The sequence below is a fragment of the Bubalus kerabau genome, chromosome 7, assembly GCF_029407905.1.
Source record: "Bubalus kerabau isolate K-KA32 ecotype Philippines breed swamp buffalo chromosome 7, PCC_UOA_SB_1v2, whole genome shotgun sequence".
Classification (NCBI taxonomy): domain Eukaryota; kingdom Metazoa; phylum Chordata; class Mammalia; order Artiodactyla; family Bovidae; genus Bubalus; species Bubalus kerabau.
In genome coordinates this window covers 120995283-121065192 of record NC_073630.1, presented here as the reverse complement: position 1 = coordinate 121065192, position 69910 = coordinate 120995283, and the positions used below count along the sequence as shown (strand labels likewise).

The 69910-nt window shown below is 59.3% G+C and overlaps 1 long non-coding RNA gene and 1 other non-coding gene across 2 annotated transcripts; one reads left to right on the top strand and one right to left on the bottom strand.

Annotated features, from left to right (window-relative positions):
- The first annotated feature begins 42142 nt into the window (after window positions 1-42142).
- TRNAE-UUC (transfer RNA glutamic acid (anticodon UUC)) lies at window positions 42143-42214 on the top strand. The gene has a single exon. It is a non-coding gene; the product is annotated as a tRNA-Glu (tRNA).
- A 10052-nt stretch (window positions 42215-52266) lies between these two features.
- Window positions 52267-54663, bottom strand: LOC129657344 (uncharacterized). Its single transcript, XR_008716697.1, has 2 exons — window positions 54610-54663; window positions 52267-52476 (listed from the first exon to the last, which is right to left on the bottom strand). It is a non-coding gene; the product is annotated as an uncharacterized LOC129657344 (long non-coding RNA).
- Between the last annotated feature and the right edge of the window lie 15247 nt (window positions 54664-69910).

Here is a 69910-nt window from a genome sequence, read left to right as displayed (position 1 = left end):
ATAGCTTTGACTAGACAGACCTTTGGTGGCAAAGTAATATCTCTGCTTTTTAATATGCTGTCTAGGTTGGTCGTAGTTTTTTTTTCCAAGGAGCAAGCGTCTTTTAATTTCATGGCTGCAGTCACTGTCTGCAGTGATTTTGGAGCCCAAGAAAATAAAATCTGTCACTGTTTCCATTGTTCCGCCATCTATTTGCCATGAAGTGATGGGACCAGATGCCATGGTCTTAGTTTTCTGAATGTTGAACGTTAAGCCAGCTTTTTCACTCTCCTCTTTCACTTTCGACAAGAGGCTCTTTAGTTCTTCTTCACTTTCTGCCATAAGGGTGGTGTTGTCTGCATATCTGAGGTTATTGATGTTTCTCCCTACAATCTTGATTCCAGCTTGTCCTCCATCCAGCCTGGCATTTCTCACGATGTACTCTGCATATAAGTTAAATAAGCAGGGTGACAATATACAGCTTTGATGTATTCCTTTCCCAACGTGGAACCAGTCTGTTGTTCCATGTCTGGTTCTAAATGTTGCTTCTTGACCTGCATACAGGTTTCTCAGGAAGCAGGTAAGCTGGTCTGGTATTTCCATCTCTTGAAGAATTTTCCACAGTTTGTTGTGATCCACACAACTCAAAGGCTTTGGCATGATCAATAAAGCAGAAGTAGATGTTTTTCTGGAACTCTCTTGCTTTTTCAATGATCAGTCTATCTCTGGTTCCTCTGCCTTTCCTAAATCCAGCTTGAACATCTGGAAGCTCTTGGTTCACGTACTGTTGAAGCCTCGCTTGGAGAATTTTGAGCATTACTTTGCTAGCGTGTGAGATGAGTGCATTGTGTGGTAGTTTGAACGTTCTTTGGCATTGCCTTTCTTTGGGATTGGAATGAAAACTGAACTTTTCCAGTCCTGTGGTCACTGCTGAGTTTTCCAAATTTGCTGGTATACTGAGTGCAGCACTTTCACAGCGTCATCTTGTAGTATTTGAAATTGCTCATGACCCTAATTTCTCTCATTATTGACTGGCATTGTTTCAGTGTACAGGTACTGTGTATACTGTGTCAGATTTATCCCCATGTGTTTCATATTTTTGATGGTGTTGCAGATACTGTTTTAAATTTCAAATGTCCAACTGTTTGTTGCTAGTGCTCAGAAAGACAGTTAACTTTTGTACACTGACCGTGCATCCCGAAGCCTTGCTAAACTTGCTTAAGTTATTAGTTCTGATACCTTTTTTGTAGATTGTCTACGTAGACAATCATGCTGTAGAGTAATAAAGTATTACTTCTTCCTTTGCAACCTGAGAAATTTTTGCCTTATTGTGCTGGCCAGGGTACCCAGTAGCGCTTGAGAGAAGAGCTGTGTAGAGACAACCTTTCCTTTTCCCTAAATTTTGGGTGAAAGCTTTCAGTCTTTCACCAGCAAATGTGACATCAGCTGTGTTGCTGCTGCTAAGTTGCTTCAGTCGTGTTAGGGACGCCCATTATCAGGATGAGGATGTTCTTTTCTGTGTCTACTTCACTGAAGATTTCTGTTAGAAATGACTGTTGGACTTTATAAAATGATTTTTTAATTTAAATAGTCATTAGGTTTTTCATTTTTAGTCTGTTGCTATGCTGAATTACATTTTTGGGGGTTAAACCAACCTTGCATTCCTTAGATAAATCCCACTTGATCACGATCTGATCCTTTAAAAACATTGTTGAATTCCATTTGCTAAATTTTAAGACTTTTGCATTTATGTCCATAATGGAATACAGTCTCAGCTTTCTTCAGTTTTGCTGCCTAGGGTTGCGGTCAAGGCCATGTTTGCCTCATAGAATGAGTTGGAAAGTGTTTTCTTCTATTCAGTTTTCTGGAACACTCCCTGAAAAATTATCACTTTTTCATGAGACTTATTTGGGCTTGGGGTTTTCTGTTTTATAAGGTATTTAACTGAACATTCTATCTTTAATAGCTATAGAGCTATTTACGTTTTCTATTTCTTCTTGAATGGGCTTTGACAGTTTGCGCCTTTTGAGGAATTTGTCCTTCTCTTCTAAGTTGTCCAGCACATTGGCATCAGGCACACTCACCACTCCCTTCCTCTCCTTTCTGCACGGTCTGTGGTGATGTCACTTCCCTCATCCGTGAGAGTGGCCGTTCGTGTGCTTCCCTTGTCTACTCCGAATCGGTCTGGCTTGCCAATCCCACTGAGCTTCTCAAAGAGCCCGCTTTCGATTTCCTCGATTTTCTCTATTCCTTTCTGTTTCATTGACTTCCACTCCAGTGCTCATTATTTCCATTCTTTCCCTTGCTTTGACTTCTACTTGCTCTTTCCCTCCTCGTTTCTCAAGGAGGCAGTTGAGGCCGTTGACTCAGGGTCTTTTTTTCCGGTACAGATGCTTTCCCTCGAAGCACTGCACGGCTTTAGCTGCAGGCCTCTCTGTGATGTGTTGTATTTTCTTTTTCATTCAATTCAAAATATTCTCATTTCCCTTTTGACTTCTTCTTTGACCCAGTGGTTATTGAGAGGCATGTTTTATAGTTTTTCTAGGTAGCTTTCTGTTATTGATTTCTAGTTTAATTCTATTGTGATCAGATAACATACCTTGTATGACTTGAATACTTTAAAATTTTTTGAAACTTGTTTTCTGACCCAGAATATGGGCTTTCTTGGTAAGTGTTTCTTATGCACTTGGAAAAAATATGAAATCCACTGTTCTGAGTGCCCCATGCATAATTTAGGTCAGATTGGTCCATGGTGCATTCAAGGCTCCCATAGGCTTCATGATACTTGCCCATCACTTATTGAGAAAGGGTGTTGAAATCTCGAACTACAACTGTGTGTTTGCCTGTTTCCTTGTGTTAGTCTTAGTTTTTGCTCCACGTATTTTAAGCTCTGTTATTCGGTGTGTAAACATTAAAAGAAGGCAGAGCACCAAAGAATTGATGCTTTTGAACTGTGGTGCTGGAGAAGACTCTGAGAGTCCCTTGGACTGCAAGGAAATCAAACCAGTCAGTCTTAAAGGAAATCAGCCCTGAATACTCATTGGAAGGACTGATGCTGAAGCTGAAGCTCCAATACTTTGGCCACCTGTTGTGAAGAACTGACTCATTAGAAAAGACCCTGATGCTGGGAAAGATTGAAGGCGGGAGGAGAAGGGGCAACAGAGGATGAGATGGTTGGATGGCATCACTGACTCGATGAACATGAACTTGAACTTGGGCAAACTCTGGGAGATGGTGAGGGACAGGGAAGCCTGGCCTGCTGCAGTCCATGGGGTTGCAAAGAGTCAGACGTGACTTGGTGGCGACTGAATAACAGCGTAGACATTAAAAATGTTTATGTCCTCTGGTGAATTAGCCCTCTGAGTGAGTGCGAAAGCTGTTCAGTCGTGTCTGACTTTGTGACCCCATGGACTGTAAAGTCCATGGAATTCTCCAGGCCAGAATACTGGAGTGGGTAGCCTTTCCCTTTTCCAGGGGATCTCCCCAGGCCTCCCGCATTGCAGGTGGACTCTTTCCCAGCTGACTCCTGGTGAATTAGTCTTCTATCATAATTAAAAGGCTCTCTTTGTTAGGGGAAACGCTGACTGAAACCGCCCACCCCGGCCAGGTACCATAGTAACCATTTGCATGAGTTGTTTTATGCCAGGAGGTCCTGGTAAGGAACACGGAACTAATAAGCCTCCACCGACCAGAAAAGTCGGGAAAGGTCAAACGGAGACACCGCACGTCTGACCACCTCCCAGAATCCTTCTTTCTGGCATCCATCTTGGCTGAACAAGGCGTGAACACGGCTGAATGAGTCAGGATGATTGGCTCAAGACAACCTGGAGACTAATCCCATCACCATAAAACCCAGCCACAGTCTCGGGTGTGGCAGAGCTCTTCCCCTGGTCCCCTCACCCTGCTGCTCTCCCCTGGGCGCCCTTTCCCAGTAAAATCTCTTGCTTTGTCAGCATGTGTCTCCTCAGACAATTCATTTCCGAGTGTTAGACAAGAGCCCAGTTTTGGGCCCTGGAAGGGTCCCCCTTCCTGCAACATATTTACCCCTGGTAATGCTCTTAGTCTGAAATCTACTCTTATATTAATAATAATAATGAAAAAACCTCCGGCTTTCTTTGGATGCACATTAACCAGTTTATCTTTCCCCTTTTACTTTCAGTCTTGCCCATGTTTATAGTGGGTTTCATGTGGGCAGCATGTAGGTCATCTGATCAGATAGCCTCCGCCTTTTAATTGCAGTGCTGATGGTAATAGTAATGTGTCTGGGCTTAAACTCACCTCTTCTTTTGTTTTCATTGGTCCCATCTGTCCTTGGTCCCTCCCCCTTGTTCTGTCTTCTTTTAAATTGAGTGTGCTTATGGCTTTATTTCTTCCATCAGTTTGTGGGCAATTACTCTGAACTTTGCCCTTTCAGGTGTTACTTTGTGGTTTATAAGGGCATCTTCGGTTTCTTTCCACCTACATCCAAGCAACCTTCCACGACCTCATGGGTCATGTGGGAGCCATGCTGTACCCAGCACATTCCAGTATCTCCCTTCCTGGTCTTTGTGCTCTTTATTTCCATGTGTGTTGTAAGTGTTTGCAGCACATTATTTTTTACTGTTTTGCTGAAACGCTCGATTACCATACTTACTGCTGCTGGCAGACGCATATGTCCAGCTGGCATTGGATCCTTCTCCTTGAAGGACATCTCTGACATTCCTGGAGTGTGGTGGGTGAATTCTTTCAGCTCTTTTCAATGTCTGAGAAAGCCTTTCTTCTGCCCTTGGGTTTGAAGGATATTTTCCTTGTGTAAGGAATTCCAGGCTGACCGTTGTCTCCTCTCTAAAGATGCTGCTCCAAGACCTCCTGATTCACATGCTCCCAGGAGGAACCTGCTCTCACCTCGTCTTTAGGTCTTTGTACTGAACGTGGTGCTTCCTCTGCTGCTTGAACCCTCTTATCACGAACGTAATACATCGTGCTTGGGGTTTGTTGAACCCTTGGACCTGTGGGTTTTCATAAAGTTTGGCAAGTTTTGCTCATTGTGTCTTGAAATAGTCTCCTGCCCTCCCCGCCCCCTCTGGGAGCTCCAGGTATGCACAGATTTGCTGGACGTTGTCTCGCAGGCTGCACTGTGTCCCCTCCAACCCCCAAACTGCAGCCTGGAGCCCTTCTAAGACCACAAACCAGGTGCCCCAGGTTCCTCTGTGCTGTCGCAGGGTCACTGTCCAGCCTTGCCTGGTGTCCGGGGTTTTCAAAGCCGGGCTTCCTGTATCTTATGTGGTTCTTACGCTGTTTCCCATGGGAGGGTAAACACAGATTCTCTTCCTCTCACCTGGCCTTACGCCAGGTGTTAAGGACACTGCTGGTTTTCCACCCCTTTAAGGTCACTGAGGACCTTGAGTATTACAGAGGCGCCCAGTCTATTCTTGGGTCTCCTTTTGACCCCTGCCCCGACCCCCTCCCTGCTGCTGTGGGACCCTCCTGTGATGCTGTGGTCCCGCCACCTCTCCATGGCCTCTCCTCTGGCCCCTCATGCTTCTCTTGATTCCTGAAGCTTAAGTGCCCAGGGCTCAGGCTGGACCCTCCCCCGCCCCGTCCTCCCCTCCTCCCATCCCCCTCCTCCCCTCCCCTCCTCCCCTCCTCCCATCTCCCTCCTCCCCCCTTCCTCCCCCTCCTCCCCCTCCTCCCCCTCCTCCCCCTCCTCCCCCTCCTCCCCCCCTCCTCCCTTCCCCCTCCCGCTCCTTCCCCATCCTCCAGCATCTCCTACTCATCCCATAGTCTCACTGGCTCACGTGCTCTAACCCTTCTGTATCTGGATGTCCACACTTCTGTCTCCAGACCTCTCCAGGCTCTCTCCAAGAATCTGGCCACCACTCAGCACCTCCAGCATCTCAGCACCCGAGGGACAGCCATGCTCACTGCAGCTGGCACCTGCTCCCATGCAGTCTCCCTCCTCCAGCTGCTCTGACCAAAGATCCGGCTTCATTGTGACCCACCTCTCTCCTGAATGGACCCCGCCACTTCTGCGTTCGGTTCAGAGTGCGTCCTGAGCCTTTGCCCAGCGCCACCCCCACCCCACCCCCACCTCCCAGGCCAGGGCCGTGGCCCCAGCCTCCATTGTCTGCAGTGCACCCGCCCTGCCCCTGCACTCTGCCCTCTGTGCTGCTGGGCGTCCTAGCGCAGCCCCCCATCCCTCCCCTTAGACCCACTCTGCAGGGAAGTCCCCGCCCTTTTGCAGGCCTCAGAGCGTGTGTGTGCTGCCCGGTGACCCCTCGCCTCGCCACCACCCTCTGCCGGACACACCCGCCCCCCACCCCGCCTTCCCTCAAGCCCGGCCCTCACTGGCCCCCCGCATGGGAGACAGACAGCAATTGGCCGCACTGCCCACCCGACTCGCAGCCCCGCACCTGTCACTGCTGACACTGAGATTAGTTCTCACACTCGTGGGTCCTCTTGGTCCCTAGAATGCCAGCTCCATGTGGGCAGGGTCCCCCTCCCTGTGCTCCCTGGCCACACCTAGGTGCCCAGTGCAAGCTTGGCGCACAAAAGGTGCCCAGTCAGCCTTTGCTGGGTGACAGGCACCCAGGGGCTGGTCGCTCACCTGGGCCCTTTGCAGTCTGCCCTTGAGGCACAGGAGCCCAAATCCAAATCAGATTTGTGATGGAAACTGTAAACCACACAGATGTTTTAGTCTCTCTATTTTGTTTATTTATTCATTTCTTTAATGAAAAAAGGTTTTTTGGCCACATTGGGTGGCTTGTGGGATCTTAGTTTCCCCACCAGGCATTGAATCCAGGCCCCGGTAATGCAAGTACCGAGTCATAAACACTGGACCACCAGGGAATTCCCTCCATTTTGTTTTATTCGTTCATTTTTTATAACCATTTTGTAAGTTCAAGGTTTACAGCACTGCGCTAGTTTCAAGTGTGCAGCAGAGTGGCCCAGCTGTGCCTGTGCACGTTCTTCTCCGTGGCGGCCTGTCACCGAGGCTGAGTACAGCTCTCTGTCCTCTACTGCAGGGCCTTGTGCTGCATTTCCACAGCCGAAGGTGACCAGGAACTCAGGAGATCCGCTCCAGAGTCAATAAAAGACAAAGCATTTGACCAAAGGGCCCAGAGAACCCCGGGGTCTCCTCTCACCCCTCCCCATGCTGCCATGGTCTCCCTGCGTGTTCAACCCTCACTCGCCACTGCCTTCGGCCGGGACTGGGCCTGTCGCTGGGCCGTCCAGCGAGTGGAAGCTCCTGGATTGAGGGGCCAGGGGCAGGAGGACCCCGGCTCCCTCACACTGGTGGGCTTGGCCAGGGCAGATGGTCAGCCACAGGGGCCACATGGTGACAGGGAGGCGGTGGGGCCTTGGCTGCGGCCCGTGGGTGCTTCCTCCCGGGCACCTGAGGCTGTGCCTGGGGCAGGGCTGGACCCGTCCTCGGGGGCCCAACAGCAGGAGGGCAGGGCACGGTCTGGTTGAGAGAAGCGGGCACCACTCTGCCTGTGCTCCGTCTCTGCCTGCTCAGACTGCATCCTCAGATGCGTACGAGGGGACCTGGCAGGAAGTCACCTTCGCAGGAGTGTCAGCGTGGCCGTGCTCCCTGGAGGAGCCTCCACCTCCCGCCCCCCGGAAGCGGGAAGGGGCTGCCCGTCCAGCTCGCAACTCTCTCCTCTGTGGTTTCACCGTGTGGGGTGCAGTGGGTGTGAGGATGTGCTGAGAGAGAGGACTTCTCTGGGGGTCCCCACCCCAGCTCCCGGCAAATAGCTTGGCCTGCATGGAGGAGGAGGAGCTAGGCGACCACGGTCACTGGTCATGGGGTCCCTACAGTTCTCCCTACAGACCTCTCCCTACAGAGAGGTCCAGGGTGGGGCCCCCTTCCCTGACCCCACTAGGCACTTGTAGGAAGGAGCCAGGAGCTGGGATTCCTGGGGCGCCCTGGGCCCTGAGTGGGCACGGATGTGAGCTCCGCCCTGGTGCGCTGGACAAGGGGCTGCTGGCCTCAGTCTGCTCACCTGAGCATGGGGGCCAGGGTCCCTGCTCTGCTCAGCTGGGGCGGTGGGTGAGGGTTTGATCTGAGCGCACTCCCGACCCCTGACTCTCAGAGCCCCTGGGGGGGTCCCACAGTGCAGCCATGGGTGAGGTGCCACGCCCCTGATGGGGCCGGGGGTGCTCTAGCAAGCCACGTGGGGGAGGGGGTGAGAGCTGTCTCTGCCGCCCTCATCACAGAGATTTGAGCCCCAGCACCTAGCGGAGCCAGTCCAGGGGCGGGAATCACGGTGCCTCCAGCTCTGCAGTGCCAGCAGGCAGCTCGCCCAGAAACACCGGGGCCCGAGCACGGCTTCCCAGCAAGGAGGGCAGCGCTGGGTCCGTCCTGGCCCAGGCAGGTCCTGGACCCCCAGCCTCAGCATCCCAGGTCTGTGAAATGGGACCATCGCACCAACAGTGGGCCAGGGCAGGCAGCCGGGCCGTGGAGGTGGGGGTGACCCCGAGCTGGGTCTGTGGTCCTGGAGGGCAGCTGCCCCCCACCCCTGATCTTGGCCATGGCCAGGGCCCCAGGGGGCCCCACTCCTGCCCAGGAAGTGCTGGCCTTCGTGGGGCGAGCAGGTTCCCCCCCAAACTCTCCCCTCCTGCCTGCCAGGAGCCCGCCCCCGCCCCGGGCACACACACAACTATTTAATTTTGCTCTGGCAAGGAATAATAGAGTCCTGTGTATCTATTACAGATGTGGGGAGATTGGGCCACCGCGGCCTGCACGGCACATTCAGAGCCCTAACAAAGCTCCTACAATCGACTCGGCCTGCCATTATCCATTCAGCGGGGGTAATAAATGAGCCGGGCGCAGCCTGCCATATACCACCCGGCCCAGATAACGGCTGAAAGGAGAAAATTAAATTTTGCTTTTGTTGAAACATTATGATTTATGTATTTGTAATATAGGCTGTGGTGGGCAATTGGGGGAGAAAAGATTGCCGCGCATCCCTCAGGGTTACTGATGGCCCTGCTGGCCACTCACAGAGCTGGGTCCGGCCCCAGCCCACTCCCCTGCGTGGGCAGGAGGAAGGAGAGACCACCGGCGCCCCAGGCGGGACCTGCTCCCCGCGGCGGGGACGGGGCGGGAGGCCCCCCAGGGAGGCAGGGCGTGGAGTCCTCCCCACAGGGGCGGGCAAGGTAGCGTCCTGCCGTCCAGACCCAGAGCCAAGCATTCCGAACCTATAAAAATAATTAACTTCTCCGGCCTGGCCCTGGAGAGACGGACACGTGAGCGTGTCCTGTAATTTATAATCTTGCTGTCCTGCCCCGTAATGCAGCAATCAGAACGGGGCTTATCGTGCTATAGAAGGTAATGGACTTACTAACTCCCAGCCCACAGGCTCCCAATGAGGGTCTGGGCAGAGCGGCCCCCACCAGACGGCAATGGCAGGCGCCTGGGTGGACAGGGCAGGCCTGTGGCCCTGGACCCATGTGTAGCCAGAGCGGACCCCCGTCGTGGGCCAGGTGGGGATGGCAGAGGGTGCTCCGAAGGCCCCAGGCGGGGACCAGGCCAAGCCTTCCCACCCAGAGCTGCTGGCCGCCCCTGCGGTTTTCCTCTCCAGGTGCTGGATGCTGTGACCCGCTCTCCTTGTTCATCCAGAGGCCCTGAGAGTCCCGGGAACTCACGCCTGGGATTTGCCTCCATGTCCTGAGCGGGAACCCCTTTCAGACGGGAACTGGGGCTCAGCCAGGTTACACGGCCACGGGGGCAGGGACCCCCGCCCCTCCGGAGGTCTGCTGTGGGGAGAAGGCCTCTGCAGGCCCCCAGAGGTGCCCCTCCTCCAGCTGGGAGTGTCCAGCCTCGTCTGTGCTCGGCCCAGGGAGGTCAGCCTGGGGCCACGGGGAGAGGTTGTTTCCCATGAGGCTCTTCAGCCTCCTTCCTGCCATCTTTGTGGGGAGCAGTGCCTCTTTCAACTGCCCTCAGCTCCCAGGACCCCGTGTGACCCAAACAGGACTCCCCTCTTCCCACTCCTCTGCTTGCTTGTAGGGCCCTCCTGCAGGGTGTGAGCTGGGCTGCCGAAAACCCTGGCCTTCCTCAGAAAGGGTGTCACCTCCTCGAGTCACCACCAAGGGCCGAGGCACATGCTCCTGAAGAAGCTCTCTGGGTTGCTGGATCAGACTGTGCCTGAAGCAGGCATCCTAGGCCCACTTGGCTGTTTGAGCCTGAGATCCCCTGCTGCCTCGTGGGTTGGGATCCCTGGCAGTGCCCACCGGATCCTCTCCAGATCTGTGGCCTCTCTGGGGCCTCGCTGGCCTCCTGCTCTCCTCCCAGGACACCAGCTCCTCTGTTCGCAGCCCTGCCTCTGGTCCCAGGAGTGGGAACGGGATTGGCCCGGCTCCCTGGGGCCTGGCCCTGTGGTGAGGGTGAGGGCTCTTGTGGCCTGAGGGGTGGGAGGGCAGATTTGGGCTGAGGATGATCAGCCAGAGGGAGTGGCACTCGAGGGTCCCTGGGGAGCCAAGATGAGCCCTCATGCTTCCGTCTCTCCTCTGCGTTGCCCTCTCCAGCCCTGGGCATCCAGAGCCCAGCCATAAGCTGCCCAACTGACCAGGGAATCTCAGCCATGCCCACCCACCCACCGCCTGCAGTCTCTGCCTCTCGGGCACCCAGAGAGGTGGAGAGGAGGCAGGACTGACTTCAGGGAGACTACCTGTTCCCCAGGCTCATTACTGCAGCAGCTGGAAATGTGGGCATGTGCCCGCATAGGGCCATGAGCTGGCATGGGCTGGCCCGTCCCGTCCCCATTCGAGAGGGGGAGCCCTCCCGTCTGCGCGGGGTCATTTTAGTAACAGAAGTGTTTGTGTGTGGACTGTCCACTGGACCTAGGAACGCTGTGACGGTCAGTGAGCGGCCGCCTGCTCAGCACAGGGGCGGGGTGGGCGCGTCCTCCGGCTCCCAGGGCTGCAGTCACCCCACTCCAGGTTCACTCAGTTTACCGTCCGGAAGGGGCTATAGCTGGTCCTGCTGGGGTCCAGTGTCTAGCCATGGCCAGTGTGGGCCCGCGGGGCCCTCAGGCCAAGGGTGATGGGGGGCAACAGGGAGGGTCTGGTGGGCTGTGGCCAGGGCAGGAGAAGGGCTGGCCCCTTGTCCAAGCTTGGCATCCTCCTCTTTGGAGTGCAGCAGTCCTGCCCTGCACGGGAGCAGCGGAAAGTGTGGACGGACCTGCCATGTCTGAGCCTGAGCCCCGTGGCCGGAGGCGGGGGTGTGGATTCCCCACGGCCGGTTCCCCATCACCGTCCGTGGCAGCCCTCAGAGGTGAGCGGGTGCAGCCGCGTGAGCACCAGCAATGCGGGGCGGGGCGGGGCACCGGGGCCCTGGAGAGGGCTGGGAGAGCCCCAGGTGCTAGACAAAGAGTCCAGCTGCTTCCTTCCAGCTGGGCGGGGCCGGAGGTGCGCGTGTGCACACGTGTGCATGCGTACACTTGTGCACGTGTGGTGTGTGTGCATGACTGTGCACGCATGTATGCTGCTGAAGCCCGGTGGGCCCACCCTCCCTGCAGCCCCCAGAGGAGGGGTGGGTTTTCCAAGTGGGTTTTGTGCCCTTTGAGGAGGCCCTGGGCCAGGTCCTGCCCCAGGTCCTCCAGGACTGAGCTGCCTGAGGGTCTCGCAGACAGACCAGCCTGGGAAGGAAGGCCTGGGGGGGTGACAAGAGGTCTGGGAGAACCCACCCCCCATACACTCCTCCCTGCTGGTGGCAGGGCTGCCTGAGTTCTCCATGCACACAGCCTGGGAGGCCCCAGGACTGCTAGGAATCAGCCAGATGCCATCCAGCCAGAACTAGACATGGACCAACAGACTGGTTCCAAATAGAGAAAGGAGTAGGTCAAGGCTGTATACTGTCACCCTGCTTATTTAACTCATATGCAGAGTACATCGTGAGACGCGCTGGGCTGGATGAAACACAAGCTGGAGTCAAGATTGCTGGGAGAAATATAAATAATCTCAGATATGCAGATGATACCACCCTTATGTCAGAAAGCGAAGAAGAACTAAAGAGTCTCTTGATGAAAGTGAAAGAGGAGAGTGAAAAAGTTGGCTTGAAACTCAACATTCAGAAAACTAAGATCATGGCATCTGGTCCCATCACCTCATGGCAAATAGATGGGGAAACAGTGGAAACAGTGGCAGACTTTATTTTGGAGGCTCCAAAATCACTGCAGATGGTAACTGCAGCCATAAAATTAAAAGACGCTTACTCCTTAGCAGAAAAGCTATGACCAACCTAGATAGCATATTAAAAAGCAGAGACATTACTTTGCCAACAAAGGTCCGTCTAGCCAAAGCTATAGTTTTTCCAGTAGTCATGTATGGATGTGAGAATTGAACTATAAAGAAAGCTGAGCACCGAAGAATTGATGCTTTTGAACTGTGATGTTTGAGAAGACTCTTGTGAGTCCCTTGGACTGCAAGGAGATCCAACCAGTCCACCCTGAAGGAAATCAGTCCTGAATATTCATTGGAAGGACTGACACTGATGCTGAATCTCCAATACTTTGGCCACCGGATGTGAAGAACCGACTCATTGGAAAAGACCCTGATGCTGGGAAAGATTGAGGGCAGAAGGAGAAGGGGACAACAGAGGATGAGATGGTTGGATGGTATCACCGACTCAATGGACATGAGTTTGAGTAAATTCCGGGAGTTGGTGATGGACAGGGAGGCCTGGCGTGCTGCAGTCCATGGGGACTCGAAGAGTCAGACACGACTGAGCGACTGACCTGACTGATGCAGCCAGCAGGCCTGGGGCCCCGGGACCCTGCCCTGTAGGGTCAGTTTACCAGCGTTCCCACGGTCACCCAGACCCGGAGTGACGGGCTTCCACCCTGGCCCAGCAGCCGGCCTCCCCGCCGGCCGAGTACCACAGGCGACTCGTGCCCTTGGCCCGGACCTGAGGGGAGATGGGCCTTCTGTTCTGGGGGCCCCTCTGCAGCCCCCAGCCCTGCCCCGCCTCCAGCCTCGGTGAGGTCACCCCCAGGGCTCTCAGGCCCCACCCCCAGCCCAGGGCGCAGTCAGCGGGAGGAGGGTGTGGGAGACCATGGTGCTGTGCGCATGGGCAGACCCGAGCAGGCCCCATGCCCTCGGCGGGGGCTTTCTAGCCCATCTTCTGGTCCTCACTGCAGGCGGCCCAGGCTCTGGGCAGAAGCTGGGTGGTGGTCAAGGAGGGGATGCACCCCGCAGGCGGGAGGAGCCAAGGTCGGGCTCGGGAGCACCAGCCTTGCGGTGTTTTCCCTGCTCAGGCTTCTTTTCTGCTCCTGGGGTCCAACAAAGCCACTGGGGGTCTGCAACCGTGCGGAGCTGGGGGAGCAGCCACCAGATGCCCAGGTGTGACTCGGACACATGTGGCCCCAGGTGGCCTCCACGGCCCGGGGGTGGCAGGCAGATGGGCAGTGCCAGGCAGGGGGCCAGCCCGACCCCTGCTGGGGGTCCTGCCACCCCGGGGATCCTCCTCCAGGGCCTCCTGCTCCGATTCACCTCCAGTGGCTGACAGAGGCTCAGCCTGTGGACTGGGGGTCCTGCCTGCTCACAAGGAGGAGAGGCCAGACTGGCTAAGACTGGGACCCTGAGAAGGACCCAGGAGAGATGGAGCCTCCAGGTTTGGGTTCCCGAGGCCGAGGCAGGGGCAGGGGGCGCGTGTCAGAGCCGAGCTGGCAGCAGACAAATGTCATTTTGAAGAGCATGAAATTTATACGGAGCCCTCACCCTCCTTCTGACCACTTGGGACGCCTCCCGGCTTCAAGGTCACTCTGTGTGAAGAAGGACTCTCAGGAGGAGGCCAGGGCCGCCTGGGCAGTGGTCCCAGGTGCCAGGATCTCAGGGAGGCCACCCGCGGGGCAGGGGGAGCCTTGGGGCACCCGAGCCTGTTTCCACGTGTCCCGTGGGGGTAGAGTGACATGGGATTCACCTGCCGGTGCAGTCTGGACGCCCAGCCTGGGGCCACCCTGCCGCTTCCAAGCCGAGTCATTCACCCACGGCCCGATCTGCCCCCACCCCCGGGGCCAGCCATCGGGAGTTCCATCACCAGCTGCGTCCTGAGCGACCGTGGGTGCCGGCCCTGGGGCCACTGGCCACACCGAAGCTCCCTGTGCCGAGGCCCCCATGGAAAGGCCCAGCGAAAGCGGCAGGCTGTCTGCCCTGAGCGCGGCCGCTCTTCTGGGGGCCTGAGGCCGCCCAGCGGGACAGCTGGGTGACATCACGCTTCCTGGGGGCCAGCGGCCCTGTTGGTGTGGGCTGCTGGTGGGACCCCTGGGCCCTGGCCCCGCCCTGTTCATGCCCCACAGTGGGCACAGGGCTCCTGGGCCCCCGCCCCACCCTGCCCACATCCCACAGCGGGCACAGGACCCCTGGGCCCCACCCCGCCTGCCCACACCCCAAAGCAGGCACAGGACTCTTGGGCCCTGGCCCCCGACCTGCTGTGCCCATGCCCCACAGCAGGCACAGGACCCCTGGGCCCTACCCCGCTTGCCCACGCCCCACATCGGGCACAGGAGTCTGCAGTAAAGTGGACGATGCCAAACAACGTCATGCTATTTTGCTTTCTGTCGCTTAGAGGATGAACGGGCTTGTGGTCAAGCCTGTTCTGACGACACTGGGGGGCCAGGGAGGGGGAAGAAGGAAGGGCCGCACCAGCAGCCCCGCTCCTGGCCTCCGAGGTGCCACCTTTGAGCTGGGAGGCGAGAGGTCAGGAGATCGCTCGGTGTGGCCGAAAGATGAGGAGCAGGGGCTCGGGCCTCTGGGGGCCGGATCGCCACCCCAGCGACCGTGGCTGCAACCTCGCTGCACTTCCTCACACACCCTGGATCCAGCCCGGACTCCAGCCTCTGTGGGGGCAGGAGCGGCCTCTCATCCCCAGGATGGTTCCCTGGAACCGGAGGGACATGAGGCCTCTGGGTGGATGGAGGGACAGAAAGAGGGGAGGCAGGGCGGACAGACGGACGGATGCTTGTACGGATGGCCAGTGTGCAAAAGTGTGTTTTCCCCAAGTTGCTGACCGTGGCTGTGCACTCACACCCAACCATGCTGACTGCTCTGTGAATTGCAGACCACAGCCCCAGGGTCCTCTGCTCCCCGCCATTCCACCCGCTCCCTGCCATTCCACCCGCTCCCTCTCGTGCAATCTCAGCCGCTCGCTCCCAGGACACTTTGCTCCACCCACGTCTCTCCTTAAACTGCCAGCACTCCTGCATCCTCCCCAACCTTGGCCGAGATACTGGGTGCCCCAAAGGAGGACGCCCTCGCCTTGCGGCCACCTGCATCCCTGCTCCCACCTGGACGCAGGTGACCTGCACTCCTGGGAAGGCTGGCCCAGACCTTCACAGGGATGTCAGTTGACTGATGGGAAAAATAGATGCTTGGAGAGGTTGACAGATGGCTGGATGGCCAGTGGATGGATGTAGGAAGATGTGGAGACGGACGGGGCTTGACGGGCAGATGGGCCCAGAAGGAAGTGGACTAATGGATGGACGGGGGCGTCTGTGCTTGACCAGACTGGCGGAGGAGGATGAACGGATGGGCGCGCAAGGACATGGTGGGTGAGGGAGCGAGGAAGACAAACGGGTGGGCGAGAGAACGGGAGAAAGGGTGACCCATGTCTGGAAGGAGCTGGGGATGTCCCTGTGCCCCCAGAGCCTTGATTTGGGCCCGAGACCATGTCGAGACCTCCTGCACCCTTGTCTAGCTGCTGCGTGGCCTGCCAACCTCTGTCTCTGGCAGCCTGGGCCGGGGGAGGCCCCTGAAAGGGTGGGCACCCCCTGGCTTCCACAGACTTCAGGCCCCAGACGGGGTGCACATTGGAAGAGAGCATGTGATGTGAGTACCATGAGCACACGTCTGTGGGGCGTGCCGAGGGGTGGGGCCCACCCCGTCCTCCCGTGGCCGGCAGAGGTCCCGCTGCCCTTTGTGGGGGTCAGTGCACCCCCAAGAGATCCCCTCATCACCCCGGCCCTTGGCTTTTCCCCTTCGGCTGGCTGCCCCGCGGCCAGGGGTCCCGCGGGGCCCGTGTCACCCAGGAGGGTGGGCACGGCCCGTCAAGGGTGACCGCCTGGCAGCTGGCAATGACGTGACGTCCCTGCGGCTCCAGGGCTGCCGTGCTTCGGCCCCATCGCGGCGGACGGTGCCAGAGGCGCCGCTGACATATCCGCCTTGCGGGCGGTAATTGAGGTCCTGGCCCTGGACCGCGGGCCGCCCGCCGCCGCCCAGTCCCAGCCGCCACGTCCACCCCTGCCTAAGGCTGAGGGGAGACTGAGGTGGCCCCCCCGGGAGATGAGGCCTCCGACTGGGGACGCTCATCCTCTCAGTGCGGCTCTAAACCCGGCCGTCCCACTGGACAGCCTCGCTCGCCCAGCCCCCAGCCCCAGCAGGCGCCCGACCCTGCTGTACTGGAGGGTGAGACTGGCTCCCGGGGCTGCCCCTACCTGCCACCCCCACCGCGGGGACCCCGGGCCTCGTCCTACGCTCCCCCACCCTCCCCACCTGCACCCATCTGGCCTCCTCGGAAGGAGGGTCTCCACTCCTTGCCACTTTACCACTGGCCACCCAGTTCTAGGAGGCCCTGGCTCAGGCCTGGCCCCCAAGACCTCCTCTGCCCTCCCATGACCGCCTATCCCCTGACCTCTGACCCTGGGACCCATCCAGCTGGCCTGTGCACCTCCTGTGGCAGGGGCCCTCTCCCCCGGCTTCTGTCTTCTTGCTGCTTGCCTCCTCCTCACGGGCTCAGTCCTGGGCCCTCAGTTCCCCTCTCTGCCCCCTTCAGCGCAAGAGTGCATGTGGTGTGTGTGCGTGGGGTGAGTGCACGTGCGTGTCACATGTGTGCTGTTCCCACGTGCATCGATGTACCTGCACAGGTGTGCCTTGTGTGTGTACCTGCCCGTATGTCTGTGTGCGTGTATGCCGGCCTGCCTTGTGCATGGGTGCATTCTTATGTACACATGTGCATGTACCCGTGTGTGAGCGTGTGCCGGTGTGCCTTGTGCACACGTGCGTTCTCGTGTTCATGTGCCTGCATGTGAGCATGTGCCCATGTGCCACGAGTGTGTTCTCCTGTACATGTCTGCGTGTGCCTGCGTGTGCCGGTGTGCATTGTGCATGCGTGCATTCTCGTGTACACGTGTGCATTCTTATGTACACATGTGCGTGTGCCAGCGTGTGAGCGTGTGCCGGTGTGCCTTGTGTGCATATGCGTTCTCGTGTTCATGTGCCTGTGTGTGAGCATGTGCCCATGTACCACGTGTGTGTTCTCGTGTACACGTCTGCGTGTGCCTGCTCGTGCCTTGTGCACACGTGCATTCCTGTGTACACGTGTGCGTGTACAGTGTGCCCCCCACTCCTGCCTCTGCTCCCCCACAGCTGTCACTCTGTCAGGAGAAGGGCGGACACAGGTTGACTCTTGCTTCCCCCCCAACTCTTCGGGAGCCCCCTCCCCTCTCCCCCTGCCTGCCTCCAAACCCCTAGCTCCTCCCCATGTCTGCATACCCCTGCCCTGAGCCCGGGTTTGGGGGACCCCACCCCAGGCCCCACAGTCCTGGCCAAGTCCCCTCACCAGCCTTCCTCCAGCGCCTCTGACACCGTCTTCCCTGGGGTGTCTAACCCCACCCCACCCTGCACTCCTGGGGGCTGTTAGGCCTCCTGTTCCCACCCTTGTGAAACAGGGGGAGCCCCCTCCCACTGTGAAATGGGGCAGCCCCCTCCCACTGTGAAATGGGGGAGCCCCCTCCCAGCCGGGCTTGACGCTCAGGCCCAGTGAGCCGCATGAGGTTGCAGAGCCGTCCCTGCCCCCAGGGAGCCGCAGGGCTGGGGGCCGGCCGGCGGGCCAGGGCGCCACGGTGCGCAGCGAAGGCTATTTAAATGCTCCATTGGAGAGGGATTAAAGTTTACGCAAGGTCACGGAGGATGTGATAATTATAATCACAGGTTTTGGCTCCACAATGACAGCCATTTGTTATTTCCGCTCGGGCGGCTCCCGCAGCCCCGAGCTGGTGACAGGCATGGACTGATTTAGTGGCCTGAGCGTGCCCCGCCCCTCCCACTGCGGTCCGGCCGCCCCCGCCGCAGGCACCACCGGGCTCCGGCCCCCGGGGCTGGGCTTATTGTGGGATGGGTGGGGGAGTAGACAGTGGCCACCGAGAGATGTTGACAGAGGTGCAGGGGTGAGGGCAGCCTGGGGCCAAGGACCTGAGACCCCAGGGAGGAGGGCCTGTGGACGCACGAGCCCGCCCGGCCCGGGGCCTCAGTCTCTCCACCCGTGGAGTGGGAGTGCGCCGCCCGGAGTGCCTGGCTCCGGGGTTGGACCAGTCACAGCTTCTGTCTTTACCAGCTGCGTTACTAAGTCAACAGTGACCCTGGGGCTGAACGAAGGGCCTGTCCTCTCCACATCGTCTCCAACTGATGCTTGGTGCCAGGGCTCAGCTTCTCCCCCAGGAAGAGCCCTCCACCCAAACATGTGGTGGGGGCCTACCCGGCACAGCTCCCGCAGGGTTACCTTGGTCCCCGTCTCCCAACCCAGGGGCCACAGGGTCTCCAGCCAGGGGAGGCTGGAGCAGCACCCGCCCGCCCGCCTGGGCCATTACCCTGGACCATTTCTGCCAAGGTCTCGCAGGTAGCACCAGGCCGGCCGGAGTGAGCTCGGGGCTGGGATCTGCCCAGAAGGGCTCCAGAGGAGCGGGGCACTTTCTGGCCAGGGATCCCTCTGCTTCCTCCTCCATCCTGAGAGGACAGAGTCCGGGAGACCTGCCTGCCCATGGGGAGGCCCTCCTTACACCCTGGGCCCGGAGTCCTGGGGCTCCGCCAGGGCAGAAAGCGGGGAGACCCCGCACCCCACCCGCTTTCTGCCTGTTGCTGTGTGGGATTGATGCAGATTTTTTGTTTGTTTTCGTGATCAGAGGTGAGAGCGCTTTAATATATATTAAATGGTGATGAATAGGGGGTCCGGGCGGCCAGCCTGACGAGGCATTTGTCTTGGAGGGAGTGGAGATTGATAGCTCACAGGCAGTGGAAAAATCTAGCCAGAGCCTGCCTGGGGAGCCTGTGTCCTGGGAGCTTGCTCCCTGGGGGCTTCGGGGGACCCCCACTCCCCCTCAGACCAGGTGGCCAGAGAGCCCTCTACCCGGCCCTGGTCTGAGCAGGCCAAACATCCGCTCTTCATCCGAGACGGCCGCTGGGGCCCCAGGGCCAGCTGAGGACCCCTCCATGTCTGAAGTCAAGACTCCCTGCAGCCTCCCTGCCACGCCCGGGTGGTCCTTCTTGCCTGTCCCACCCACAGCAGAGGGATGCCTGCCAACCCTCTGGAGAAACTATGTCCCCCAGGGCCTGGGGCTGTTTACCTCCGGGGCCCCAGCGGCTCTGGCTGACCCCTCTGGCTCCAGGCTGGACATGGGGCCTGGCCCCACCTGGCCGCCCGGACACGTCCGATCGGCTGAAGGCATGCATGCTCTTGGCCGATCCCCTGCCAGGGCCGTGCCCACCCTTGACTTGGCCCAGTCAGAGCCCACCTTCAGGGCAGGAAGAGGACTTTGGGCTCTAGAAGCTGGCCAGGAGCCCCCTTACCTTCGCCCTCCTTGGACTCTGACTTTCCTGACCTCTCTGACCCTTGCCCCCTGTGGCCCCTGCCCTTCCTGACCTATACCCTCTGGCCCCTGACCTCCACCCTGCCTAAGCTCTGTCCTCCCTGGCTCCTGCCTTCTGCCCTCCTGACCCCTGACCTTTCTGACTTTTGCCTTCCATGAACTCTGACCTCCCTGACCCTTCCCCTTCCTAACCTCTGTCTTCCTTGACTCCTGCCCTCTCCTTTCCCTCCCTGACCCTTGCCCTTTGGGCCCCCCACCTGCCCTGACCTCTGACCTTCCTTAACCCTGTTCTCCTGAGTGGTAGCCATGCATAAACGTGGCCAGAAGTTGCCCAGAGAGGCCTCCACCCTGGCCTGGTCTGCTCTGGCCAGGTGTCAGCTCCTCACCCAAGACGTGACATCAGTCTGCCCTGAGTCCAGTGGGTCAGCACGGGGCAGAGCTCCCTGGACGAGGCTCAGGGCTTCTGGCTGCTCTGGTCCTGGGGGGCCCTGCTCGGCCGCTCCACTGTCCTCCAGAAGTGGGGACCCCGCCCTTGAGCAGCCCTCCTGGTGTGGAGACAGCCCCCCAGGCCCTGTTTATGCATTGGGGTCCAGCAGGGCCTGGTGGGGAGCAAGGGGAGAGTTTGGCTGAAGCCCAGGGTCTGACCTCTGTGGGGAGCCAGGGAGGACATTGCTGGGAGGGGGACCCATGGTTCACGTTCCAGGGAACGTCCTCTTTCCTTCCACTTCCTCAGCCTGGGCCCCAGCGTGCCGGGCGGACCCCCAGGTTCAGTCACTGCAGGAGGACCTGGCCAGCATCGCCCTGGTGTGGCCACAGCAGCTGGGACCCACCCTCCACCCTCCACACTCTCCTTCCTGGTAGGAAATATGAAAATGCCGTCCCCACCGTGATCAACATGATGAACCTTCTCTGTCGCCTCCCAAGAAAAATCCCCTTCCGGGGAGGCGATGGATGTGCGCCGGGCGCCCTGCAGGGTGGCCACCCCCCTGCAACCCGTCCCGGAGAAATTGATGGGCACCCCTGGGAGGTGACGAGGCCCTGTCTTCACTCAGTTAGTCAAACGATGTGGTTTTGTTTAAAGCCCCTGCGGCTCTTTCAAAGACTCCATGGTAGCGGGCAACTGTCCTCTTGAGGGGGACTGGCTCCTGGGGGGCGGGCAGCTCCCCAGCCAAAGGCTTCCTGTTCCCTCCAAAAGCAGGGGCCCTGGTGTCCCCGTCCCCTGGGAACCTGGCTAGAATGGGCTGCTCGGCTCCTTGCAGACACTCGGCTGTGGGGGCTGGCATTGCCCCCAGAGCACCACTCCCCCACTGAAGGCCCCAGGCGCATGGCAGAGCAGGGGGCGGGCCCAGGGCCCGTTTTGGGCACTGATGATGGGGCCTCAGGAAGTGGCCCCGCTCCAAGGCTGAAGTTCTGGGCCTGAGCTGCCTGCTGCTCCAAGCACCCACGCCCTGGCAGGACAGAAGGCAGCTGGCTGGGGGCTGGGGTCCTGAACGGGCATAGGGAGCACGGTGGTCAGGACGGGCCTGTGGGTTGGGTGCTGGGGGTCCCGGTTGGGACGGTCCCTAGCACTGGCCTCGCCTGTAGACCTGGGGCCGGATCTGGCCCTGCGCCCTGGTTACCGCAGCAGCCTGGACCATGGCGGGAGCGTGTGTCCATGGGCTCATGGGGTGGGGGCCGCTGGGTGCCCACAGGGGCCAGCTGGGGGTCGGGAAGGCTCCACAGAGGAGGTGATGGGCGAGATCTGCCCAAACGCAGCTGGCAAAGGCTGCTGGAGTCGGAGAGCGGACGGGCCCTGGGTGGGACGGTGTTCTCAGGGGGCTTAGATCGCTGGGCAGTATGAGGCAGCCGTGGGAGCACAGGACCTGGGTTTTTAAACATGAGGAATTTCAACGTGGCAGTCACGGGGCGTTGAGGGAAGCGCCAGGCCCTCAGGGCCCTGTGACTGCCTGGCAGAGGTCAGGGGCTGCGGGCTCCTGCCCGTGGTCACACGGACCCCGCCAAGCAGGGAGGAGGGCTGGGAAGGCAACCTTGTGGGAAGTGAGGGTGGGCACAGGGGCGCCCTGAGGCCAAGGGGTGGACTGGGGGCCGTGGGCTCAGCGGGCCTGGCCAGGGCAAGGGGCTGTGTGTGCAAAGGCCCGGGGGTCAGGGCGGGCTGGGCTTCCTCCGCCTCAGCCGTTGCTTGTTCTCTGCGGCACCATCTGAGTTTGACTGGTTAAGGTTTAGGAGCTGCTTCTTTGTAAGTATATTAATTAGCCTTTCATCTCTCAGAGGTACTGTAGACACCACCCCCGGCCTTGCGCCCCACTGAAGGGGCAGTGTCTGCCATTTGGAACTGTCTGGTTTTATAGTTGAATTTCTTCTTCTTCTATGGCTTCTATGCTTTGTGTTGCTTCAAAGCATTTTCTGTTCTCTGAGGGTTTGTTGTAGGAATGGGGGCTGGAGCAGGGGTTCTGTCTGCAGCTCATTTTGGTCTTAGGGAGGTGTGGGGGCTGCCCCGCCTTCGCCTCCCCCCAACCCCCGCCAGGTCTGGCTTCTCTAACCTACACACACACACACACACACGTACACACGTACAGACACACACACACGTGCACACACATGTACATACGTACACACATGCACACATGTACACACACACATACACACAAACACATACACACGCACGTGCACACATGTGCACACACGCATGCACACACACGTACACACATGTACACACGTACATAGAGACACATGCACGCACGTGCACACACACACAAACACATGCACACATGCGCGCGCACATGCACACGTACACACACACAGACACACACACACGTGCACACGTACACACAGACACACGCGCATGCGCGCACATGCACACAGATATGCACGCACACACATGTACACAGATATGCACGCGCACACACACATACGATCTGCTCCGTGGATTCTCCCTTGGGCTCTGGGCCCCATCCTCCCTTGGCCATATTTCTGCGGCTTCGCCAGGCTTTCGTGCCCAGGAGCACAGCCCCCTCCCAGGACTCTGCCGGTGCTGCTGCCCGAGTGGTTTTCCCTCCAGTCTGCTCCTGCCGCCCCTGGCTGGGCTGTGCTACCCCGCCTGCAGAACGCTCACTCCACCCACTTTTCCACACGGATGCCTTGGCCAGGTACCCGACCGGACACCAGGGATGGTCCTGGAGGCTGGAAGTCCGAGATCAGGGTGCCAGTGGGCCCGTGTCTCCCGAGGCCTCTCTCGGGGGTGTGTGGATGGCACCTCCTCCATGTCCTCATGTGTCCACTGATCTGTGCCCCGCTGGCCAGGCCTGGAGCTTCAGGCATGGGGCCGGGAGGGTGCCCAGGGGCCAGAGGCTAGTGCCCTTGGGGAGGCAAGGAGGTCTGTGGCAGGGGCAAGGCTGCCAGGGAGCAGACGGAGGGGAGGAGGCGAGGCTGAAAGGTCGGGGTGGAGGAAGCCTGGGGCCCAAGTGGGGTCCCTGCCCCTGGCCCCAGGCCACTGGCTCCGCCTACCCGCAGCCTGGGGTGCACCGCCGCCCAAGCCAGGCCCTGAGAAATGCACTATATAAATGTAAATTTCCCTCCAAGTCGGGCTCCCTCGTTCAACAAGCTATCAGCGTGGCTCTGTCAGTCCAATTTTTCACACTTTGTGTCTCTGTTCTCTGTCTGGGGCAATCCTGTCTCCCTGGGCCGTGGCGGGTTGGCAGCTGGAAAAGTTCAGCTTTGCAGACTTGTAGACAGGCCCACCCGCCAGGCCCCCCGCAGAGAGGCAGGGACCTGCGGCATGGGCAGGCTGCCCCAGGCCAGGGCGGAGTGCCACCTGGGCTGGGGGTGGGGGGTGCAGTGGCGGGGTGGGGAGAGCCTGGGGAGAAGGGCGGTTCCCCATTCTTCAGGCTGGAGGGTTCTGGACAGATGGGGTGGGGGAGAGGGAGGGGGTGCTCTGCTTAGGGCCCTGTCTCCCTGACCTAGGCCACCCCTCAGAGGGCACCGGGGCCCCCTCTGACCCCACTCGGGGGCACAAGCCTGGGTCCTGAGAGCAGACATGACCCTCCACCAGCTCCCTTGTCTCCCAGTTACTGGTCTGGAGAAGAACGGTGCCTGCAGCCTATCTTCCAGGTAGGAAAGCTGAGGCCTGAGCCCCCGGGTGGACCCCTAGCAGTGGAGGAGGGGATGGGCCAGCAGAGGCCGGTGTTGGGGGTCTGGGGGTGACCCTGGGGGAGGCCCTGCAGGCCTCCTGCTCTGCTGCCTTCACCACTTCCTGCCCACCCACCCCCCGAGCTCACTGCCATGCCTGCTGGGCAGGGACATATTGATCCTGGCACCTGGGCGCTCCCCACTTCTGAGGACCTGGAGGGGGGCCTCCAATCAGGGAGCAGGCAGAGGGGCTCCCAGCCTTCCAGGGGCTGGGGCAGCACGCGGCAGGAGCCCCTGAGGAACACGGGCAGAGGAGGCAGGACAGCCCGGGCAGGGCCCACTTCATCCGGGGGTGACCCACACACAGCACGCTGTGCACACAAGGGTAGGCGTGGACGTGTGCATGCAGTGAACACACAGAGCAGAGCTGGGCGATGGACACGCCCCCGCCCCTCGGTCGTCTCTGCGCTCCCCACATGCCTCCTCCCCGACGCCCTCCCGGGCCACCACTGGTCTCTTTGTTGACTTACATTCATAGGTTCGTCTTCTCTTTCTGGAACTTTGTGCATGGGGCTTATTCCTCTGGCTCCTTCCCTGGGCACCATTCTCCTGAGATTCCCCAGGCATCCCTGCGTGGGGTCTGTCCCCCTGCACAGCCGCGACCTGGGGACCCATAGATCCCACAGGCAGTGCGGACGCCCCGTATGGCTTTGCCACCACACGGCTGCCTCGGCCTTTTCCCTTTGAGCCACTCTGGGCCACAGAGGTGTTAAGCGCGTTTCCCGAGACCGCAGGCAGGAAGCCCCTTGGTATGCTCACGTGCATCCATGGATCCTCTCTGGTGAAAAAAGTCCGCTTGAATCTCTTGCCTGTTTTTAATTGGGTTGTTTGTCTTCTTAGTATTAAGTTGTGGGAGATCTTTTTCCCCCTGTTTTTAAAAATTGAGATGTAATTCATGTAACATAAAGTTCGCCATTATAAAGTGTATGGTCCTGTGATCTTTATATTCACAAGGCTGTACACCCACTGCCTGATTCCAGACATCCCCGTGACCCCGAAAAGAAGCCTGCCCCCATTCGCAGCCACCCCCCCAGCCTGGCGCCCCTAACCTGCTGTCTCTGGGTTTCACCCTAACACTCACATGGATGGCACCACACGCCAGGATGCGAAGCCCTGGAGAAAGTCTGTCCTGTTTCACTGAGCACACGGGGGACCCTGAGGCATCCGGGCCTCACGACGGTGGCCTGGGCGATGGCCGTGGGGCCCAGAGCAAAAAAAAGATGGCTTTTCATGTGGCTGCTGCTCCAGCCCCAGGAAAGTCTCCTTGATGGGGTGATGGGAACAGAGTCCTGAGAACTGGGGTGGGAAGCTGAGGGAGGGGTAAGGGGGAAGGCGATGGAATGGAGGAAGGGGAGACGGGGTGGCTGGTATGTTTCCAGAGCTCTGCTGCTCCAAGTCTCGAGGGCATCCCTCTGGAGCAGAACCCGGGGGCCCCCGGCTTGACAGAAAGGGAGAGGGGTTGGGGGGCTCCTCCGAGGGGTGCAGACCCCACCCCACCCCACTCTGGGCCTGCCTTATGGGGTATCCTGCTCCAGGCTGCAGAAATCTTTTTCCCAAGCCTGCAGAAATCTAATTACTGTTTGAAGGGGAAAAACACCCTAAATAAAGCTATTAATTGGAAGCAAGTGGCTCCTCTAATAGGCAGTCTTATCGGCCTTGAGGTGACCACACATGTGGAATCCTGGGTGGAGTGCCCAGCCCGCTGGGTTAGCCACCAGAGGCCAGAGCTCAGGGCGACTCAGGGCGCCCCTCTGGCTGCAGTTGATTGGAATAAGGAAGTCGATCCGAGTGGCCGTGTGGGACACCATCTCTGTCTGATCTCTCTCCTGGACAGATTAATTAAGTGCCATCAATTAATGGCCCTGGTTCAACAGACATCAGGGCTGCAGGAAGCACTGCTCCGAGCAGACCCTGGTCCCCGTGCTGATGCAGGGATGTGGCTGAGCAGGTGCTGACCCCGTGCTAAGGGGAGCGGGGAGCTGGGCACAGGCTTCCCACTGAGCGGGGCGAGGTTTCCTGATGGGCAGCTGACTCCCTGGGTGTGGTGGACGTGCCCTCACCTGAGCAGAGCTCAGGCCTGGATGGTCCCAAATCCTCCAGTCGCCCCGTCTCTGCTCTCATGGCGGCACCGTCCTCCCCCTCATCACCGGGCACAGACGCCACGGTAGACCCGAGAGGCTGTGAGCAGCGTCCTCCCCCTCATCACCGGGCACAGACGCCACGGTAGAACCGAGAGGCTGTGAGCAGCGTCCTCCCCCTCATCACCGGGCACAGACGCCACGGTAGAACCGAGAGGCTGTGAGCAGCGTCTGGCTCCCAGACTCCCTGTAGCGAAGCACGCAGGTGGGACCTGGGGGCTGCCACCACAAGGGCTGTTTGAGCGGGCTCTCAGGGAAGCAGTGCTCAGGGGCAAGGCTGGGGAGGAAGCCCTCTCCCCACCAGTCCCACTCTTCCCACCTCTGCTGGGCCCAGCAACATGGCCAATCCCTTCCCCTGAGGGCCAAAGAACAGTTGTCCTGAGTCTTAAAGAGGGATTCAGCTTGGCTTGCAGCTGGAGTTGAATGTGGCCAACAGCCTCGTCTTTGCCATTTGTCAGCTAGGGAGCTCCCCTCAAGTGGTTCTCGTGCTGAGTCCTGGTATTCTCCTCTCGTGGGGGTGATTCTGACTCAAATAACAGATGTGAGGATGCTGTGGGCCAGAAAGGAATCATGATGGGACAGTGGTGATGGTGGAGGCGGTGATGATGGTGGTGGTCGTCGTGGTGATGGTCACAGAGAACAACAGACATCCGTAGTCTCCGAGTTTCTGAGAGTCAACAGTCTGAGAGGCTCAGCAGGGTGGGTCTAGCTCAGAGCCTCTCACCTGCTGCAATCAGCTTGGCAGCCAGGACTGCGGCATCTCAAAGTTTTGTGGGAAGGAGGTGTGTTCCTAAGGTCGCTCCCAGGCTTTGGCAGGTCCTCGCTACCTGCCAGCCCCCACTTTGGCCCTCTTTCTAGGCAGCCAGTGTGGATAGACCGGTCACTGGCCTCCCCCACAGCAAGCACGAGAGAGACAGGGAGGAGAACTGAGCGGGGTCAGCGCAGCAGCGGGAGCCACCGTTTTCCGTCACTTCCTCAGAGGTTACATCCACCCCCTCTTGCCACAGGGAAGCAAGTGATGAGGTCTAACCCAAGGAGAGGGTTAGAGCAGGGTGTGAGCACACAGACGGGAGCAGGGCCGTCTCAGAGGCTGCCTGCCTGCGGCAGAGACCACGAGGAGAGACCCAGCAGGGCTCTCCCAGCTTCAGGCCTCCCAGGCAGAGGCCAGGAGTGTCTGTGGAGCCAGGGTCTCTTGCCTCTCCACGAGGAACAGCACCTGCGTTCTCACGGCTGGAATGTCCCGGAGGCTGTAAGCAGTCTTCTGTCTTCTTTATTCTGCAGAAAATCAGAACCGGAGTGTCCTGGTTGGAGGTCCCCCTGCCCGCTGGAGGGAGGAGGGCTCAGGCCCCGGCGTCCACAGGGAGCTTGAGGGTGGCCCTCCTGACCAGGCCTCGGGCAGCTGGTGTGGGGGTGCCGGCTCCTCTGGACAGCCCCTGGGATGAGGGGCTGGTGGGGATCCCAGGTCAGCCTGCACCTGGCCCCTCCCTGGGAAAGACCCTGGACCCAGCACAGTGGGGGTGGCCTCCCCATAGCCCCTCCCCAACCCAGCCCCTCCCCTCCCCCAGCCCCCCCTAGCCCCACTTTCCACCCCACCCCTACCCAGCCCCAGCCCTCCCCCACCCCGCCCCTCCCCCAGGCCCTCCCCAGACCCTCCTTCCAGCCCCACCCCACCCAGCTCCTCCCCCTAGCCCCTCCCCCAGCCCCTCCTTCCACCGTACCCCCACCCAGCCCCAGCCCTCCCCCCACCTCCCAGTCCCTCCCGGCTCCACAAGACAAATCCCCCGAAGCGCCCTCCCACTGCAGCCCAGGCTCTGAGGAATGAAGGCAGCATCCCATAATTTCCCAGGCACTGCCCGATGGGACAGTTTGTAATAAAATTGCTTCTAAAAACATATTTGCAAGTCGCCACCACATTTTTTAAGCAGAACAATCTCTCGAGGTGGCTCTTCATCTCCGTGATTAAGTAGCCGACTTTCTTACATATATTCTGTTACGTGCGTCCTAACCAGGCGGAGGAAACACCCTCTCCCTGCAGTGCTTGACGGGTGATCTAAGGGCTATCTGATGAGTCTGCTCCCTGGAGCCCCCGACGACTGGGCCTGCAGGATTTGGGGACGGAGGAGCCAACTGCTCCCACTGGGAAGGGGGCTGCAGCTGGTGGAGGGGGAGGCAGCCAGCGTCTTCCAACCAGGAGCAGAGGGCCACTTGGTGTCCGGTGCCCCCTGGTCCCAGATGGTGGCCACGAGCCTGGAGCGGGCCCTTCCCCATCCATTGAGGCACTGAACTCAAGCAGTGGCTGGCACAGCTGTGGGGGCACCACGCAGGTGTTGGGGTTCTACAGCCACACAGAGCCATCTGGGCATCTGGACAGAGGTGCCCCCAGAAAAGCGCACATCTTGGTGGCCCTGGGGAGAGAAGCCCAGTGGATGACTGGGGTCCTGACCCCACCCCTCTCCAAGCTCCAACTGATCACTAGGCCCACCTCTGCTGATCACTGAGTCATTGATTTTTCCCTTTAGTACAAGTGGCTGTAATGAAACTTGTTTCCTGCCCCATCCACGCGATCTTCTCACAGACCCTCCCTGCCTCCCTCCTCGGGAAAGGAGCTGCTCCTCAAAAACTAGCCCAAGCCCCGGTGCCAGAGCTGGGCATTAGAGCTGACCCCAGAGCTCATCATCTCATGGCCTTGCTCGCACCAGGAGGACCTGGACGCTTGTCGGAGGTCACCCAGGTCTCTGGGTGCAGACCGCATGCCTGCTCTGACCAGCCCATTACGGGGCTCCCGCCAGGCAGAGCTTTATGGATGTGGAACAGTGACCTTCCCGGGCTCACTGTCTGCACAAAGGCTTCACCTGGGCTGCAGAGCCCCCAGGCTCCTGCCTCTAGCAGGTCCCCCCACTCGTCCAGCCCTGCCTGACTGCCCCGGGCCAGCACACAGCGAGGCCAGCATTCTGGGCAGTGCTCAGTGCCCCGCCCCTTCACCTGTGGCCGGGAAGCTCTCCCCGAGAGCCCAAGGCCCAGGTTGCAGCCCCAGTGTTATCAAAAATATGCATGGGGGGTCCGGCTGCTCGCCCCTCAAAAGCCAGTAAACAGGCCAGGTTGGTGGAAAGGAAAATTTGCTTTATTTCAGATGCCAGAAACTGGGGGGGAGGGTGGCAGGCCTGTGTCCAGAGGCCAGATGACAAGCAGGGGGTGAGAGCTTTTATAGGCAGGGTTGGGGGTGGGTTACGTGCAGAAACAGCAGTCATCTCTAACAGTCATCTTCAATAGGTCGTCAGAGGTCTGACTGGCAGCATCTTGGTTGCTTTAGCAACAGTTAATCTTCACTTCCTGGGTGCACTTGTTCCCATGTCTTTTCGTTCAGTTCTCAGAATTGTGGCAGCTCGTGTCCTGGGTACAGTCTGATCGTCATGTGGTTAACTTCTCCACCTGGGGTTTTGATGTCTGTAAGACCGCTCACAGGATGTGGCTCAGAATATCGTCTACAGACCCAGAGAGAGAACTAAAGGTCTTGACTGTGTTTAATGACTGCATTATTATTATTTAGTCTCCTCTGTCTCCCTTTGTTTCTGCATTTCTCACTTCTCTGATTAAATTTACTCTTTAAAGTCTTCCACAGGCAAAGGCAGGCAGAGAACATGGTGAGCGGGGAAGCAAGGGCCATGGGGGCCTGATCCGTCTCACCGGCACAAGAGGGTGGGGTCAGCTCTGCGTCCTCTCAGCACCCGACTCCAGCTCGGGCCCGGCCTGCAGCTCGCCTGCAGCTCGCCTGGTGTGTGCACGTCCGTACGGCATCCACATGCATCCAGACGGGGCAGGCGTGTGCGTACACCTGTGTGTGTGCCACCCCGGTGCCCGTAGGGAGAGCTGCCGTGACAGCATTCAGACAGGTAGACAGGCAGTCTGTGCGCCGAGAGTGGATGGATGGTGGCCTGGTGGGCGCGGGGGCTGGCACCGGCTACGGATGAGAAGATTCTAGAATTGACTGCAGTGACCACAGCATGTCTGAAAATACTGTCAGGTGAGGTCCAGCCTTCAGGTACCTCCTCATCTGGGTTCACCACCTAGGTCGCCCCAGCAGGCTGGGGCTGGGGCTGGGGCCTGGGCCCCTTCCCCACAGAGCACGGGGTCCAGCAAGGCAGGCAGCAAGCAGCAGGGCTCAGAGGCTGTGGAGGCAGAGACTCCAGTCTGGAGTTCAGCCCCCAGGCCTCCCCAGGAAGCAACCCCCCCATTCCGCCCACAGGCAGCTGGGTCTGCTGGAGCTCAGGCCAAGAGGCGCCCAGGACAGAGCTCAGGCTGAGGGGCGCCCAGGACGGGGCTCAGGCCGAGGGGTGCCCAGGATGGGGCTCAGCAGGAGCCGGGCTGTTGGGCTCTGGGGGGGGCCGCCCTGTGCTGGGACTGGGACTGGAGGCCGCAGGCTTGGGCGTGGTTGCAGGTGAGGGCAACCTCCCCACTGGCAGAAGTGTGGCTCCTCTCCCACTCTTGGAGCTGGAAGGTGGTCAGAGTGCAGGGCTCACCCCACTCACCACGGACACCCCCAGACACCCACACACTCAAGCCCCAGGCCTGCCTGGAGGATGGCCCCGTGAGGGACCCCCAAAGATGAAGAGGGCAGAACCCTCCCCAACCCTGGATGGAGAAGAAGTGGGCATCCCTATACCCCAGCCTGGAGGACACCTCCCCTGATGCCCTTCTCCCCGGGGCAGAAACGGTTAGAGATATATTCATTATATTTCTCCTCCTAATGGGCTGCTTACTTTATGATGTGGGGACACAAAAGTAAATTTTAAAATCAATTATACAATTACATATGTAGTAATAACCGAGTACACAGCTAATCTCCGCTGGGTCAGGACGGCAACCTTCCAATAATGCAGGTTTCATTAGGGGAAGGGCTGTTATTGCCAAGAATTACAGAAATAATGGGAGTGGGTGTATTCAGCGAGAAGTAACAAATGAGGCTGCTCGGGAGATAAGACGCAGAGTCGGCCGCTCGTCAAGAGCCTGGAGGCCGCGGACACGGTGGGTCACCCGCGCCGCCTCCGGAACAAGAATTAATTTCAGACACTTTCGGGGCTTGGTGGGGAGGGCTTCTACAGGAGCTGCGGCCGTGCCTGGCGGGGGCTCGGGGAGCAGAGGGAGTATCCTCGGCCTCCTTCCTCTCCGCGGTCCTAGCCCTGGTGGGTCCCCGAGGCTATGGGGCCCTCGGCCGTAACCCCGTCCTCTCCTCTCATAAGCCGTCTGCCCAGCCTGGATCCCCGGACACGGGAAGGAGGGCGTGGACTCAGAGCTAGGCTGGAGGGTCCTCTTGGTCTCCATGCCTGGGCCCCGCCACTCGCTCTTGCTTCGGGCCACAGGGAACGTTTGGGGTGGGCTGCGCGTGGGGGCTGCACTAGCGTCCACGTCGAGAACGGAGGCCAGGAGGGCTGAGAGGGACAGCAGGAGGGCAGCTCCAGGGAAACCCTGGCCCAGCACCTCTGGCTCCTGGACACCGAGGAGGGGGCTTTTGCAAACACCCTGTTTTACCTGCAGGGGCAGAACCCCGCTGCCTGCCCAGAGAGGAGGTGAAGTCACAAGGTTACAGCCACCAGGGCCCACCGAGCTGCGGGCTGGGCCCACAGCCTGCCTGCTCCCTGCTGCCAGGGTGTCTGGCGGGGTTGGTGGGTCAGGGGAGCCCCGGCCCCATGAAAGGAGGGCTCCGCTGGTTAAGTCTGGGGTCCTCGGAGCCGAGCAGCCATCCAGGGTCGGGACCAGTTCCAGCAGAACAGAGGGCTGAACGATAGAACCACGGAGCAGTGTCTAGTCTATGCTCAGGGCTGGGAAGACACGGCCCTGGTTGTTCCCGGTGGTGTATGCCCCGGGCTGCTGGACAGCCCTGCATGGCCAGGGCTCCTTCCAAGAGGCCACAGTGGTCTCCTCATCCTCCACCAGCCCCGCCCACGACCCTATTCTGAGACCCCGCCCATGGCCCCGCCCATTACAGCGCTCTGAGCCCCGCCCATGGCCCCACCCATGACCCCACTCTGGGGCCCCGCCCACGGCCCCGCCCACCACACCACTCTGGGGCCCCGCCCACTGCCCCGCCCACCACACCACTCTGGGGCCCCGCCCACGGCCCCGCCCACCACACCACTCTGGGGCCCCGCCCACGGCCCCACCCATGACCCCACTCTGGGGCCCCGCCCACGGCCCCACTTTGAGGCCTGGCTGGATCACAGGGTCAGTGGATGGTGGACGCCACCAGCCTTAGACCGGGGTCAGAATCGGGTCCTGCGTGTGACCAGCGGGTCACTACCAACGGGGCTCTTGGGGTCTGAGTCACGTGTCTGCGGTCGGTCCTTGGTGAGGCAAGGCCAGGCCCGAGTGAGCCTGGGTCCCTCGCGGCCTCGGAGATTCCTCCAACTCCAGGGCATCACTCTGCACTCCAGGAGAGGCCTTCCAGAAGGTTCTGCCCGACACTCACGCAGCTTTAACGCAGAGCCGAGAATGGGTCTGGGGATGGCAGGGGGGACTGGGGGCTGGATCAGGCTCCGGGTGATGCCTCGGGGAAGGGCAGGCCTCGAGCCTGCTGACCCCGCATCCGGGATTCACGGGCCAGGAGGACCCCAGTGCCTGGGTCCCCTGAGGCGTGGCTGTCCTGGGTCCGTGGGATGCTGGACTAATCTGGCCACTTTCATCCCTCTTTTGTGGGAGCTGAGGGGGCCCCGGGGGCCGGGGAGGCTTCCTCCAGATAGGCAGGTGCATGCGGCCGCCGAAGGCTATAACCAGGCCCGCCTGGGGCGAGCGGCGAGGTGGCTGGGGCTGAGATGGGAGGACAGAACCGCCCCAGTGCGATTGGATCCGCTATGATTAAGGTGCGGATCCGGGCGCATGTAAATGAGCCGCGAGACGCCAGAACGGCCTTTTCTTTCTGCGCCTGCAAATAGACTCCGATAAGGGGATCTTTGTAATTACACGGAGCTACACTGGTCAATTCTGACTTTTTAATACCTGCAGGGCCTGAGAAAGGAGAAGGCGCTGAACACATGTTCTTCTGGGCCGCGGCGGCGGGTCCCTTTGAATTCCGCCGGCTCGCGAGCCCGGCCGCCCGCGCGCCCGCTCCTTTGTGAGCGCTATCGCTCCATCACGGCGCGAGATCATTTCCAAATTAAATTTTATGGTCCATTACTTACGGCTCCGACACTGGTCTAATGGAATCTTAAATGGAACTGACTTGATCTGTGTGGGGCTGGCCTCTCAGTTAAGATGTTATTTAGTTCTAATTATCAGATAATGAACTCGGGAAATTTAATTTTTAATATTTGTATGTCAAAAGTCCATTGTGCATTGCCTGGAGACTCGAAATTAAAAGTTAACGCTGGTCCAACAGCAGCTCCGCAACATGCGCCCAAGGGCCTGGGCCAGACAGAAGCCCTACTGTGTGCAGACAGGCAGCCGAAGCACCCAGGCCAAAGAAGACCCAGGCCAGATCTTGGCACCGCAGGCCTGCAGGGCACGGTGGGAGTGGACACGGGCACCGGGCAAGGCAAGCTGGAGGCTCTGGACCCTGAGATGCCCCCTCGAGTTGAGCCCACCCTCCAGAGAGGGCCCAGGGTCAGACATGGTGGATCGGCGTCTGGACACCGACAGCCCTCCTCCCCCTGATGTCCGCAGGGCCCCCGGGGACAGTGGGAATCGAGAGAGGCAGCAGCCCCCAGGCCCTGTTCCCGATGGAGACACTGAGCCCCCGCCCCCCACAGTGGTCCTGGCCCTCACATTGAGGACGAGGGAAGCTGGGCATTTTGTCCTTCCCAGGATGAACTGGCAGCAGCTGCCTGCAGTCAGTCACAGAGCCACCTGCAGCCCAGCCCCCACAGGCTTGCTCCCTGGGGGGACCCTCGGCAGCTCTGGGGGAGCCCCCGCTCCAACCCCTGCCCACCCCTCTGGGCCCGGACCCAAGGCTGGAAGCTCCCCACTCTGGCCTGAAGTCAGCGGCTGCTAGTATTTCCAGGAAGGAGCCAATGTCTCCGTTGTCTGATTGAACCATTTCTCAGCATCACTCAGACACATGGAAAGGTCCTCTCTGCTCTGAGCGCAGTGAGGCTGAGAGGGGTTTCTCAGGGCAGCAGCAGGAGACCACCAGGAGGGCTTCCTGGAGGAGGGGACGACAACCCAGACCTGGAGGCTGGTGGGATTCAGCAGTAGACACAATCACAGATGGGGGCAGAGTGGTGGGGGGCGCGGTGAGGGAACTGAAGGATGGACAAGGGGCCAGGGTGACGGGTGAGGGTCCAGCAGTGGGGCAGCCAGGAGGGTGAGACTGGGCAGGAGATGGCTGTGGGCGGTGTGAGAGGAGGCCCGGGGACCTGGAGCAGACAGGCCAGCCTTGGTGGGAGGCGCCAACTCAGACCAGCGGATACAAGGTCACCTCGCATCCCGGTGAGGGCAGCGCTGGCCAGGCGGGGCCGGCTGCCCAGTGGTGGTCGCCAGCAGCCCTCCCCGCTGGATGCTGTGTGGGTCTCCCACCTGGTCTGCCCAGCACCCGGTTCTTCAGCAGGTCATCAGCCCCAGGGCTGAGCTGGGCCTAATTCCTTGTGTCCCCAGGCAACCTCCTGGGTGCCCCGGCCAGGTCAGCTTCAGGGACAGGCCACCACCTCCATGGTGGCCACAGGCCTGCACACCCTCACTCCCTGCGGCCAGGAAGCTGGGGGGGGGTCTCTGCCCCACCCCGTCCCCCCCGCTGTGTTCCGTGCGGCCCCCCTGGCACTGCGGCCACAGCTCCCTAGTCCGGGTCCACCAGCCGTCCCAGGCTCGCCTTCTGGGGCCCAGGAGGTGGACGTGCTCATCTTTACCTTCGTTTTCTCCAAATTCACAAAGTTCCCTGAGCTTCTGAAGACGCGAGAGAAAGAGTAACTTCACCCTTCTCATGCAAGACAGAGCCCTGCCTGGTGTGGGCACAGACATCTCCCAGGGGGGGCACGGCCGTCACCTGTTGGGGGCACAGCTGTCTCCCAGGAGGGGCCCAGCCATCTGCGCCCCAGAGCAGTGGGGCCACCCTGGCAGGGAAGCTGGGCCAGCCTTCCGGCCTCCGGGCCCTGCGGGGTGGTGGCGCTCATGGCTCCTTGGTGCTGCAGTCCGTCATTTCACCGACTCGTCCAAGAGCCAACCCCGAGCCAGTCCTCTCTCCGCCACACGCGTGTAAGGGACACCCGACCCGTGTTCCCTCCTACCCCTCTTGGCCTCGAGCCTGGGCGCCCGGGGTCCTCTGTGCCCACCTGAGGCCAGCTCCCAGGAGGCGCCCTTCGCCCAGGAGGTGGGCCCCCCTCAACCCTGGGGGACGGGAGCCCCCGCTCTTACAGTCGTCATGAATGACCCTTCACAGCAAATTGCCCTGCTTGACCCTGGGTGGGTCCTGCTCCCGACGGGACGCAGACAAGTACAGCTCACACCGTATGCTTGTTTTCACACTTCCTCACTGCAGTGAAACACACGACGTAAGCGTGTCCTCTGAGCCACCTTGGTGCACGGAAGGCGTTGCGTGCAGCCCTGGCCGCCGTCCAGCCCAGAGCCTCCACAGCATGAGGCTGGGACTCGGTCCCCTTCAAACAGACGCCCCCCCCCCCCCTGCAGCCCCGGGCCCCCGCCACTCTCCGTCTGTCTCTGTGACTGCTCTGTGACCGATCTCCTGAACGTGGAGGCGCGGTGTCCGTCCTTTGTGACTGAACGATGCCTCTGAGCCCCACTGTGTGGATGGACCACACGCACCCGTCCATGGACACGTCCTGGCTCTTGTGAGTATCGCTGCTGCAAAGACGGGTGCACAAGCCTGTCCCTGCTTCCATTCTTCCGGATTTATATCCAGAAATGGAATTGCTGGAAGTGTGAACCTGAAAGTATTAGTCGCTCAGTTGTGTCCCACTCTTTGAGACCCCATGGACTGCAGCCCACCAGGCTCCTCTTGCCTGAAGAATCATGGGATTCTCCAGGCAAGAATACCAGAGTGGGTTGCCATTCCCTTTTCCAGGGGATCTTCCCGACCCAGGGATTGAACCCTGGTCTCCTGCACTGTGGGCAGATTCTTTACTGTCTGAGCCACCAGGGAGCTGATGGAACCTGTGGCAATTCTCTGTTTGCATTTTGAGGAGCCTCCATGCTCTTGCCAGCACCGCACCATTTACATTCCCGCGCACAGGGCACAGGGCTCCCGTTTCCCCACACGCCACCTCAGCTTGTTTTTTTCTGTTTTGTTCTTTTTGTTTCTTTTGTTTTAATAGTAGCCTAATGACTGTGACTCAGATCATGAACTCCTTATTGCAAAATTCAGACTTATATTGAAGAAAGTAGGGAAAACCACTAGACCACTCAGGTATGACCTAAATGAAATCCCTTACAGTGGAAGTGACAAATAGATTCAAGGGATTAGATCTGATAGACAGAGTGCCTGAATAACTATGGACGGAGATTCGTGGCATTGTAGAGGAGGCAGTGATCAAGACCATCCCCGAGAAAAAGAAATTCTGAAAGGCAAAATTGTTGTCTGAGGAGGCCTTTCAAATAGCTGAGAAGAGAAGAGAAGCCAAAGGCAAGGGAGAAAAGGAAAGATATACCCATCTGAATGCAGAGTTCCAAAGAATAGCAAGGAGAGAGAAGAAAGGCTTCTTCAGTGATCAATGCAAAGAAATAGAGGAAAACAATAGAATGAGAAAGACTAGAGATGTCTTCAATAAAATGAGAGATACCAAGGGGACATTTCATGCAAAGATGGGCACAATAAAGGACAGAAACAGTATGGACCAAACAGAAGCAGAAGATATTAAGAGGAGGTGGCAAGAATACACAGAACTATACAAAAAAGATCTTCATGACCCAGATAACCAGGATGGTATGATCATTCACCTTGAGCCAGACATCCTGGAGTGCAAAGTCAAGTGGGCCTTAGGAAGCATCACTACTAACAAAGCTAGTGAAGGTGATAGAATTCCAGCTGAGCTATTTAAAGTCTTAAAGATGATGCTGTTAAAGTGCTGCACTCAATATGCCAGCAAATTTGGAAAATTCAGCAGTGTCCACAGGACTGGAAAATGTCACTTTTCATTCCAATCCCAAAGAAAGGCAATGCCAAAGAATGCTCAAACTACTGCACAATTGCAGTCATCTCACACGCTAGCAAAGTAATGCTCAAAATTCTCCAAGAAAGGCTTCAACAGTATGTGAACTGAGAATTTCCAGATGTTCAAGCCGAATTTAGAAAAAGCAGGAGAACCAGAGATCAAATTGCCAACATCCATTTGATCATCGAAAAAGCAAGAGAGTTTCAGAAAAACATCTACTTCTGCTTTATTGATTATGCCAAAGTCTTTGACTGTGTGGATCACAACAAACAATAGAAAATTCTTCAAGAGATGGGAATACCAGACCACCTTACCTGCCTCCTGAGAAATCTGTGTGCAGGTCAAGAAGCAACAATTAGAACAGGACATGGAACAATGGACTGGTTCCTCACTGGGAAAAGAGTACGTCAAGGCTGTATATTGTCACCCTGCTTATTTAAGTTATATGCAGAGTACATCATAAGAAATGCTGGATTGGATGAAGCACAAGCTGGAATCAAGATTGCCGGGAGAAATATCAATAACCTCAGATATGCAGATGAAACCACCCTTATGGCAGAAAATGAAGTGGAACTCTCAGAAAATGAAAAGAATCTCTTGATGAAAGTGAAAGAGGAGAGTGAAAAAACTGGTTTAAAACTCGACATTCGAAAAACGAAGATCATGGCATCTGCTCCCATCGCTTCATGGCAAATAGATGGGGAAACAGTGGAAACAGTGACAGACTTTCTTTTCTTGGGTTCCAAAATCACTGCAGATGGTGACTGCAGCCATGAAATTAAAAGACACTTGCTCCTTGAAAGAAAAGCTATGACCAACCAAAACAGCATATTAAAAAGCAGAGACCTTACTTTGCTGATAAATGTCCATTTAGTCCAAGCTGTGGTTTTCCCAGTAGTTATGTATGGATAAGGTAGTTGGACCATAAAGAAAGCTGAGCTCTGAAGAACTGATGATTTCAAACAGTGCTGTTGGAGAAGACTCTTGAGAGTTCCTTGGACTGAAAGGAGATCCAACCAGTCCATCCTAAAAGCAATCAGTCCTGAATATTCATTGAAAGGACTGATGCTGAAGCTGAAACTCCAATACTTCGACCACCTGATGCAAAGAACTGACTCACTGGAAAAGACTTTGATGCTGGGAAAGATTGAGGGCAGGAGAAGGGGATGACAGACTCTGAGATGGTTGGATGGCATCACCGACTTGATGGACAAGCTCCTGCAGTTGGTGATGAACAGGGAAGCCTGGCATGCTGCGGTCCATGGGGTCGCAAAGAATCAGACACGACTGAGCAACGGAACTGAATGGGTGTGAGGTGGTATCTTCCCATTGTGGTTTTGATTTTTGTTTCCCTGACAATTAGCGATGTCAGCATCTTTTCATGTGCTTGTTGGCTATTCATACATCTTTCCTGGAGAAATGTCTAGTCAAGTCCTTTGCCCATTTTTATTTTTTTAATGTGTTTTCTTTGGGTTGTGCTGGGTCGTCGTTGCTTTTGCGTGGGCTTTAGTTGTGCCTTCCCAGCGCGGTGGTTCCTCTTGCTGTGGAGCGCTGGTCCTAGGCACGCAGGGCTCAGCGGTTGTGGCACACATGTTTAGCTGCCCCGTGGCACAGGGAGCCTTCCTGGGCCAGGGGTCGAGCCCATGTCCCTTGCCCTGGCAGGTGATTCTTTTCTGCTACATCACCAGAGAAGTCCCATTAGTAATTGTGAATTTTTAAGAGTTCTCTACATATCCTGGATATTAATTTGATAAATAATTTGCAAATATTTTCTTGCATTCTGGGGATTGCCTTTTCACTCTCTTGATAATGTCCTTTGATGTAGAAAAGTTTTAATTTTGATTACATCCCGTTTATTTTTTTCCTTGCATGAGCTTTAGGTGTCATATCCAAATGAGACATCACTCAGTGAGAGTGAGGAATCACCGCCAAACCTGAAGCCATAAGTCTTCCCCTATGCTGCCTTCTAATAGTTTCATGATTTTAGCTCTTACTTTAGGTCCTTGAGGGTGTTCCCTGGTGACTCAGACCGTAAATAATCTGCCTATAGTGCAGGAGACCCAGGTTTGATCCCTGGTTCGGGGAGTTTCCCTAGAAAACGAAATGGCTACCCACTCCAGTATTCTGGCCTGGAGAATTCCATGCACAGAGGAGCCTGGTGAACTACAGTCTGTGGGGTCACAAACAGCTGGACACAACTGAGCGACTAACACTTCACACTTCACTTAGGTCCTTGATCCATTTCAAGTTAGTTTTGAATTGATTAATTCATTAGCTTATTTCTGGCTGTGCTGCGTCTTCGCTGGTGCTCAAGGGTTTTCTCTAGCGGTGGTGCACGGCTTCTCGCTGAGGTGGCTCCTCTCACTGCAGAGCACAGGCTGCGGCAGTTACAGGTCCCGGGCTCTACAGCACAGCTCGGGCGTCGTGGCCCACGGACTTCATGGCTCCTCGGCACGTGGGACGTTCCCGGACCAGGGATTGAACCTGTGTCCCCTGCACTGGCAGGCGGGTTCTTATCCCCTATGCCACCAGAGAAGCCCCATTTCACGCTAACTTTTGTATTTGATGTGAGGTAAGGATCCAGTGTACACGTGCACATCCAGAGTTCCCAGCGCCATTGGGTGAAAATGTCGTAGCCATGCATTCCGGGAAACAAACTCACTCAGAAGGACGATGCAGATAGTGAAGAGCAGATTATTACACCGGCGGGCCCAAGGCAGAGTCTCCTGTTAGCCAAGGACCCCGACCAGCTCCTGTGAACATCTTTTATACCCTATATGTACCTGCTCAAACCCATCTCCCCAAATTCCTTGAAACTTGCATAGACAAAGAGACGTAGATACAATCACAATAGCCCGTCACTCATGCGTCATGTGCTTAAACAGTTAAACCATTGGTCATTAAGCTGTAAGCCCGAGGTTGCACTCTGATAAGTATAGGGAAAAAATGATGACCTGTCCAGAGACAGGGGTGATTAGTACCTGCTTTCTCTTAGGTGATGAGTAACCTTGGTGCGACTCTCAAGGTTCCTTTGTCCAGAGGGGGTCTTACCCTTCTGCTGGTGTTGGTTTCCAGAGACACTGAGCACAGAGCTCAGAGTCCGCGGAAAAGGCGGCCGAGCATGGCCAGCGTTGAGCAGGCCTAAGGTGGAGTCAGGCCCTGCGGTCTCCTCCTTCACAAAGGCTGTCCTTTCCTCTCCCCCATCAAGCGGGCGTGGCGCCCGTTGACGGCGGCCTTCCCGCGTGTGTGCGGGTCTGCCTTGGGCCTGGCTTCTGCCCCCTTGGTCTGTGTGTCTGTCTTTATGCTGATGCCACATTGTTTCGATCGTTGTAGTTTTGTAATAAGTTTTGACATCACGACCCGCGAGCCCTAAAACGTTGTTTTCTTTTTCAAGATTTTGAGTACTGGGGTCCCTTGAGGTTCCATATGAGTTTCAGGATGAAATTTTCTATTCCTGCAAAAAGTCTTGTTGACATTTTGATGGGGATTGTACCATATCTATAAATTGTTTTGTATGGTATAGCCATCTTAACAATAATGAATATTCTAATCCATGAACGTGGGATATCTTCACATTTATTATGTCTTCCTTAATTTCTTGCAGCAATACTTTGCAGTTTTAAAAGTATAAATCTTTTACTTCCTTGATTAAGTTTATTTCTACGTTTTATTCCTTTTGGTGCTACTGTAAATAGAATTGTCTTAATTTCCTTTTAGGATTAATCATTGTTAGAGAATAGAAATCGCCATGATTTTTCAAACACTTTAAAATTAAACCATAGTTTTAAAAGCACATAAAAAAATAACCATACTTCTCAATTGTCACAAAATTCAATCTGTGTGTCCATCTCCAGGTCAAGAAATAGAATGCCATTAGCCACCCAGTGCCACCTCCCAGCCACTTCTGTTCTCCCCACAGGTGGCCGGTATCTCGGTTCCCAGCTCCACAATTCATTAGCTTGTCTGGAACTTCACACAGAAGAATCATGCAGTGAGTAAGCGTGTCTTCCTGCTTCGTGCAGGAAGCTTGTTAGTGGTACGGGTGTGGCAGGGGGTCATTCATCTCTTGAGGAAAACTCACTGTGTGACGACTCCATGAACAAGTTTTCACCCTACTTTGCTGCCATCTGGGCATTTCTACTTTGGGGCTCTTCCAGGCAGCGCTGCTGAGAAATTTCTGCACACGTCTTGTGGTGAACACGGGTGTGTTTCTGCTCAGGGATGCACCTGGCGGGATGTGTGGGGGGGAAGCATCTGTTTCGCTTTTGTCAGCGTCGCCCGATCATTTTCAGCATGCTTGTGCCAAGCGACACGGCCGCAGCGAGTAGGAGTCCAGGGCTCCGAAGCGGCGGCTGGCCCACGGGCCTCGCGCACACGCCCCTTCCCCGCCCCACGTTAGTGACGGCATGTCAGCCAAGTGGGAGCATCTACCCCATGGAAGCTGCGGACACGGGAAGTCAGGGCTCCCTTCCCTGGAGGACGGGAGCGCTCACCAGCGCCTCCCTCTGCGTCCTCGCCTCCCCTGGTGTTCTCTGTCTTTTCCTTCTCCGCTGGCAGGGGTGTGTGGTCCTGTATCATGGCGGTTTTGATGTGCTGTGTGTGAGTGCGCTCAGTCGTGTCCAACTCTGCGGCCCCGTGGACTGTAGCCCACCAGGCTCCTCTGTCCATGGGATTCTCCAGACAAGAATACAGGGATGGTTTACCATTTCCTCCTCCAGGGGATCTTCCTGACCCAGGGATGGAACCCATGTCTCTTGGGTCTCCTGCATTGCAGGTGGATTCTTTACCCACTGGGCCACCTGGGAGCCCTTGAAGTGCTGGGCCAGCCTACAGGTGACGCCCAGCACTTTTCCCCGTGTTCACGAGTTGGCCGAGGTCCCCACTGTGATGCGGGGTCGGGACGTCCTGTAGGTTTGGGGCCACGCTCTGCTGCCGTGATGACACGACCCCGGATGACGAGGTGTGCAGACGCCATCCTCAGTGCCTGGCGGCGCTCTTGAGGACTGAAAGCTCTGAACTTCTGAGTGTAATTAGTACATTGCGTTGTAGGATTCATGACACGTTTGCTTACTCTGAGACCACAAAGCTTCTTTCTGTGTGGGGTCAGAGTTTGCTTTTTTCCACGTCGATGTCTGTTACTCACCACTCACCACCTACTGAAAAATGTTATTTTAAAATATGGCCAGCGAGTTCCCTGGTGGCCTAGCGGTTAGGATTTGGTGCTTTCACTGCCATGGCCCGGGTTCAATCCCCGGTCGGGGAGCTGAGATTCCCGCAAGCCACCCAGCGGTTATCCAGAAACAAACAAGAAAAATGACTAGCTTTAAGTATTTCTATTATTATTGATTTCACTCTGGATGCAGCTTTGCGCCCTCCCTCTATGTACACACACACATAGATATATATTTTGGATATGCTGACCGTCTAAATATTGACACTTCACTGTGAACTTCCTAAAACCAAGGGCATTCTCTTACGTAACCACAGTGTACGCATCAATATCAGGACATCAACATAACAGTAAAATACTGTCATGTAACCTGGTGATCGAGTCGGTCACCCGTCCCGTTAGGGGGCTTGCTGCTCTATCTGTCTGCCGGCCCCCTCCCCCAGCAGCCAGCGGCCCTGAGGTTGAGGAGAGCGCCCGCCCCGGACAGCAGCGGGGTCCTCGCTGGTGAAATGTCCATTCAACTCCTTTCCCCGTTTCCTCTGGGCTCACCCTCAGCTGTGACGTTTTCGGGGTCCTCTGTACACGCGATGTGGGCCTCTCACCAGGCATGTGTGTCGCACCTTCTCTCGTCCTCTGGGATGTCGCTCAGAGCACAAAAGTCTCTAATTTCAATCAGGTCCCATTTACCTGCTTTTTCCTTAGATGTGCTCGTGGTGCCACATCCAAGGCACCAAGGCCGCCTCACCCAGCCCGTGCTGAGTCCTCCTGCGGGACGGCGGCTGCAGTGGCAGAGCAGGGGGCACTCGGGCTCTGGGTCAGCAGCAGCCCCGAGGAGAAAGGGCTTTTCTGTGAAAGCCAGGAGTTGGAGGAGCAGGGACTGCCCGAGATAGTGGGGCGCAGGCTCCAAGGGCGGCCCCCCTCCCCACCACCCTCTCCCACCACAGATCCCATCATCCAGGCCCTGCTGTTGTTCCGTTGCTCAGTCGGTATGTCCTGTCTGACTCTTTGCGACCCCATGGACTGCAGCACACCAGGCCTCCCTGTCCATCACCAACTCCTGGAGTTGACTCAAACTCATGTCCATCAAGCCGGCGAGGCCATCCAACCATCTCATCCTCTGTCGTCCCCTTCTCCTCCTGCCCTCAATCTTTCCCAGCATCAGGGTCTTTTCAAATGAGTCAGCTCTTTGTATCAGGTGGCCAAAGGATTGGAGCTTCAGCTTCAGCATCAGTCTTTCCAGTGAATATTAAGGACCAATTTCCTTTAGGATGGACTGGTTGGATCTCCTTGCAGTCCAAGGGACTCTCAAGAGTCTTCTCCAACACCACAGTTCTAAAGCACTGCCCACCAGCAAATCCTAGAAGGACCCACCTTGTGGGAGGGAAGAAACCTGTATCTTCCAGTTTAAATTCATGCTTTTTTTTTTTTTTTTTTTCTGACTACAGGCACAGCTTGCAGGATCTTAGTTCCCTGACTAGGGATCGAACGCCGGCCCTCAGCAGTGAAAACTTGGAGTCTTAACCACTGGATCACCAGGGAATTCCCTCAAATTCAAGGTCTTAATTGTAATCAATACCCAGAAAAACAGTTGGATGCCGGCCACAGTATCCTTCACCAGAATGAGAGCCACGGAGGGGCCCAGGCAGACCCAGGGGCTGTCAGGCTCTGCCTGCAGGTAGCCCTAGGTTATGGATCGGCCGCTCTGCCAATGAACAGGCCCGTGGCCACAACCCTCCCGAGTGAGCGGACGGGGGCAGCCCCCGAACACCGTAAATCATGTCCTTTCTGCCACCAGGTCCAGGCGGGGCCCCTCCGCAAGGACCAGCGTCCGCATGCCCTAAATCCCGACGCTGGTGACTGATGCCCCTGCTTCCCACACGCCGGCTCCGCCATCTGCTTACAGGGAGACATAAACTTGGAATAAGCGTGTCCCGCTGATTTTAACTGGGCTAATTTATAGCTCACAAGCAGAGGAGCGGGATCCGCGGCAAGTTCTTCAGCCACTGGGGAGCCTGCAGCCCGGCCGCGTGTGCGATCGCGCCCGATAAGGTCGGCGCGGACGACGGCGCGGCCGGCAGCCCCCCGAAAGCACCGGGGAGAAGAGCCCCGCACAGCGCCTCCGCAGGGGGATTTATTCCAGAGTTAAACACTCCCAGCCCCAACAGAAGCCTATTCATTTTCACAATCAGCTTTCTTCCCCGTTGTAAACAGGCTCTTTCTAAAACTTGTGCATGATTTTAATTACAGATAAGTTTCTCTTTAAAGGCCAGGCATTCACGCCCAGGCTGCCGCGCTGAATCCGATACATCTCCATGTTTCCTGTGTCCAGCTGGTGTAGCGGCCAGGGGGGCCTCCGACCTGACTGGCATGCAGGCAGCCTCCAGGTTCTGGGTGTCCCCGGGCCCAGGGGCACGATGAGGGAGCCACAGGGGGCTGTGGAATCCAGACCCTCCAGCACCTGAGCTCGTGCTGGGGTGTGCGGGGGGTGGGAGCAGCTGGGCTGCTGCTGCCCAAGGGGGAGGTGGCCTCAGGCCCCACGTGCCGCCCACCTGGACACAGAGCAGGTGGCTGGCTTTCGGTCCAGCTCTGGAGCCAGCTCCGGGCCACCTCTTCCGAGAAGCCTCCCAGACCTGGCCTTCTGCAGCCCCTCCTGGGGGTCACCACTGCCTGTCCCCCGCCCAGCACGTCCATCACCCCCCGCCCGGTGGGGGTCTCTGCTCCCCCACGGAGAGTGCTGAGGGCCCCACGTGGAGCCCAGGGCGAGGCTCACAGAGGGGCACAGAGGAAGGTGTTTGGCAAAGACATGCTTGTTCTCAGTGCTGGCGACCCGGGGCCTCTCGGAGCCTCCACCCGGAAGCGCTGCCCGTGGTGGGGGACCTTGGCTGAGCACAGGAACAGGTGGTGTGAGCTTGTGGGGTGCTCCGGTGTGTTGGCGGGGAGAGGGGGCCATCCTGGCAAGACAGAAACGCCACTCGATCCCCACAGGACAGAAAGGAGAGCCAGGCCGGAGCCAGGGCGTGTGCACACTTGTGCACACATGTGCACATGTGAGAGTGAAGCGTGCACACGTGTGCATGGAGCCTGACCTCACCCCAGACTGCCCGCAAGCCTGGTCAGCTTTGCCGTGGGTTATGAGCAACTTGGGTTTGAAGGAAAGCAGTTTTATTGATAGAAAAAGATGACAACCAAAGCTGAGCTGCAGACTCAGTGCTCGGCCATCAGCCCGAGGGGTCCTGACGCCAGAGGCACCCCACCCCCCCTCATTGAGGGCCTGGCGGAGCCGCCGCGGCCACGATTTTTCAGCCGTAAATGACACCGGCAAGCCCTCACCCTGTGTTACTGCGGCTTCGCCCGTAATAACTTTAAATCCCATTATGATCACCTCACTTTACAACATGCTCTGGCCCCAGGATCAATATATCAAGAGAGCCGATTGCCAGTTACAATCCGGCCAAGATGGCTGGAGCCCGCCTGGGCGGCCACAGGCGGAGGCCACGGGGGCCTGGCCCGGCCTCCCTGCGCCAGGGCAGAACCGGGGGTTGTGGGGGGGTCCACAGGAGACACACAGGGCCCTCTGACAGCTCTCACGGGGGTCAGCACACAACGTGGCCCTGGCCTGCCTGTTCCTCCCGCTTCCCAAGCTCGTGGGTCCCTTGGGAGGGGAAGGCCAGCACTGGGCCCCCGTCCCCAGGGCGAAGCAGCTACACGTGGCCGGACCCTCCCTCAAGGGCCCCCAGCTGCAGGTGCTGTGGGGCGGAGGCCCCCACAGGCCTGGCGCAGTCTCCGGGGGCTCATAGCCTGGCAAGGCGGCCAAATTGAGGCCACCAAGAGACGATTCAAACCAGTCCATCCTGAAGGAGATCAACCCTGAATGTTCACTGGCAGGACTGATGCTGAAGCTTTGGCCGCCTGATGTGAAGAGCAGACTCCTTGGAAAGCTGGGAAAGATTTAAAGGGGGAGGACAAGGGGATGACAGAGGATGAGATGGCTGGATGGCATCACCGACTCAATGGACACGAGTTTGAGTGAGCTCAGGGAGATGGTGAAGGACAGGGAATCCTGGTGTGCTGCAGTCCATGGGGTCGCAAAGAGTCGGACGTGACTTAGCAAATGAACAATAAGAGACAATTCAGCCTTCACTAGAAACGCTACGAAATTGACAGTCCTCTCCTGTTGGCCTCGTGGGGGAACAGAGACGCGAGGACACAGGCCCCTTTCTTATAAGCTCGATATCCTCTTGCCGCACGACCCAGCAACGACGTCCCTCAGTGCTTCCCCGGGGGAAGTGGGAACACGTCTCTTCAGAAAGCTGCCCACGGGTGTTTATAGCAGCTCTGTTCTCAGTTGCAGGAGCCTGGAACCAGCCAAGGCCTCCTTCAGAAGGTGAATGGATAAGTAAACTGTGGTCCATCCAGACAGCGGAGCATCACTCAGCCACGAGAAAAGAGCTGACAGGGCGTGAGAGACGTGGAGGAACTGTCAGCGCGTACGACGGTGGAAGAAGCCGATCCAGAAGCCCCGCACGCTGCGATCCGCGCCTGTGACGTCTGGAGAAACCTGTGCAGACGGCGCAAGGAGCAGCAGTTGCCAGGGGCGGAGGGCGAGAAAGACAGGCCCCCCGAGGAGTCCTAGGGCCGTGAGCCTGCTCTGAGTGACGCTGTCCTGGAGGACACTCGTCACTGTGTTCCTGTCCAGGCCCCCAGGAGGCACAGCACCAGTCCCGAGCCTCGTGGAAGCCATGGTGGAGGCCGTGGTGGAGGCTGTGGTGGAAGCCGTGGTGGAAGCCGTGGGCTATGGGAGGTGATGGTCAAGACCAAAGCTGCCTCTGGGGGCGTGTTGATGGCAGGGAGGCTTGGGGGGCTACTGGGGGGAGGTGGGGTGAGTGGGAATTTCTGTACATCTGCTTGATGCTCTGCGAGCCCAAAACTGTTCTAAAAATCATTGATTTAAAAATGCAGGTGAACAAATACTATGAGAGGGCAATTTTCTCCCATTTCTGAGGCCTGCCCTCATCAGTGGGTGGAGACAGGAACCGGGCTCCCTCAGGCACAGGTGACACCCCGAGAGCCCAGTCCCTGGGGACCCGCCCCCCTCACCCCACAGGCGGGGTCTCCAAGCAGCATCAGTCCAGCAGAGCTGGCCCGGCAGTGCAGTGATCTCCTGGAGCAGGGGACCCTGCCCGGCCCTGTGGGGAGGGGGTGAACAGCCAAGGCCCCAAAGGCAGAAAGAGGGGGCCCTCTCACCCCAAATAGCCAGGACCTCAGACCCCTGCTGCGGCCACCGCCATGTACGTGCGTCGTATGAGGGCCACTATGAAAGGCACAGGCGGGCACACACAGGCACACACCCGGGGCTCACGTTCATCTGCCTGCATGCGCACAGGCCCCGTAGACACGGCCCCCATGCAGGCCCACACCTGCCAGGCATGCAAAACCAGCCCAGCTCAGGAGAGTGCAGGCGGGCCGTGGGTGCCTATGTGCCCAGGAGCTGCGGCGTGCCAGGGGGCACCACACCCCTCCCTCCTGCCCTGCCAGTCCCTGGGCTGGGGCTTGGCCTCCGGGACAGCCCCAGGGGCGTGTCACGTCCCAGCGGCCAGCCCCAGAGCTGCCCCGTGTGGCTGCAGTCAGGGCCACGAGGGCCTGCCCCAGACTCTCAGATTTGGGGCCAGCCTCCTGCCCCAGTCTCTGATGTCGGCTCCCTGGCTCCCTGGGGCTCACCTGGGGTCTGAAGTTTTGGTGAGTCCCGGCCCGGCCTGGGAAGGACTGTCTTTTTTGGGCCCAGAGGTGTGGTGAGTGGCCTGTCACTCCAGGCTGGTGGGCATCTGCCCCAGCTGTGCTTCCACAACACACAGGGGCAGCCCCGAGCCGTGGGAGGCAGAATCTGACCTGACACGTGGAGCCTGAGCGCTTCTGTCCACCGCTCTGCCCCCAGGGAGCCCCTTGTGTGCTGGGACTGCTGCGGCGGTGGGGAGGAGGGTGGTGCACCCATCCCCACAGAGGCAGTGGAGGGGCAGCGATGGGCCGGCATTGAGATACTGAGATATGAGGGCCCAAGGGCCAGGGGCCCGGGGTGCAGGCAGGGTGTCCGGAGCAGAGGGGAGGGGCCTTGGCCACGGAGGGGCGCCCTGCTGGGTGCTGTGGGGGGGCCCACCATTACCACCATGACCACCAGGAGCATGGTCAGAGACCTGCCACCTCCCCCCAGCCCCACCTCCCACCATCCCTCCCCTCTTCCAGCCCACATCCCCTCTCCGGGTCCAGGTAGGGGACAGGACACAGGACTGGAAGGGGCTGCAATCAAGTAGGCGGGGAGGGGGCCCCGGCGGATGGAGACAGGCCCAGGGGGTCGCCGGGTGGTCTCTCAGCAGGGTCTCTGCAGGACCCTCTGAGCCGCGGTACATGGGGAGGGGCCGAGGGGGCCAGAGGCTGACCTGCGTGGCCAAGCGCCCAGGGCCTGGGGAGGAGCCGCTTGCTAGACCCAGGGCCCTCGGCTGCGGGCTGAGGCGCCCGGCACCAGGGGTGGGCTCAGGGGTGGGGGGGGCGGCCCCTCCCTCCCTCCCTGCCCGCCGTCTTCAGTGATTTGGAAGTGTAGAAAATGGGATTATCCAGGAACAGATGTGCACAAAAGGGGTGAAATGGAAAGTGGTACCGCGGGCCAGCCTTTGATTACCTCTGACTGCCGCGCTGTCCCAGCCCGGTGGGGACGCGGCCCAAGCCAGAGCCCTGCCGAGGCGCCTCATTGAAATTGAATTGATACTTTGTGAACTTCATTTGCGAATAATGTGATCTGACAGGGACAAATGTGACGGGGAATTGTTTTCAAACCTGCTCCAAATGAAACTTATTACTGGGTAAGTGCAGACGCCTTTGTCTGGCCGCCCCCTTCCCTGGGCCGGGCCCTGAATATGCATCAGCCTGGCGGTAATTGAATTGATGACGGGTGGGGGGGGCGAGGGGGGGCGGGTGGTACCCTCCCCAGGCCGCGGGTCGGTGGGCCCGGTACCCGCCCAGCCCTCACGCCCGCTGGTGGCCCCGCGGCCTCTTCAGGCCTCGACGTCTTACATATTAATTTCCCCTCGCCGAGCGGAGCTCAAACCCAGTTAGCGGGATTGATGAAGGAGGCGAAAGGAGAGGACGCACGCTGATTCCACCTTTTCAGCTTCGATTAGCTCGGCCCGGAGTTATCCCCGTCAGAGCTCCATTACTGGCGGGCGGCCCGCGAGGCTGCAGGCTTCCCGGCCATTATGCCCCCGCGCCCGCCCAGTCGCAGGCCCGGAGGAGGCACCGCTACTGCCCGCCTGTGGGCCGGGGGGGCTTCTCTGCCGTCCTCAGGCGGCCCTGGGGTCCAGCCCTGCAGTGGTGATGAAAGCTCGCACACTGGCCCCACACAGGCCGGCGCGCTCCCCGTTTAGCCGTCAACCGCAGCCCTGAGTCTCCGCCTCCTCCTCCCGGCACGAGGCGCCTTGGCAGGACGCAGGCTAGGAGCCTGTCCTCAGCTCCACGCCTGACAGGGATGGGGACCAGGGGCCATCCCAGGCCCCCGACTGGCCCGTGTGCCCGCCGCCGAGAACACCCATGTCCGGACGCCCCAGCCCTAGGACCCAGAGGAGGGCACACAGCCCACACCCACGGCCCTGACTGATCCAGGGTCTTTCCGAGGGTCTCCCCCGGCACAGCCGCCCTGGGCCCTCTATGTTCCCAGGGTCCCGTGCTGTGGGGGCCGAAGCCCTGGACCCTGGGCAGCCCGGTGAGGCCACGCTCCAGCCTGCAGGTCCCGGGCCTGAGCACACAGCCCCGCTTCGTCTCTGGGAGGATCTGGAGTCAGGGCGGTGCAGGCTGTAAGGTATAGTTCGGGCCGAGGCAGAAAGAGGAAAGACAACCTCAACAGAAGTAGGTTACCTTTATTCAGGCAAGGAGGGGTGACAGTCGGCCTAACGACCAGGCTGAGCGCGGAGAGGGATCAGGGAGGCTCCATATTTATAGGGAGGTTTGTGGAAGCGATAAGGGAAACGTTGATCAGGCGGGATGTTTTGGGTATTCTTTAGTTGAGATGGCATTTGTAGTTGGACAGGGGGTGATAAGTCTTCTGGGCAGGTGTAGAGGGTGGAAGGTTTCTGGACAGGGGGTTATAAGCCCCAGATAGATGCAACCGGCCTGGAGCATCAAGGCAGAACCTAAAGTTCTGTTTTGTCCTCTCCGAAGTTAGATGATTCAGCAAGAGCCTTTGAAACTGTTGTTTTCTTTCCTAGGCCCCAAAGACTCCTTCACAGGCTGCATTTGACCCCTGCCCCTCTCCTCCAGGAGAAGGTCCGATTACAGTCCAGCCGACCTAACCCAAGGGGGTGCAGGCCACAGGAGGGGTGCCTGGCGCAGCGCAGGACAACCCCACCCAAGGCCACAGCCTGGGCCTCCCCGCCAAGCGCTCTGAGACCCGCCCCTCCCACCCTGCAAGTCCATGGGGGCCCAGACTCCCCTCACAACCCCCAAGGGACTCTGAACGGCCCCCCCACCTCCTCTCCCCCTCCTTCCTCTCGTCAGCTCCAGCCCAGGGGACTCATTGTCCTTATCTGTGTTCTTAATAAAAGTGAAATTCACACAACCTGAACTTAACGGTTTCAAGCCGCACATTTAGCGGCATTAAGTGCTGTGCACCATCACCACCAGATACCTCTGCGTCCGGCACCCAAAACACCCCACCGCACAGCACCCACCCCAGTCACCCCTAAAACAAACCCCACCGCATCAGCACCCACCCCAGTCACCCCAAAACCCCACCTCATCAGCACCTACCGCAGTCACCCCTAAAACAAACCCCACCCCATCAGCACCCACCCCAGTCACCCCTAAAACAAACCCCACCCCATCAGCACCCACCCCAGTCACCCCTAAAACAAACCCCACCCCATCAGCACCACCCCAGTCACCCTTAAAACCCCACCCCATCAGCACCCACCCCAGTCACCCCCAAAACCCCACCCCATCAGCACCCACCCCAGTCACCCCCAAAACCCTACCCTATCAGCACCCACCCCAGTCACTCCCCAGTCAACCTGCTTCTGTCCCTACAAGCTGGACAGAGTCACACCTGGGTGGCCCCTGGTGTTGGCTCCTCCCCTTGGCATGCGGTCCTGTAGGTCCCCCCCGTGGTTGCAGCCTGCGCCGCCTTGGGTCCTCGCCCTGCGGTGCAGTTCCCAGTACAGACAGGCCGCACCGCTGCCCGTGTGTCGGCTGGTGGACACCTGAGCTGCGCCCACTCCTTGGTCCCTGGGAGCCCGGCCGCTCTCAGATGGTGGTCTGAGCCCCCGGCCTGCATGGAGGCTTCCCCCCAGAACCATTCCCACAGAGACAGACTGCTCGGTGCCCCCAGCCATCTCCTGTGTGGGATGAAGACGGGGACCCGGTGGGTATGGGGACTGGGCAGCGCCCTGGCCCTCCTCAGGGGGCGTGCTAAGTTGCTCAGTCATGTCCAACCCTGTGCAACCCCGTGGACTGCAGCCCACCAGGCTCCTCCGTCCATGGGATTCTCCAGGCAAGAGTACCGGAGTGAGTTGCCATTTCCTCCTCCGGGGGGTCTTCCGACCCAGGGACTGAGCCTGCATCCCTTATGTCTCCTGCGTCGGCAGACGGGTTCTGTACCACTAATGCCACCTGGGAAGCCCTCCTCGGTGGGCACCCAGCAAAACTATCAACAGTCCCTCCCCACCCCCGCAACACCAGGGCCAGCTGGTAGCAGAGGGCACCCCTGTGGCGCCAATTGACCACTGCTCCTAGGGAGCTGGGGTCTGGCACAACCCACACCCTCTTCCCTGGCTGACCCCGACACCCTGGTTCCTAGGGCCCCAGGGCGACCCTGCAGCCTAACCCAAGCACAAGGAGCTCTCCACCAGGGCCCTTCCCACGGCGCGGACTTGTCTGACTCTTAAATGTGAGAACCAATGATTTATGAAATGGCTGAGATAAGAAAGTTTTCTCATGGCATCTGAGCTGGAACTTGACGATCTGAACTCAGCCTGGGTGGGATGGTGGAGGCCCCACCGCGGGGAGGAGGCCGTGCACAGCTAGCTTTCCCAGGTCCAGCACTTGCCCTCTGACTGCCCAGTGCAGTTGGGCGCGGTCTTTCTAGCCAGCAAGAGGACACAGTGACAATGGCCATAAAATCGAATTCTATTTGTTACCTGCAGTCCAACCTGAGCTGTAATTTTATCCTGGGCCCTTGAGCAGGCATGACTTACAAAATCCCTGATGCCAGTGGTCATCAACACGGGGGCAGGCTGGGAGGCCTGGACGGGAGACCAGGCACACAGTGAAGTGGGAAGGTGACCATCCAGGCCTGCTTCCCAGGGCCACCTGGTTGTCTGGGGGCAGAATTTTCCATGAAATTCACGGCAGCTTATTTGACGAAAGCCCACCCCCTCCAAGACAGGTGTGAGCTGAGGGGAGGGCAGGGACTGGGGGCACCAGGGCTAACTTCATCCTCTTTGTGTGCCCACCCTCAGCCAGCATCACCGTCCCCGAACTGAATCACTGTGACGGCCTCCTCCCCTGCCCTCCTCACCGTCCTCTTCTCCATCCTCCTCCTCTCCATCCCCCTCTTTGTCCTCCTCTCCATCCTCCTCTCCGCCTTCCTGACTGTCCTCCTCATCCTCCTCCTCTCCATCCTCCTCCTCGTCCTCCTCCCCATCCTCCTCACCCTCCTCCTCTCCGTCCTCCTCCCCGTCCTCCTCCCTGTCCTCCTCACCCTCTTCCTCCCCATCCTCCTCCCTGTCCTCCTCACAATCCTCCTCTCTGTCCTCCTCCCTGTCCTCATCACTCTCCTCCTCACCCTCCTCCTCTCCATCCTCCTCTCTGTCCTCCTCTCTGTCCTCCTCGCCATCCTCCTCACCGTCCTCCTCGCCGTCCTCCTCACCATCCTCCTTGCTGTCCTCCTCGCCGTCCTCCTCCCCGTCTGCTCCATCCTCCTCCTCTCCATCCTCCTCACCATCCCCCTCTCCATCCTCCTCTCCATCTCCTCCTTGCCGTCCTCCTCCTCGTCCTCCTCCCCCTCCTCCTCGTCCTCCTCCCCCTCCTCCTTGCCGTCCTCCTCACCATCCTTCTCTTCATCCTCCTCCTCACCGTCCTCCTTGCCATCCTCTTCTCTGTCCTCCTCTCCATACTCCTCCTCTCCGTCCTCCTCACGATCCTCCTCTCCATCCTCCTCTCCATCTTCCTCCTCGCCGTCCTCATCTCCGTCCTCCTCTCCATCCTCCTTGCCATCCTCCTCACTGTTCTCCTCTCCGTCCTCCTTACCATCCTCCTCTCCGTCCTCCTCACCGTCCTCCTATCCATCCTCCTCCTTGCCATCCTCCTCACTGTTCTCCTCTCCGTCCTCCTCCCTATCCTCGTCTCCATACTCCTCCTCTCCGTCCTCCTTACCATCCTCCTCTCCGTCCTCCTCACCGTCCTCCTATCCATCCTCCTCCTTGCCATCCTCCTCACTGTTCTCCTCTCTGTCCTCCTCCCTGTCCTCCTCTCCATACTCCTCCTCTCTGTCCTCCTCTCCATCCTCCTCACTGTCCTCCTCGCCGTCCTCCTATCCATCCTCCTCCTTGCCATCCTCCTCACTGTTCTCCTCTCCGTCCTCCTCACCATCCTCCTCTCCGTCCTCCTCTCTGTCCTCCTCGCCATCCCCCTCACTGTCCTCCTCATCGTCCTCCTCTCCATCCTCCTCCTCACCATCCTCCTCACCATCCTCCTCTCCGTCCTCCTCTCCATCCTCCTTCTCACCGTCCTCCTCACCATCCTCCTCTCTATCTTCCTCCTCTCTGTCCCTCTCGCTGTCCTCCTCACCATCCCCCTCACTGTCCTCCTCTCCGTCCTCTCACCGTCTTCCTTGCTGCCCTTGTCACTGCCCTCCTCGCCGCCCTCCTCACAGTCCTCCTCTCCATCCTCCTTTCCATCCTCCTCTCTGTCCCCCTCTCCGTCCTCCTCTCCATCCTCCTCTCTGTTCTCCTTGCTGTCCTCCTCGCCGTCCCCCTCACTGTCCTCCTCTCCATCCTCCTCACCATCTTCCTTGCTGCCCTCGTCGCTGCCCTCCTCGCCGCCCTCCTTTCCATCCTCCTCTCTGTCCTCCTCTCCGTCCTCCTCTCCGTCCTCCTCGCCATCCCCCTCACTGTCCTCCTCTCCGTCCTCCTCTCTATCCTCCTCCTCTCCATCCTCCTCTCCGTCCTCCTCTCTGTTCTCCTTGCCGTCCTCCTCGCCATCCCCCTCACTGCCCTCCTCTCCATCCTCCTCGCCTGTCCATTTCCTCATCTGTTCCCTCTATAAGCCCACCCCACATCCAGCTGTGTAACAGTCTGCATGAGTTTTCCAGATGGGATCTCAAGGCTGTCCTGTCCCCACGCTCCCTGGATGAGGCTCAGGCCCTGTGAAGTACTTGAGCACCGACTACACACCCCACCCCATCCCACCACCACCTGGCACCTGGCCTGCGATTCTTCAGGCTGGCTCACCTCTGCTGTGTTCTCTCTCTGAGCTGCTTTCTTTCATCCAGCAAAATTCAGCTCTTAAGACCCAGATTTTGTGTAATTTCCTTTATAATAAATGGATGGGGTTGGGTGGGTGGGTGGGTGGATGGTGGATGGATGGGTGGTGGGTGGATGGGTGGGTGGTGGATGGTGGATGGGTGGATGGATGGATGAATGGGTGGTGGGTGGATGGGTGGGTGGGTGGTGGGTGGATGGATGGGTGTGTGGGTGGGTGGATGGATGGGTGGTGGGTGGATGGGTGGGTGGATGGGTGGGTGGTGGATGGGTGGATGGATGTGTGGATGGATGGGTTGTGGGTGGATGGGTGGGTGGATGGGTGGGTGGTGGATGGGTGGATGGGCGGGTGGATGGATGGGTTGATGGACAGCTCTGGGGAGCTCTCACTTCTTCTTAGGTCAACCCTTCTCCAGAGTGAGCAGTCTCAATCCTTCTCTTCTTGCTTGGCAGCTTGGAGTCCAGTCTCGCTCTGCCCATTCCTGCAGCTGCCCCAGGACACCCCTGTCCTTGGAGGCCAAACTACAGCTCTGGGGCCTGAGCAAAGTGTCCTGGCAGCAGCTGGCTGTGGGCGCCTGTCTCCCGCCAGAGCCGGAGCCATGCTGAGGTGGCCGCCCTCCCACCCCTGGTGATGCCTGGCCAGAGGCTGCCCCTCATGGCAGAGGGCTCTGTCTCCAAACCACTGCCCCTCAGACACTGTGCAGACCTGCCCACTGGCCAGGCTGGGGTCAGTCAATACCGCCCCAGCCCCAGGCCCACGCAGAACAGGGCCGTTTTCCTCCCTGCCTCCCCTTTACTGAGACGAAGACGGCAGGAAGGAAAGCCTGGAGTGGCCTGGGTCCCCCAGCACAGCCCCCGTCCTCCCCCAACCTGAGGCTGGAAACACCACAGCGCCCAGCTGGCCACCCGCTCTGGCCCCAGCTGTCCTAGAACACGATTCCTTCTTGTTCGGACAGTGAGAAGTAGGAGGAAAGGGCGCGGGCCTGGGCAGTGGGGTGGGGTGCACACGGGACCCCAGATTCACCATGCCTTCCCTGGGGCTACACAGCCTGTCCCCCCAGGAGCACGGGGCCACCAGCCAGCCACCCCAGCCGCCTGGGGCTCGCACCATCAGGATGGCTGGGGGCTGCAGCCTCACTATACGGGGTTATGCCCAGTAAGGTCTGGGTCTTAGCTCTAGGTCTGCCCCCAGCCCTGAGGCTGCTTCCGCACTGGGCACCGAGGCCTCGCACTTCTGCTCGTGGTTGTGAGAATTCTGTCTGACCTGGAGGCTGCAATCTCACCTCCATCCCAAGGGCTGGCCCTGCCGAGGGTGTATGGCAGAACAGCGGGGCCTCAAGCGCAGAGCGGCCCCTCCAGGCAGACAGAGGGATTGCCGCACCCCAGGCCTTCCGCCAAGGTCAACCCTACATTTTAGATCAAGTTGTTTTCCCAAACAACCACATCCGGCCCCAGGAGATTCATCCCGTGTTCCCTTGCAGGCTTAGGGGCTTCCCTGACGGCTCAGACAGTAAAGAATCCGCCTGCAATGCAGGAGACCTGGTTTCCATCCCTGGGTGGGGAAGATCCCCTGCAGAAGGGAGAAACTACCCACTCCAGTGTTCTGGCCTGGAGAATTCTATGGGCAGAGGAGCCTGGCAGGTTGCAGTCCGTGGGGTTGGAAAGAGTCAGACACGACTGAGCGACTAGCCTTAGCGGGTGCAGGCTAGGGGTTGCGGGGAGCAGCCAGGGAGCCGCCAAAGGGTCTGCAGTCCCCGCTGACCCGTCTTCTCGAAACGCCGCGTCTGCAGTCAGGACCGCAGAGGCGCCTCAGCCCCGCTCCCTGGGCTGATGGGCCGTGACTTTCTGGTTCGTAACACAGAGGCGCGCTTCTCATCAAGAGGCTCATAGTCTCCAGATGACTCCAGGCTTCACAGAGCGAGCCCAAGGCCTTCAGTTCTTTAACCCCACACGAGTATTCCCGCAACCCGTGATGTCGTAAAGCACAGCCCGGGGTGAAGCAGGGTGGACAGTGGGATGGAGGCTGGAGAGTGAGGGGACACGTGTGTACCTATGGCTGGATTCTGCTGATGTGTGGCAGAGACCATCACGACACTATAAAGCAATTATCTTCCAATTAAAAAAAAAAAAAAGAATAGCCCCGGGACTTGGGTGGCTCTGGGTGCTGACCCCCCAGGTGGACCCCGCGTGGCTGTCTGGGGGAGGGGACGCAGCCCCGCGGCTCCCGGCTTTACTGTGGTGCCTGCGTGACTGGGGACGAGGGACCGGGCCTCCAGGAGACTCAGGCTCCCTGTCACTCTGAGTGACCGTAATACCCAGAGTCGGTGCTGCCGTCCCCTGAGCCTGCAGTGCGCCTGGCGCCAGACTGGACACCACAGGGGAGTCAAGTCTCCTCGCTCACTGGCTCAAGGCCGGGCGCGGGGGCACTGTGCCCATCTTTCAGGGGCGGCTACACGGCACCAGGTGGGCTGCTGGCCCTCGGCGGTGCTGGGGAGCTGAGAAGTGGCCCGGGGGGGGGGGCCTGGACACCAAGTACGCAAGCCTCCCTCTGGGACACGAGCCTGCAGAGGCTGCGACGCCCGACATGTGTACACGCCCATCTCCTTCCCCAAAGCAAACCAGAAAGCGTCTCGTGAGCCGCTGGGGTGCATGGCTCTCCCTGGTTGTGTCCCAGGGAACACAGGCCCGACTGGTAGCCAGTTCGAACCCGGGCAGAGCCCAGCCCCAGGCTCCCAGCGGGCGCCACCCCCCAGCGGATGTGGACGGGCAGGGACCCCGCAGGCTTCAAAAAGTTGCTCTTGGAGGCATTTCTGGTTTTCCATTTATAAAGCAGAGTGAGGCTATAAATCAGAAAAGTATTTATAAGGACTCAGAGCGGCAATAACAGGTTGGAGTGGCCAGTGCGTCTCTGTGACTATTCCATCTTCCACGCTAACTTAAACACAAGAGAAAAAGGCTTTCCAGCCCAGGGCCCGCCACACGGCCGCGGAGATGGAGTGCGTTTGTAATAATTCATAGACTTCTCACTTTCATTTTTCTGCTGCCCCGGAATCACATTCCACTATTAAAATGTACTCTGACCGCTGGCCGAGCGGGCCCTCCTCGTGTTCAGACGCGTAGGGAGGCCTGGGGGACAGGAGGAGGCGGGAGCAGGCAAGGCTGGGCCATGGTCCTCAGAGGCCCGGCAGCCACAGCCACAAGCCCCCCGGCTGGGGCTGGCGGAGGTCCTCCTGGGGGCCGCCCTGAGGACCCAGCAGTGGACCCCGACAGGACTCCCCCGTGCAGAAAGAGGCCCACCTGCGCCAGATGGCGGAGAGGGCGCCCGGTGGGGGGAGCAAGCGTGACAGGCTTGAGTCTGGAGGGGAAATGACTCGGGGACAAGGGAGGGGACGGCCCAGCATTTGCTGGGGAGGAGGTGGAGGCCGCTCCAGGCCAAAGGGCGGAAGCGACCCCCCTCCAGGGCCCGTGCACCTCCCCAGTGGCCTGTGGCTCGGCAGTGACCCCGGAGCTGACCACCCCTGCTCTGGGCCCCGCCAGCCCTGGGTGACCTTTGTGTCTGCTCCCCCAGGGCTGGGGACATCTCAGAACCCCAGAGGCTGCCCAGGAAACGTCTGCTGAAGGAGGAAGGAAGGGTTGGACGGAGCCCACATGGAACAGGCCACTCGAGGACCCCAATTTAAACTCCCGTGGTGGCCTGCCCTGTCCATACCACCAGCTTCCCCCATCCCTCAGGAGGGTCCAGGCCAAGGTGAGGGGGGGATCATGACCCCAGGAGGGTCCAGGATGAAGTGGGGGAGTTGGGTCCCCAGGAGGGTCCAGGCCAAGCTGGGGGTCATGACCCCAGGAAGGCCCAGGATGGAGGGGGGGGGCTGTGTACCCAGGAGGATCCAGGCTGAGGTGGGGGTTGTGTCCCCAGGAAGGTCCCGGCCGAGGGCAGGCAGCCCCCAGTTCGGGGCCTGAGACTCATGGAGGTGAGGAGGTGCGCGTCGAGCCGTCATCCTTGGGAACCCTTGCTGTCTCGTCTGCGGCTGGGGGAGACCCAGCCCCAAGAGCGGGGCAGGAGGTGGGGGGCCTGGCCTAGCGTTCAGCCCCCGCGGCCGCTCCTGCCCCGGGGCTGGGACCGTGGGGTGCCCGGGGGAGCCTCCTGCAGGAGTCACGGGGCACGCACGGTGCGGGACCGAGGGTCCCCCTGGAATATTGATGCCGCGCTCCAGCCGGGCTGGCTCTGCTCGGAGATACAATGTTTGCTGGGTCTTTTTCATAAAGGTCTTTATGGGGTCTGGAAATTTAAACGCCGTGGAGCCTGAGTTGAATTGGAAAGCAAAAGTCTCTAAGCTTGTACATCTTAAAGGAAAAAAAATTCAATTAAGCGGGATTTTAGCTGTTTCAATAAAATTGGACTCTCCCTTTTCAAGATAAGAGCTCTCGGGCGCAGAGCGCCCTCCGTGAGCCACTGGTCTCCACTTCCCCAGCGCGTAATCCTTGCTCAGGACACAATGCCGCAACAGGAAATCAATGTGTAGTCGAATCAATTTGAAAATATAAAATAAACTAATATATGAGTGGAAAATTGACTTCCTATGGATTAAAAGCAGCGCAAATAGCAGAAAAATCTGGCTTTTTAGCAGGAGGCAGTGGTTGCGGGGCAGGGGGCTCGGGTGGGGGCCCCCAGGGGCTCTGCGGGGAGAGGGGCACCTGCGGCCCCAGAAACGCGGGAGCACAGTCCACGGCTGTCATTGCCGTGGTCGGAGAGTCCGACCTCAGGAGGCTGCCCCAAGCTAGGGTGGGGCACACGCCCGGGAAAGCCCCCACCCCCCAGGCCCACAGCATCCCGGGCTCCCCGCCGCCCCTGCAGACCACCATCTGTTAACCCACCCACCACCGCCTTGGTGTCCGCCCGGCCCCGAGCCGTCTGCCGGCCCTCCACGGCTGCTTCCTTGCACTGGCCGGCCTCTGGCCAGCCCCCACCCACCCCTCCTCTGCCCCCACTCACCTGCTCGTCCACCAGCCATGCACTGACTCACTCATCAAACCAACCACCCATCACCCACAGTCACCACCCACCTCAGCCACCCACCCACCGATTCACAAACCCATCCACCTGCCCACCGTCCCCCAGATATCCACGCACCCTCTCATGCCCGCCTGCCCACCCACATACCACCCACCCAAAAATCCCACCTGTTGGCCAGCCATCCACTCACCCCTCAGTCGTCCACAGACCCAACCACCAGCCCGTCGGGCCACCCACCCGGACACACACCCAAATGTCCATTCTGAGAGCCACTCTCCAGCCGCCTACCTGCCCAGCAACCCCCCCGGCCAGCAAACCTCCCCCCTCCCCGCAGCCAGTTGGCTGGCACCACCTCACGTCCCCCTCCCTTCGATCATCCGTCCGCAGATTCCGTGGTGCTGGGTAGCTGAATAGCAACAAGCCTGCATCCTCAAGGCAGGCTCTGCAGCCGTCATGGGGACGGTCCACCCTCGAGCATTCCCTCCCCTCCATCCACGTGGCGGACCCTTGGTGAAGTTGCAGGATCAGAGGGGGAGAGAGAATTAGTGATGATCAAAGCGACCCTCGAGAGCACCGGCCAGGCGCTTCTAAGCACCTCCCGGGGCACGGGGTGTCTGAGGCAGCGGAGCAATGGGACCAAAGACAGCCGGGCCCCCAGCAAGGGCTGACCAGCCGCCTGCCTTGGCCCAGCCCGGGTGGGCCTGGGGGCACAGCAGACCCCACCCAGCGCACCTGCGGCAGGAGCTCCGGGAGACTGACGGGATACAAGGAGCAAGCAGACGGACAAACAGGCTCACTCACCCACCGGCAGCCCCGCGGGAGGCTGGCCCCCGAGACAACGCCTCTTCACCCTCACCAGTCCCTGGGCAGGGCCTGGGCCCACCACACAGGAGGTGGCAGTGGTCCCCCACTTCCTTCCTTCTTCCTTCCCCCAGTCAGCCTCTGTTCAGGTGGCCTGGCCAGAGCAGAACACCCCTCTACGGCCTCCCCAGACCACCTCGCAGCCCCTGGCCTGGCACCCTGTCCAGCCCTGGCACCCGACCCCCAGATCCGACGAGGAGGCTGGGGGCGGGCAGGCTGGATGCCGAGTCAGCTGGGCAGGCTTGTTAGCAAGCTCACCATCAGGCACAACGGGGAAAACGTTCCATTTGTAAACACTTGGTCAATATGAGTTAACACCATCAGGATGGATTCTGGACTAAATTGGACAATCACATTGGCTGCACCAAAGGCCCAGCAACAATAGGTAAATTAGGTCGTCATTAAATTATCATGAAGAAAAAAAATGCATAATCGGCAGCTGGGCTGGTAGAAAGATTATGGTTATTTACAAAAAACGTACTGTTTGCAAATTTGTGCAAAAATTATTTGTTCCTGGCGGAGTTTTATGGACCTATCTACACACTATCTCCGCCTGAGAGTCCCAGCCCTGCATATTAACGAATGTCCATGCTTTAATTGGAAACAGAACGGGCCAAATTGTAAATCGCTTTTCTGTCATCTGTCTCGTCTCCTGTGGGTCCCGGGAGTGGAGGAATGAGCGGGCATTCTGCCGCTGGCCGGGTGGCTGGCCCTCGGCCCCAGGCAGCCTTCACCCCCTGGGCCACTCTTGTCACCTCGCAGGCTGACACTGGGAGAATGGCCCTGTTTGCACCCACAAACTGGTGTGAACAGGCTCTGAGGACCCACAAAACCAAGGGAGACTTGAAGGGCATGTTTTACGAAGGACTAGGCTTAATGGTCTTTCTCCGATTGGGCTGCTGACCCCGGAGGCCTGAGACGAGGACGGTCCTCACCCCGGGGCCCCCAGCTCTCCATCTCCCTCCTGCAGCCCTGGCGGGCTGGGTGGGCGGGACCACTCCAGCAGCTCTGGATCCGCTGGTCTGGAGGGTGGGGGTGGCCAGAGGGGCCAAAAAGGATCTTCCCCAGGGGCCCTGAGGGCCTGGAGATGCCCACCCCCGACCCCCTACCTCCTACGCCAGGCCCCACCTCCCCTCGGAGGCCGCCGGCAGCCCCAGTCTCAGCCTCGCCGGCACACCTGGGAGTGACCCCCGTCCGGCCCGCTGAGCCGGCCACGAACGCTCTCTTCATTAACTGAGTTTGTCTGTTTTATTGCAACAGTGTTTGCGTGGGTTAAAACACACCGAGTGTGAACAGACTTCACGCAAAAACCGGGGCGTGGTCAGAGCCGGGAGCCACGGCTGCATCTGGACGTGACCACTCGCTCGCAACTGCAGACCGGACCTGGGAGCGGGTGTGGGTGTCAGACTGCCTGTCCGGCCCTACGGCCCTGTGACTACACTCCGGCCTGGCTGGAGGCAGGGACCCTGGGCTGGGCTGGGGCCATCGTGGGGAGGGCACAGCTGGACACTGGGAACATCTGACCAGAGACTCCCGGGAGCCCTGGCTGGGGAAGCAGTCCCTGCACGTCAGGCTGCCCCATGCACCTCTCTGCCCCTGGCCCGTCACTAGAACCGGGGCTGAACTGCCCTGTCCTCCCCGACACAGCCCAGGGAGCAGCGGCCGCACGCTGTGCAGGGCCAGAGGTGTGGACACGGCGTGCGTCCCGCCCACTCGGGGGGCTGGCACTCAGTCTCCCCCGCACGGTGCAGCTGGAAGTGGCTCTGACTTCTCAGCCCCCCAACCCCTCCTGCTGGCACCTGTGGTGGGAGGGGCGGCTCCCGGGGTGCCCCCTGAGGGCAGGGAGCCCGGCACAAGGCAGCGGGTGGCCCTCAGCGTGCTGGGCACTGCCGCCTCCCCCTCCTCCTGAGCCTTCACCTCGTGATGCTTGATGTCTCGGCTTCAGGTGACAGAACACCCCAGGGTATCAGCACCCGTGCGAACCCCTCGCAGGGCCAGGGTCCCCTGCCTGGGCCGGGGCAGGGCCCCCGTGTGCACGCACGGTGGGAGGGGCCCCCATCAGCAGCAACACGAGGTTTCTGTTGCCTGGAAGTTAAAGGCAGGGACACCGGCTGCTCGCTCCAGGCAGGCACCCTCAGGCCCTGCTCCCAGCGCCCCACCTGCAAGCTCCCGTAGGGGTTCAGCTGCTGAGAGGCAGCCTCAGGCTCGGGGTGGGGGGCGTGGGGAGCAGAGCCCCCCGGCTCCTGCAGGACCAGCCCCAGCCCTGCTTGCCCTACATTTGCCCCCCGGGACTCTGGAGGTGGCTTCTGGCCGCCTCAGCCTTCCCGACCTCCAGCACCAAGGAGCCACTTCCCCAACCCCAGACTCTTCGTGGAAACCCTTGCCTCATCCGTTCTTTCCTGAATCCTCCGTGTTCAACCTCGCAGGTGAGCACCCAGGTCCCAGGCTGAGAACTCCCGCCGTGCTCTCCCTGCTGCTCCTCCCACCTGGCCCAGGCTGCTCTAACGGTCTTATTGACGGATCGAGCGTTAGTTTGTTGCCATGTCTCACTGGCTGTATTTTCTGACCAGCGCCTAGACCCCCGGCATGTAGATCCCCGGCATGTGGATTTCCGGCGCGTAGACCCCCAGTGCGTAGACCCCCGGCATGTGGATTTCCGGCGCTGTAGACCCCCTGCTTGTAGACCCCCGGCATGTAGATCCCTGGCATGTGGATTTCCGGCGCTGTAGACCCCTGGTGCGTAGACCCCTGGCATGTAGATTTCCGGCGCGTAGATCCCTGGTATGTAGATTTCCAGTGCGTAGACCCCCGGCGTGTAGAGCCCCGGCATGTAGATTTCTGGCGCGTAGACCTCCGGCCTGTAGAGCCCCGGCGTGTAGTGTGTGTACACTGAATACCCGTCCTGGCTCACCAGCGGACCTTGCACACACCAGGTACTGTTCTAGGAATGTGGGAATCAGGTGAGAGCTGATCAAGGCGCGCCCACCCCGCAGGGCCGCTCGGGAATGGACGCAGACACCGCGACTCACCCGCGCCTCCTGGACAAAGGTGAGCCCCGGAGAGAGGCCAGTTGGGGGAGGAGAGCAAGGGGCAGGGGTCCCTGGGTGCAGGGACAGCGGGGAGGCCCCAAGCGGGTTCTGGGATGTGGTGGGGCAGGTGTGACCAGAGAGGGCAGAGCCCAGACCTCGGGGTCAGAGAGGCCCCAGGCCCGGCCCGCACGGGGTTCTCCCCATGGAGGGTGGGAGATGGGCTTGGGCAGGCGGGACAGCGCCGGGAGCCAAGGGCTGGGAAGCGGCTCCTGCAGCCCTGGCCGTGGACAGGAGGCTGGCCCCGGCAGCCCCCGCAGAGCACGCTCTGGAGGACTGGGCAGCGCTGGCACTGACCCGGGGGGCAGCCCGGGGGGCAGAGTGGGTTTCCTGGTGGGTTTTCACCCAGTGGAGATACAGAGGAGCCGCAGGACGCAGCCGCCTGGGGCCCAGGAAGGGACAAGAGAAATGGCCTCAGAAGGAAGGTCCTGTGTATGCTCCTGACCACATGTGGGCGGGTGTCCACACGTGTCCTCCTATGCCCATGCATGAGTGTTTGCATGGGCATCTGAGTGTGGGACTCCATGCATGTTCATGTCAGTATCTCCGTGTGTCCATACGTGTACACGTCTGCATTCACGTGTGTGTCCCTGTGGTCCCCCATGGGATCCCACGTATCTGGGTGACCTATCTGCTATTGCCCATTGCGTGTGCCCATGTGTATCTGCATCCATTTGTGTGCCCGTGGGTCTAGGGGGCAGCAGGGGGTGGAGGCTGGGGTCAGGGTCCCAGGACGACCCAGGCTGAGCCGGCCTGAGCCAGGCAGAGCCCTGAGCGTCCCCCACCCCCGGGTGGGATCTTGTCAGGTCAGGGTAGGGCCACTGGAGCCACCCTCAGAATGCAGACTGGAGCGACTGGGCTGCAGTCAGGGGTGACCCCGGGCCCTCCCGCCGCCATGGCCACTGGGCTGCGGGCGCCCCAGGGCCGGGGCTCTGGGTTGATCAGGGCTGGGGGCCGAGCTGCCGGTGGACGAGGACAGAAGTGAGCCCGGCCCAGCACCTCTGCCGATGCGAAGCAGTGTCGATTCTGCGTGACTGACTCATTGATTGCTTCACCGGGGTTAATTAATTAATTAGGGGTGGCCGCGGAGGACCGTGGGCTGGGCCGGGATGGATCCCAGCACCGGGAGCTTTATCAGTACATAAAACGAGTGTTTAAAACCCACATGGCCACGAGTACGCTGTTGAGGCTTTTCATTAAACAAACCTATAAAATTACTTGCCTCATTATGTATTTTTGCGACTTCCTCTGCCTTCCAAGCTCCCGCCCCACCTGCCTCCTGCAACCCGCTCTAAGTGCCTATTTGAAATCAATTTCTCTAATAATGGACTTAATGAGCTCATCAATTAGGGCTGCCATAACCGAATGTAGCCGTGCTCCGCGGTTATCAGTTAAACTCTGGAACTAATTTCCATGCTTCATCTATCACGAGGGCGCCCACGACATTTGGCTGCTGCTCCGGGACGATAGGGAGACCCCGGGCCCTTCCCACCCTGCCTGGAGGGGCGGTGCCGGAGAGGACAATGAGGACGGAGTGCCCGCCTGGCCGGAGCGGCTGGGGCTCGAGGCGCGGCCGGCCGGGTAATTAGCGGTAATGGATGACACGCTCGGCCCAGATAAGACGGTCGTTCCACATGGAAAATCCCATTACGCCTTCTTGCCTCTTCTTGCGCCCCCCGCAGAGCTACCCAGATTCCCCCTTTGAATAACACCTCATGTCTCCCCAGATCCCAGCTGCCCACAGGCCTGGCCCCTCAGAAAGCCCAGTCTGCTCAGCTGGGGCAGGGCCCAGCCCTGTGAGAGCACCCAGGGGCCCAGAGGAGCCCGGAAGAAGGCAGGGAACCCAGAGAGAAGGTTCCAGAAGTTGGACCTTCTAGAAGAGAGCACTGAGGGACAGAGCTATAGCTGGCTGCAGCAAGGTGAGTCCCTGGGCCCACCTGCCCAGGGTCAGGACCTGGGAGGGGCACCGTGGGGGTGCCAAGCCAGCTGACACAGTGGACGTAGGGACAGGGCAGAGAGAGGGGCAGCTGGCCAGGGAGGCCGCCTGTGAGTAGGCAGGTGCATGAACGGGCTGGAAGTCGAGGTCGCCCAGAGCTTGGACAGAGCTTGGTGTCCGGTTCAGTTCAGTTGCTCAGTCGTGTCCGACTCTTTGCCACCCCATGGACTGCAGCGCGCCAGGCCTCCCTGTCCATCACCAACTCCCGGAGTTTACTCAGACTCACGTCCATCGAGTCGGTGATGCCATCCAGCCATCTCGTCCTCTGTCGTCCAGTAGAGCCGGACGGACAGAGGGGCAGACGGACATGGATGGGTGGGTGGAAGGCAGTCTGCTGCAGCTGTAAGTTTTCATACAAAAATCTGCAGAGGGCTGGCCATGCTGTTCGCTGCGTGTCCCACCGACCCCACGCCACCCCCACACAGAGACAAGGGAGGCCAGGGCCCTAGATTCAGGGCAGCCTGAGTGTCTCCCCGGCCAGACCCTCTGTGGCGGGGCGGGGAGGAAGCCGAGGGCAAAAGCAGCTCTCTCGCCCCTCGCCCTGTCCGCAGCCACAGTCATCTCCACCAGGGCTCCGGGGGCCGCACTGTGGGCCTGTCCCCCTTGCAGGCTGGGCCGCCCTCACTGTCTGCACTCCCAGCCCCACCTCAAGCCAACCCAGCCCTCCTGCTGTAAGCCCAGGAAGCCCCCAGGCCTGGGCGGGCAGCAGCTGCAGGCATTCCAGGGTGCCCCCACTCCACCTTACCAGACCACACACACACAGACACACAAGAAGGAAGCTGAGAAGCCTAAGTGGGGGCAGGGGGCTGAGGGGCAAGGATGCAAGGAGCTGGGGGCCAGACGGGGGTGGGGGAAGAGGTGGGGAGCGGTGGGGGGCTGGGGTGAGGGTTCTGGGGGCTCCTCCCTCCCCCCACCCCTCCCACCTCCAGGCCCCACCTCCTGCCGTCGCCCCTCCCCTCAGCCCCTGCCGCACCCCCTCCCGCGCTTAGGCCCACTTGGGCAGGACGGAGTTTGGGGCGCCCAGGGCCCGAGGCGGGTGGGTGGGGCTGGCCCCTCCTGGCAGCTAGTGGCGCGCGTGTCACCGCTTAGCCTGCTGCTCCCTGCGATTTGTCATAATCAGCGCGGCTTTTCTCATTAGCGAAAAGCCATTAGCCGACTTTATCTGCAGCTGAGAGGAATCACCGCCTCCCGCCCCGCCCGGCCCAGCCGCCTCCTCCAGGCTGACCTCCGGGCTGCCCCACCCCTCCCCCTCCCACCTGTGTGACGTTGGGCAAGGGTGGGTGGTCGTAAGTCTTGTCCCTCAGGGCCTCCAGAGCCGGCAGGTCACTTCTCAGTTGCTCACAAACAACGGATTAAGGCCAGATAAGACTGTTGCACAATGGTCTCTGCAGAGGATGGGGCAGAAGTCTCTGGGTGGGTGAGGCTCCAGCCCTGGACCTGGGCTCCTGTCGTTCTGGGCTGCAGGTCCTACAGGGGCTGCATGGTCTCCCAGCCACCAGTCAGCGCCTGGATTAGCGGTGACTCACCTAATGGCCCCTTGGCCACACGTGGAACAGAAACCAGGTGTGGGGGTATCGCTCTCAGTGCCCACTGGGAAGACTTCAGATTGCCCACAGACCTGGGCAGGGCTATATTTTGTCCCAAGTGTTCTCCCCAGGGACCAGAAGCCCTGCATTTTATGTATGGGAGAATCAGGTAGGGAAGGCAGAGCTGGGCTTTCTGCATCCAGAGAGTGTGAGCCAAATCACCTGCCCCATGCCCATCAGCTCATCGCTGGGGAGCACACCAGAGGCCCCCGAGAGCCTCAGTCCCACAGTGCTGGGAAGGACTTCAGATCCAGGAAAATAACTCTGCAGTCCCCCAGGTGGGAGATGAAGGAGACGGAGGAGGGGACACACAGAAGAGAAGAATTCACAGAGGGGGAGTGTCTGCAGAGGAGGGGCATCTCCAGAGGAGGGGCATCTCCAGAGGGGGCGTGTCTGCAGAGGGGGAGTATCTGCAGAGGGGAGTATCTGCAGAGGAGGGGCATCTCCAGGGGACGGGCATCTGCAGAGAGGGAGTATCTGCCGAGGGAGAGTATCTGCAGAGGAGGGGCATCTGTAGAGGGGGAGTATCTGCAGAGGAGGGGCATCTACAGAGGGGGAGTATCTGCAGAGGAGGAGTATCTGCAAATGAGGAATATCTGCAGAGGGAGAGTATCTGCAGAGGAGCGGTATCTGCAGAAAAGTAGATGCAGATCCTCTTCCTCTGCAGATATGCCCCCTCTGCAGATATTCGTCCTTGCAGACACTGCCCTTCCACAGTATCTGCAGAGGAGGAGTATCTGCACAGGAGGGGCATCTCTGCAGAGGAGGAGTATCTTCAGAGGAGGAGCATCTACAGAAGGGTAGATGCAGATACTCCTTCTCTGCAGATACTCATCCTTACAGACACTGCCCCTCCACAGTACCTGTAGAGGAGGAGTATCTGCACAGGAGGGGCATCTCCAGAAGAGGGTATTGAATTTCTCCTAGAGGCTGAGAGAAGCTGAGTAACCCTGCTGCTTCTGGGTCAGTGACTCTCTCTGACCATCCCCAGACAAGGGACAGGAATGGGGACAGTTTGGCTTGAGGGTCAGTATGAGCTTACTGCAGGGGCACAGTTCCCGAATATCTTGTGAGTGCCTTCATACCTACCCTGGGAGACTTTAAGGCCAAGCACAGGGAACCTTTTTTGCCTTGATTTCTCTGACTGTAGAAAGAAGGTGGTGAAAGCACAAAACTCAGGCTATGAGGATTACATACGATAATATAAAATTAGCATAAGCGCCGCGCATGGCACAGGGTAAAGCTGAGTGATGTGAGCCGCCGACGCTACTGGTGCTGCCTGCAGTGACTTGATGGTGGTGGTGGTGATGATGCTGATTGTGACGGTGACGGTGACGGTGACGGTGGTGGTGATGGTGGTGATGGTGATGGTGATGGTGATGGTGATGGTGATGGTGTGACGGTGACGGTGATGGTGGTGGTGATGCGGCGGTGGTGATGGTGATGGTGATGGTGATGGTGTGACGGTGACGGTGATGGTGGTGGTGATGGTGGTGATGGTGATGGTGATGGTGATGGTGTGACGGTGACGGTGATGGTGGTGGTGATGTTGATGGCGATGGTGTGACGGTGGTGGTGATGCGGCGGTGGTGGTGGTGACGGTTGTCTCGGTGATGGTGGTGATATTGGTGGTGAGGAGGCATCAGGGTGGGGCTGCCCAGCTCAGTTACTCCCCTGGACAGAAGAGAGAGGCAGGATGGGTGAGTCTGGGGTGGGAGGCGTATGAGCAGGTAATTCCAGCTGCGACTGCAGAGAACCTGTAGCCTGAGAGGCCTCAGGGCAGAGGACGAGGCTCCATGTGGGGCACCAGGCTGGGAGGGATGACCCAGGGCTCTCTTCTCCCTGCCCGTAATTCAGCCCCTCCCTTGTGATGTGAAGTCAGGGTAACCTCCCTGAGCAGAGAGCTCAGCAAGGGACACTGGCCCCGCCCAGCGCCTCTGTGTGGGTCCACCCACGCCCAGCTCAGGAGCCGGCTTCCTCCCTGGTCCTGGGGAGCCCTGCTCTTTGGGCCCCACCGGCCCCGCCTTCACGCTGACTCCCAGTCTTTGGCTGCACAGCACCCCCCTCAGGGCAGGCCAGCTGGCATGTGAGGCCTCTCCCTGCGGAGAAGAGTTCTGGAGAAGGAAGGAGACCCCGGGGCTGGGACCGTGGTGGGCAGAAGGCCGACCTGACATGCTCAGGGGTGCGGGCTGGGCAGTCTCGGGGCAGCCGGCAAGGGTGGGAGATCACCGCCCACTCCTGGCCATGAGGCCCGGGCCGTGCCTCTGCGTGTCCCTCTTCACAAGCCCTCTGAGCCAGCACCCTTCTCAGAGGGATGAGCGGGTGTCCCTCCTGGCGGCTGGCCCAGGCCCTGGCTCTGTGCCCCCACCCCCTGGCTCAGGCTGAGGAGGTGCCAAGTGAGCCCACCTCCCCGGCAGCAGCAGGACCCAACCCCAGCTCTGCTGAGACTGCAGACTAGAGCTCCCGATAACAAGGTGGGCTTGGCCCCTCCCTAGGCCCCAGGCACTCCTTTGAAATGTCTGAGGACAGGAGGTGGGGGTCACCACAACCACAGAGACTCGACCCAAGCAGACCCCAGCCCTCAGCCCCTCTCCACCCCTCCCTCTTAGACGGGTGCAGGCGTCCCCCCAAAGGCACAGGCTCCTGGGAGAGTGGAGGCTGCGAGGAGGGCTGGGTAGCGCCCAGGCGGCCTTGGCCCTCCTGGCAGTCAGGGGCAAAGGCTGGTGCC